Below are 72,089 nucleotides of genomic sequence, written 5' to 3'. Positions count from 1 at the left end.
CATTTCAAAACAAAATATACATTCAAACATCCACTAGAATAGGGTAGAAATGGATCTATAAGGTAACAAACGCACGTTAGCACTATGGCATTTAATTGAGAATTTGACCATAACCGTGACATTCTCCATTCTTTTGAAATCAATGAATTTGCAAAAAAAAAAAAAAAAAACATCAGTTAGTTTTAAACGACAGTCTTTCATCACAGAATACTGGATAAGCACATTAATAAAGGTTACCCCCCCACCCCGAAACCCTCAAGTGCAGAACATTTTGAGATTCACCCCATGAAGAATAAAACACTAACTTAATTGCAGTCAACAAGTCCTGAGTGGCCTTGGCAAGACCATAGCGCACTCTCCTTTTTGAATTATTATTCCTTACTTTGTTGCAAGGTAAATGTGAAATGTTTTTTGCTCATAGTGGGGAAAAATGACCTTCATAATCTAAGGCCATTTATGGTAATTAGATTATGTTTTCAGGCAGGATTCATATGTATGCATAAAGCAATGGAGGTTTGAACAATGATGGTAAAGTACTGCACATAAGGAGCAGACCCTTAACTGACTTCTCTAAATTAAGACTAAAAGCACAAGTGCCCCCTCTCCACGTCTTTGTAATAAGACTTTTTGAAAGCAGCTCAAACTGTTTTTTTTTTTTTTTATCTCTAATGGATTTTTTTTTATTTCTCTCAAACATGCATAATAATTAAGTTCTTCCTTATTAATTATAGATGCGGTTTTCTTTCATGTGATTTTTCCATCTGAGCTCAAAGCCTGTCCATAACAGCAATGCTTTGTGTCAATGGCATGCAAGGTTTTCCTGTTATGTGCACAAAGCTGCTTTGCCTGAGTCTTCAGAAAGCTTTACTTAAAGAACGGTTTCTGATCAAGTTGGGGTATTAAATCTCCTGGCAATCGAAAATGATAAAACATCTTTTCTGTATATTTTGGTCTATTTTCTCCCACGTTTCTTTCAAAGCAGCCATTATTAAGTCAAACTTCCCAGAAATGTTGTGTTCCTGTCGGTGACTCACACACGCTGCAGAACATTTCCTCAGGTCTGGGTTCATCTGTAGACCATTGCTAATGGCTACTGACAGGTCAAGATCAGGTCAGAGGGTAATGTTTGTTGGATGGTTTACTTTTGCCTCATGTCCTTTACTTTGCTTTGAGGTGTTAAATGCAGAAATAAATAACAGGTGGAAATTGCAAAAACGTAATACTAAAAACTTTTCTAATATATATATTTACATATTCAGTCAAAAGTTTGAAATATATATATATATATATATATATATATATATATATATATATATATATATATAAATATATATTGTTTTTGAAATAATTTTTCTAATGTCAAATAAGGATTTGTTTGATCATTTGTTTACTTACCTTTACCTTAATTTAATCAAAAATGCAATAAAAAGAGTTACACAAGTGTTCTATTCTATTATATTTGAAAATGTATTTTCTTTAATATACATTCTTTTTTTATGTATTCTTGTGATGGCATTAATCCATTACTTCTTCGGTGTCACACGATCCACCAGAAATCCTTATAATATGCTGATTTGCTGCTCAGTTATTATCAATAATTATTGGTGCTCAATTATTAATAATGGTTCTTATTATGAACGTTAAATACTATTTTTGTTGCTCAATAATTTTGAGGAAACGGAAACTTTTGGAGAGAGACTGTGTGTTTGTGTGTGTGTGTGTGTGTGTGTGTGTCTGTGTTTTCGTGTTTTATACAGGTATTCCATAAGCATGATATATATATCGACATGCTGTAACTTGAAACAAATTCTGTAATTTATTCAGTTTATATACTATAACCACATTATATAATATAACCACATACCTAACCTGTATTGTCAAATCAGAAAAAAAGAAAAGTTGAGCAGCGTCTCTAGCGGCTGCCGCACAGATTTTAGCCTTCACTGGCAGTTCTGTATGTGAGAATCCTTGGCACAGAAGGCCATCACAGATCCTTACTCAAGAAGCAGATGCTAACTTACTCCTAACATATGCCCAGGAGTAAGAGGAGCCACTGCGGAGGATATTAAAGCTATGACCCTCGTACCCGGCCACGGCGGAAGATTTAGAGTAGAAAAAGCCTTTAACTTTCTAATGAATGCCCTGAACGCCAAGCTCCTTCTCAGAGAAACAAGAACAGATGGCCATGAGACAGATTCCGAGAGAGACGGAGATAAGGATTTCAGCAATGTTTGTATCTAAGCAGGCTTAAGGTCTGACGATAGTGTTTACCGTATTCACACTATAATACCGCATGCAATCTCAAATCTTCTGACTGCACATGCATTTATATTGTGCTCTCTGGTTGTTCTGTTGTTTCTCCGAAACATCTGACCGATTTGTGTGTGTGGGGGGTGGGGGGGGGGGTACTAATTAAAAGAAGTGGTTAAGTAAATATTACTCACTGGATCATTAGCAATATGCTACAGGTAGTAATTTACAGTAGCATGTTGAAACTTTTTCATCACATTTGTGTCGAAACACATTTCCGCACACATTGCAGCTTTACAGTTATATGAACTGAATTAACAGCAGAACATCCTCGACTTTCTCTTGTCTATATCTTTCTCATGTGAATCTTTTAGATGTTAGTCATTGAGATGTTTCTGAATTTACTGAACCATTTAAATGTACATTTATTACTGATTTCAATAATATTACAAAACAATAGAATTCTGTGTCAAATGTTGCTGTTCATCATAATGTTTTCTAGTTTTATTAGTAGAAATCACTATATACTATTTATTGGTGGTATTTACTATATATATATATATATATATATATATATATATATATATATATATATATATATATATATATATATATATATATATATATATATATATATACACTCAAAATAACTGAAACACCAGTGAGAAGGTCCTAGAAAACTGTCCTAGGAAAGTTTCACAAGTGACAGACCTAGATCCTAAAGCGCCCACTGGCCTGCCTGTGCTGAATGGGCTTTTTCATTGTTTTACTGTATTATCTATATATTGAATAACTCCTTAATCTGGGGATCTGATATAAGGGATTTTGCCACAACATACAGTTGTTATAAAGTTCACAGTAAGTGGGGAGGGAGGGGAAGATTACTCATCTCATAAGAGGTGGCCCTGTCCAATGTAGGTAACATTTTAACATCACAGGTCTTGGGCAGTCATGCAAGAAACCAATAGCTTATACAAAAAAAAAAAAAAAAAAACACAAGTTGCATATTGTGACAGATGCGTCGAAGATTGGGACTCCCCAACACACACACACAAACGTTTGTTTTTGTGAAAAATGGGGACATCCCATAGGCGTAATGGTTTTTAAACTGTGCAAACTGTATATTCCATGGCCCTACACCAACCCTACACCTAACCCTCACAGGAAACTTTGTGATTTTTACTTTCTCAAAAAACTCACTCTGTATGGTTTATAAGCGGTTTGAAAAATGGGGACCTCGTACTGTAAGTCACCCTCTCCTTGTAATACCTGTGTCATACCCATGTCATTATACAAAGTTGTGCCCTGATATGTCACGAAAACAAGAGCACACACACACACACACACACAGAAATTCCCCCATTCTCCCATCCTACTCTCTAAACTGGGAGAGGACAGTATGTAGGCATCCTTGACAATTTAAACACAAATCATGTGACATCCATAAAGTATAATTTATTTCTACTTCCCTGAGTTATCTACTTATAACTTAAAAATTCTTGGGTAGATTTTTCACACTTGTTTTACAAAATTAAATTATGTCAATGACTTGTCGATGGGCCATTTATCCCCCGTCCTATTAATTTAGTGTAAAGTAGCTCTCACACACACAGTTTATTATTAAAGTATGCAAAGCATTTAATTAACCTTTACTGTAATTATACAGAGTGTCTTAAGGACTTAGTTGTTTTTCATGAATTGTATCTTGATGAGGACAGTGCTTTAAGACAATGCTCAATTTATATGATATTTAAATTAGGCTTGGAGATTATGGATAAAGTTTTTAATTATACTGATCTGCAATTAATGAATAAATAAACAACTACTGTTGAAGATCAGCTTGGAATAAGTGAACCTGTTTACTTCATGATGAGTTCCAAAGCCCAGTACATTTTTAAAAATTATTCAGGAAATTAAAAGCTTGCTTAAAAATCAGATCGTTCTAGCTCTAAATTCTGATGAGCTGTGGGCAAGCTGTGTTGTAAAAAGTAATCATAAATATATACCTGTTACCCATAATATATTCATGCATTTAAAGGACAATGTACGCAACTGAAAACAGCCAACCGTTGCAATAAAACCAATAACACCAATAATAATAATAATAATTATTATTATTATTATTATTATTATTATTATTATTATTATTATTATTATTATTGTTGTTATTATCATTACAAATATATTAATGTAGTTATTAATAGTAAATTAGAATGTATAATAATCATTTTAATAATATAACAAAAATTGTATCATTAATAATAATGTTCACCATCTCTATAAAGTGATCTTGGGTTTTAGAGAGATGCAATATATATTATTATATACATTGAAAATAATTATACAGAAATGATATATATAAAAATAATGATTATTAATTTGTTATTAATCATTTAAAAAACTTTTTTGTCACCAATACCTCTCACCCGTGGTAAAATCACTGTAATTGCTTATTTCTTCATAATAGATGTAAATGCATGTCAAAACAACAAAATGATGTGTTCTGTGTGTATTAGCACTTCACGTTCCTTTTGTGTATATTAAGATATTAAATCAACTGCCATAACAAATTTCCAATGTGCCTGAAAATATCTCCTGCTCCTGCTTCCTGTAGGCCCGTCTCCTATTAACCCTAATGATGTGGGATTATGGAATTAAGGCTCCATGTTGCACACACTCCCCCCAGTCCCTCAGTAAATACTGTAAGCCCATTCCTGCTCCACAAAAAAAGTGAAAGCTCACCGTCTGCTCTTAAGCTGCACACACAGAAGGGTCGTGATCCAATCCAGATCCAGAGCGAGTATGAGAGAAGAAAGAGGTCTGACCATTTTTAATCCTTGTCCTTTTCATTTCTCCTACCCGTGGGATTGGAGTGATTTTATTTAAACTGTCGGCTTGAGCCAAGGGATTGAAGATCAGGATTTGAGTGATTATCGTTTTATGAAAAAAAAAAAAAAAAACATTATGCATGTATATTGTGAGGCACTGGTGTGTACAGACATCCGGGCATGATGGGAGATTGGAAATTTCTATTGTCCAGGAGATTGTGGAAGTGCATTCTAGTTTAATATGTATATAAGGGTCTATAAAGGTGGCAAATTACCCGCTTGACCCTTAAACTGTATTAATTTTGCCCTTTTAGAAACCAAAAAAGGGAAATGGGGATACCATAGCACTTTCAGTTCAGTCTGCTGTAAGAGATTAGTCGAAACATGTAACAATACTCCATCGCAGGGCTTTCTTTGTTCTGTCAAATATTTTCAGTAAGTTTGTGTGTTGCTTTTACAGACCATATTTCTCCTTTAGACAATAGATACGATACAAAAGAGGAAGCAATCCAGCTAATTCTCAGAAATGGTCTCTGGTCTCTTCCTCCCACTGCAGACTCTTGCTGGATGGCTGAATCTCCTCAGTTATTCCATCTGTTTTAACAAGAATGGGTTTAAAGGTGAAGAATCAAGTATTTGTTTTAATGAGTTAGCCATGACTAATGGTTGGAAAAGATACTCTAAACCACTCCAACCGTTCAATCTCACATGAAACAAGGCAACTGTTTGAAACAAAAAGGACATCTGGTAAGTGTAGTTCACATACATTAAGAGGACCATTGTGTCTACTTTTTGGGGCCTTTTAAAACTAATTGACACTTTTTGGCACAATCCATTTACTTTGCTAAAAAGCAACATTTTGGCTCTTGCTCAAGAGATCCTTTGCATCCTTGACACAGATTTTACAGAATTTATCAAATGGAGAAAAATATTATGTTAAATAATATTTGGAGGTATCTCGCGTAGTGCAAACTTGATTTCACATTAAGAAAGTTTTAAATACAAATATAAAGTTTTAACTTTAAATATAAAGTTTGGATTTATGGACTATGCATTTATTTTTGTCAGTGAAACTTTCTTGACAATGTTTAACATTTAAACATGTTTAACATTTAATTTATTGATTAAATTAATATTACTACTGTAATACCACTTATAATGCATACAGTATATAATGATTCTTGCATACATTTAATCAGAACAAAACAGATTTCATAATGCATTGTTTGCTGAAATAACCAACAAATTGCATGGAATATGGGACTAAAAGTTGAAAATACATTATGTAAGGCATGCTTGTTGTTTCATTTAGATGCATTATGTGAGGCATATGCACTGGGTCTCCCTGGTGTCATTTAATGATTTTGATGTGACAGATGTTTACTTATTATATCAAAACATGACTATTAAAACTAGCTTGTGCTAAACCACACAAATATGTATAGTGAAATTTGCTGTCAGGCTCGGGAGGTCACCCAAATATTGAAAAATGATCTGTTGAATTATAAAACATTCAGTGGTCAGATAGTTTAATACAAGATGAAAACAAGATGAAAAAAAAAGAATATTACCATGTTTATTAGTTCTTTCAACCTTTTATTTTCTCATTACATAACATAGGCTATTATAGCCATTTGACGATAATCAGAAGACACACGGTTCTTCCTCTGTGTTTACTGCCCAACACTTTCACATAATAGGATGAACAAAAAGGTTATCACTACAAAATCTATCTGTTCTTTTCTTAAACCACCACTCGAAATTACCTCATCATCCAAAATAAACTGCATGTCATCCCCATTATACATGACTGACTGAACCCAAAGAAGCTAGTGTCCGTTTCAGTAAGCTAGCCCATTATGCCATACATACATAATCCCCTTTAACATCCTTCCTGTCCTCTCTTCATTCCACTTGCATCCTCTCCACAGAGTCTTGAAACAAAGTTTTTAACAAAAACGGGTTTGGGTCTTTGGTGCAATTAAGCTGACATCATCATAGAGGCCAAACCAATGAAGTGGGTCAAGATATTGGGCACTTCTGTGTCTTTGTGAGCTGAAAAAGAATGCTGATGCCAAGTCATTTGGAGTGGGGTGATTGTGGCAGATGGGCCAATGCTCCAAACTGATTCCTCTTCTCTCTGTTCTATTTTATGAGATATGATCACCAGGGATTATGGCTTGTCACAACTTCATACATAAGTGACTGTCCTCAACCCATAGTTAAGGATCAAGGGAAAATCTCCTCTTTGGGGACAATGTGAAATCATTCTCGCTCTGGCAAAAGTTTGATCTACTCAATGCTAAAGATGTTTTTCTGAACTCTGTTGTGTCAGTTTTTTTTCTGCAGCATGCATTTTCCCAGTTAGATGCTGTGATGGTTCTGCGAGCCTTGTTTTAAAAAAATCCAGTTTTTGTAACTCTTCTGTCAATTATATTTTCAGTACTACTAACAAGGAAATATAAAAAAAAAAAAAAAAAAAAAAAAAAACATATATTATTATTATTATTATTATTATTATTAAATGTTTATATTAAACAGGTCTACTACTGTCAAACTCATAATCTTTAACTACACAATGTCATATGAACTAACTACTTTGTTCATATGACTGTACTTTCAGAAAGTACAATGATCTAATCTCACGAGTCTTATGGACAACAACACAGTAAGTTGTAAGCAAATGTGTTTGACTCATAAGAGCCATTCATTCGAGAATCAGACTTTTGTTAATGATTTGCTCAAAAACCGACTCTTAAGAGTCATTCATTCATGAATCACGCGATTGGCTTGTGTATGTTTTTGTTTATTAAAACGTGTCGGTTAATTATAGTTACTTGTTAAGGAATCGCACATCACAGGTAGTGCTTTATGTTTTTGATTCACTAATCAAACTGGTTTCTTTAAAAATCAAACTACACAGTCTGCTCTCTCTTGTGTTTCCCAACGTGGATGCAGTAGCTGTTACAGTGTCATGATTGATAATACAAATTTTAAAATAAATAATTAAATACATAACTATTACAATACACTCTGTCATAGTATTTTAGTTTGTTGGTCCTTCATGTGTGAAAATAATTAACTGAGTTTTTTCTGACTTTTAACTGACCTTTAACTGAGTTTATTTCAACAACATTTCTTAAAAACTCTACCTTAATGACAAAAGATATCACATGGGTTTTGGGGCATGATTTTTAATCAAAAAAATTTAAGTGTTCTAGCTCATGGAACTTTTTAAAAAGTTTAAAAACACTTGTGGTGACTTTTGACTTTCATCCTTCAAAAAACTTAAGATGATTTGGGACACCTCTTAACGTAGAACATACTGTAGTAATTAGGGAGACTTTTCTGTTCCAGAAACACAAGACTTGCCTGCAGGGACTATTTTTCAAGCCGCTACAGTCAAAAGCACTGCAAAATTAGATAGTGAGAAGCCCATATTTCTGTTAAATGACCACTTCCCCTATTTAGCTCTTCAGGAAGTAGTCACTATAAGAGTGAGGAAAAAGCTATTCCTCAAAACGGCCAGACCCGTTTGAAGACACGTGCACTGCTCACATACTCAGACGAACGGAAGTGACCTCTCCTGGCTCTGACACACAATATGCAGGATGTTATGGTTTACTTAACGCTTCACGGTGGTGCACAGACAAGGTGCGCACTGCCCTCCACTCATGTGCTGCCATGATTTATAGCAGAAATGACCACTTTTCCTATTAGGAAGTTTTTAAGAGCTTTAACAAAGGATGCAGCTTTATGATTTGGGGGTCTCCTTTTATACCTGGGCAAAATTCATGTCTGCAAGCCCATAAATCAGGTGTACAGAAATGGAAGGGGAAGGTAATTTGTTAAGATCAAGTAGTTAAACCTCAGATAAAAGGGTAAAAGGCAAATAGTAAAACAATCAATCATGAGCAATACAAAAAATGTAAAAATATAGTATATTCTGAAAAATTAGCTCGCTAATCATCCTCGCTGCTGCAAAAATGCAGCCCTTCATGCTCATAAGGTGGCAGCAGACAAAACAAGACATGAAAGAGAGGAGGACATGGGTACATGCACCTGTTGTTTGTTTTTCTCCAGAAGGAGCAGGTTGAGAAAGTCGATTGGCTCCTTGGAGAGGCTGAGCTCATGGATAATGCATTACACTCAGATGATGCTTGTCATATGGTCAAACATTGGTAATGAGCAGAACAACACATCACCTTAACACAAGGAACAACAGACACTTAATCACCCCCCCATCCCCCCCGTCCACCTCCACCCTTTTTCTATCATCTATTATCACTGAAAGACACAGATTTACCAACTGTGCCTATTATAATAAAGTTGAGTATACATCATTATATATGATATTGTCATTAAAGAATATTGTCACTGTATGATAATCCAATCAAATAAAAGAAGAAAAATGTTGTGTACAGCGGAGGTCCCTTAAGTTGTTCAGGAGACAGACCACTTAAGTAAAAACTGTGAAACACACTAAAGTACACTGCCATAATAAGAAGAATAAGAATAATCATAAAGGTGCAGGAATTTTCAATCAGAAATTGCTAGTAAAATTTACAAATAATTATGAAGAAATGGCAAATAACATTGTATTAAACATTTCCTTTCATTTTATTTACAACTTTGATGAAATACTATTTGAGTCTTTCTAGTTTAAACTTTCACATTTCATTCAATTTCCTTTTAATCATTTTTTAAATGTATTAGCAATTTTTGAGTGACTCAAAGTAAATTATTTTCAGTGTAGCTATAAGAGGTTAAACCAAACACTACATATTACTATCAGTTATTGAACAAAATACCTTAATTTTTTGTTGATTAATTTGTTGATTAATTTAATGCTAAGAAAAAGAAAAACACATCTGATGATTCTTAAAAGCTTTCTTACCTTGTATCTAGTAGTAGAGGTGAATCAGTCAGGCCTACTAACACAGATTCCATTCAAAAACAACAATACCTTTTGCCACTGTACACCAGCCAGATGTCCTGCTCTCTGTACATGCCCACACCACTGTTTAGCAAAAGACCACACGGTTTTATCCTGCTTCATTGATGTTTTTGAACTAGTGCTGCTTTGAAGAATTGCACTGTCATTTATTTTTTCTTATACATCTATGACGAAGGCCATATTACAACCTATAATAACACGTATTTATATTTTGCGTGGCAGCTCTGAGCCGACCTCTATGCATTTTTCCAAATGTCAGTATCACATTGTAATTATGGAAGCAAATCCTCTGGGAGAATAATTATAAGCATCACGTACACAGTCATTTTTTTTTTTTTTTTCATCTCAGCAGCAACAAAATAAATAAATAAAAGCTTGTAAACAAACCGCCAAAAACCACGAGAGGATGAGCAGTTTGAGTGCATCGCCATTCACCTGTACTGCTAAGGTAAATCAAGCATGGGGCATTTCAAGGACTAATTGCAAGGTACATCTCAGCAGAAAGAAGTGTTTATGGGTAATCATCAGCAGGTGGGGTGCTTAATATGGTGGATGGGTGGCCAAAAAAAACCTCTCCGTTTTACCAAGCCATGGAAAATGACCCAAATAACTGCAGCATGCTCTGAACAAAACCTGGAAACCTTGCAGTTAAATAAATCTCGCTAGATTCCCTTTGACTAGTGGACATTTCAAAGGCATCTAATACTTATCTATAATTTTTATTCATAAAATAAATTATTTTGATGCCAGACCAATGGTTGATTTGTCCAAATTTCAGCAGGACATCATTGTCAAATTACAACCACCAGTTCACACCAATACATATTTAGCACATACTATGAATACAAACAAGGTGTGTCTTTTATGATGAATGCCTACACCTAGAATGTTCATTTAAGAATGTTTAACTCCAACAACAATAATCCTATACCTTTCTAACCCTCTAATCAATCATCAAATGGCCATAAATATCATTTTCTGCAAATTAAATGCACACATTGTTGCTTATAGCTGTGACCTGATGTAGCTCCACCCCTAATCAAACAGATTACCGCTTAAGTCAATTTAAACAGTGCATTATTTGATCCAGAGTCAGAAATAGACATATTAGTACTTGCATTAACATAATCAGGCATTAACCGTTTCATGTTCAGTACAGCAAGTAAAGTATCATGTCCTCCTTCAAGACAAATTTAATTCCAGTAGAGTGAGCATAACCCTAATTTGTAATTATTTACTTATTTTCACTTTATTATGTCAGCGTAATATCCTTGTTACTGTCCAAATAGCCTAAGGTTTTTCCTTACGTGCTTATCGGAAGAAAGAGTCAAAGAGTATTGTGATTTCATTGAGAGTGGAATAAAGATAATCCTAATTGATTTTCATTAAGTGCGCTGCTGTAGAGCCCATGACTGGCCTACTTTCTCGATGTTCCAATTAATCCTTTATCCCCATTTATACAGGGGGAAAAATCCTAAGGACTGTCTCAGTAGCGATTTATGTATTCAGCAATTTGATCAAAAAAAAAACTGAGGTTGAACACTAATTGTCTATTGTTTTATGATTATTCATTCTACGGATCTCTGTGATCCATTTTTGCTATTGAAGTGTTCATAGCACACAGAAGATTATATTCTGACATTATTTTTAACAGTTTTTCTGTGATGATGATCAAGTAAACAGTATTACTTTAGCAGACTCTCAAATATGGTTACCACAGTGTAGCCAGAAATCGTTTTAAAGGGCAGAGCAAGCATTTCCTTTTATTTATTCTTACTTGAACGATACTGAAGTTTCTGAACATAGTCAAATATGCAACTGAACCTAACAGATTTCCTGACAATTTTCAATATCATGTAGATAAACAGACCCAACTGTAAAAATCTCTCTCTCTCTCTCTCTCTTGTTTTAAGCAAATTTGCTTTTCAAAACATCCATTAAATTGCCATGTTTATTTTCGTTTTATTCAGATGCACAAGCACATGCATGAGCTGACAATTTCATCAAGGCTAGCACCATGATGCAACAACCCTTTCAGTAAGGTCCTCTCCCCTCAGTATTTTTGGGGCCATTTCCAGCATTCTAGGTCTTTTTTTTTTTTTCTTTTTTTTTTTCTTTTTTTTTTTGCAGAGTGGGAAACATGAAAATAAAACAACAAAAATAAGCCCCCCCTGACAAACTGGACGAGTTCAGTGAAGTTGCAGGAGGACTGGAGTGGAGAGGAAGCAGATAGGATTGTTTGCTGAAAAGGCTGCCTCAGTTCAGTGCACGGGTGTCTGAAGACCTCTATTCATTCTGAAGGCCGTGGCAGTCTGGGTAGGGTCCCGCAGGCACTGAGGCACGGGGCCAGGCCTGGTCCTCTCCGCACTGCCAACTCGCCTCAAACCCTGACCTAGCGGCCAGACGCGACAGGAGGGAGCAGGAGAGCGAGAGCAATTTAGTCTCAGCGGCTACTCATTCATTCAAAAGCTTATCACAGGCAGGGCTCACGATTGTGTAATTATGTGTTAAGTTTAAGACCTCGGCAGTGAATTTTAGGGGGGGAAAAAACACAGCAGAGAAATGAATAAATACATACGGCCACTATGGAATAAGCAACCAGTTAAAACATTGGGTTGTTTTTGGAGGGTGCACAAATGAATAATTGTAAAAGTCTTCCTGAATTGTTTTGTGTGCCTTGAGAGGATCCGAAAAAGGGGAGAATTTGGTTTTCAGGAAAAAAGGATCCATAATAATAAAAGTAAAGTATTTTGAAAATGACATTAAAGAGATTGCTGCATTATACATTAAAGAGATTGCAGTATTTATAGCCCAAAACTATATGCAATTTAAACTTTCTTTTCCACCATAAATTTAATACCAATATACAAAGATCATATGGGTTTCTTTGCAATCTAAGTGTTTTTAACATACAAATTGCCAATTTAATAAAGATCTCTCTCTTGATTTTGATCCTACTGTCACTTGTTTAGCTGAACAAAGTGACCTTTCAACCTAGAGAGTGTTTGCATTAAGGCTTCACTCTGTCCATGGCACAAAACAGAATTGATTGTTAATGTTTACCAGGGAAAGTTTTGGTAAACAGTAGATATAATCATGTAGAATTAAGCCGGTATCTAATAGCACAGAGCGGGGTTCATCAGTCCCATAAGAGTCCTGAACTTACTTTGGTCACATTAGAGGCAATATCTCAGCCTCCAGGTACACTTTAAACACCTTACATGTTCTAAAGCCATTATATTCTGTTACCTCACATCTTGTCATCAGCCTGTTCTTTTATTAACCCTCCTTATTTTTCAGTGTGACGGTAATGGTTACATGTCATAACATCGTTTCAACGTCCCGTACCATATTCGATTCCCTGCTCCGGCAGTCTTGTAAATGAATCCAGCATGTCACATTGTCACATCGAGAGCCTCCCATTTTTGCGGAGTACCAGGGGTCTCTTAAACACTGCCCACTCTTAGTGCCACATCCTTTTTCCTGAAGACCTCCAAGACCCCTTCAAGCATAAGAGCTTTTAGCTAGCCGGCGCTAATGTGTAGAATAATAGCTACTCCCTGAATCTTGATGGCCCCTGGAAGCTGACTGAATTTGTGCACAACAGCATCTACAGTGCAGTAATATTCCCCTTTTTATATCTATTCTTGTGTGCTGCCACCCCTAATCTAGTCTTATTACATCTCTCCCTTCTATTCTCTTTGCTTCATATGGCCTTTCAATTTTAGCGTGATTAGTAAGGTGGAGGGTATTATCTGTTCTGTTCAGAGACGTGATAGAATATTATGGAACAAGACTAATATTACAATTATGCAGTGCTTCACAACTAGAGACAAAGAAACCAAAATTGCTGTCATATCAGCACATAGACTGGGTAAGCAGTAGGCAAAAATCTTGCAAAATATCCTGCCGAGTATATATACTTAAGACAGTACTCAAGAATTTTTGTCTGTTTGAGCTTTGAACTACATTTGAGACCAATTTTTCCAGTGGTGTCTCACGTTAGGGTTCAGGTAGCAGGTCACAGATCAGCATGAAAGGCCAACATCAGTCTCCACACGGCGTTTGATACTGTTTATCTGTTGGCAGTCTATCCCACTGATCCTCTCTTTACCACTAGCCCCCAGGACATCTGTAATCCACAGAAATGACATATGAAGCCCGGTTGATTTCTTTTTTGCGCTGTTTGTTGATATTGCATCTGAATTGCTAATTTATTTGGGCCATCTACTTTGGTCCTTTGAATAAATGTATGCTCTAATAGTAGGATGGATTTAAGTTAAACAGACTGCACCAGCTTACTGTGAATAACTGTCACATCTTGGAAACACCACAGCACAAACTTATCCTGAGCAAAACACATTAAATAGAATAGAAATCCAACTCCGTGTCAGTTGCGTTTCCGGATGGCCTTTTGACAAATCTACCCACATGTTGCCAAAAAAATTAATAAAAATAAAATAAAATAAATAAACGGAAGGATAGTTTTAGATGTTCGTTAAAAATAATAAATAACTAAATAAATAAAAACAGTGCTTCCACTGCAATTATGTGTGTAATACAATTGTAAAGGCTACACCTCTTCTAAAAAGTGATGAAAATTGTGGTGCTAATAGCCTATCATTTCTGGTTTAAAAGCAAGAATCTGTCTATATTAAGCCCACAAAAATAATATAATAAACAAGTAAATTCTCGAATATCACTTTTGAGATAAGATAATAAGATATTCATAATATAGCCTATATTATAATATAATTAATTATATTATAAGATATCCATAGTATATATTATAATATAATATTATAATATATATAATATTATAATATTATAAGATAATTCGAATTCTATTCGAATTAACACGGTTCGAATTATGGAGGGGGCGTACTCAGGAAGTGACAACAAAAGGTATTGTTTTACAAGCTTTTTATATGTTTCAGTAACGTTCAGTTGAGTAACGTTTTAAACAATACCATTAACCACACAAAAAAAAATTATTACAAGTTAAAGTTTGCTAAATATAAACGCGCGCAAACAAAACTCGCCTTTGCGTGAGTAGCCATAGCAACACATGTTCCATGCGTAGCCTACATAAACAAACACAGTAGCCTACTGTTATCATTTATCGCGTTATTAGTAGGCTATTATTATTTTACACAACAAATCGGTTGGTATTTTGAGAACATCGCTAAGGTAGGCTACTTGATGTTTAACTATTGCATATGCGCTAGGGGCGCCAAAAACAATTCGAATTGCGCGAGACGAAATCATCCTCAGAACAATTATGATATAAATGACTTTAAAAATGTCCCTCTCCTGAAAGTCATTAAATAAATCGCACAGTGCATAGATGGAGCCTTTGCTCAGGGGGAAGTCTAACTGTAGCTGTTCAGTGCAGCGTTGAAGCAGGGGAATGAACGCTGAAACTCAGACCCACAAAGCAAATAAAGTTGCAATACTATCGGAATTTAATTATAAATAAATAAATAAGCTACATTAAAAATGAGCAACAATTTTGTTGATCTCTTTAAGTCCTTCCTTTCTTGAAATATCTGTGAACTGAGTGAGAAAAAACAGACCGCGTCGAGAAACCGGTGAAATCATTTGGTTGAGATAAAGTTACGTCTCTTTGAAAATGTATTCTATTTCTATTTCTAGCCACAGTTTAATGCAACAGTAGTCCAACTTGGCAGGGGATATTGACAACTGAGAATTATTGCGCAAAATGAAATCAATCACTTTGCGCAGACATCTTATATTTATTATTATATATTCGATATGATATTTAAGTGCTTAGACTTTATCCCTCACGAAATGCAAGCGAGTCTAAGACATTTAGTGGCTGGGTGTCCAGCAGAAAGGTGACAGAGAGATCAGAGGTGGCGGTGTTAATAAACAGGTTTCCTCTACACCTAAGAGGCGTTTTCCTTCTCCAAACACTATTGCTTTAATGTTGTCATGTATTTTTCCACTAAGCTCGCACTCCGAGCGTGCCTTTGGGGAAAGATGCTAACAAAATAAGTTGGAACACCTGTTTTGGAAAAGAAAATCATTGCAGCTAAAATCCTGCCTTCCCAGTCGTTTATTCACTCACAATAATATTTGCTTGCGACATGGAAACTGAGTGAACAACACGCCTTTCCTTTTGTCCTCGTTCAAGGAAAAGAAAAGAGCTTGTTGCTGTGAGAGTGAATCCTATTGTAACTTAAAGGAAAGTTGTATTTTCATTTTTATATAAGTTATGAATACAAATAAAAACACATAATCCAGTGCTTGTACGTACTGAAGAAGGAATATTGTCGGGGGGAAATACTGACCATTAGGTAAAAATCTCGAGGGATGCACATCTTTAATAAAATATCTAACATACTAAAATTGTAAGTTAATAACATATGTGGATAATAATCGAAAACAATAATAATCTAAATAAAAAAATGTGCAATGATATAATCATACTAATAAGTATAGATAAAGTTTTGTTTTAAATATTTGCTGATGTCATTTCTAACCCAAATTTGCTCAATAATTTCCATCAACACTTACAGTAAATAATCTCATTAATAGGTCAAACAGCTGCGCTCCTGTCATTTGCACTGACAGCCCAAACATGCTTTGGAATGAATGAGACAACTGAAATGTGCTTTGGAGGATTTTTCAATAGCGGATTTTTTTTTTCAGGAAACCGCAATTAATTATGTCTGGTATCACATGAACTGCTTGATTTATTCCAGGCTGGCAAATTATAATTTTATTTTGTATCAATAAAGATATTTTTATCATTACTCACAACACTCTGCAGGGTCACATCACATTTCGTTCAAATGGAAGAGGGGCAAAACTTTTACATTTACGGAGGAAAACGAGTAATGTACGACGTTTTGCATAAACATTTTAATTTCAACAAAGAGCAGGAACAGCGACTACAGAAAAGTAGGTTAAGGCTTTGAGAAATCTGCTTACATGCTGAAGCACCTGATAGGATGGTGAGAAATCAACATTTGATTGGCTAATGGCTCTCTAAATAATGTGTCCAAATAATCTTATGTTTTTTTTTTCTTCCATAAAGCAGAACTTTATTTTAGCGTGGTAATTCACATCTATAAGCAAGACAGATGTAAATGCAAGTTAATTGGTAATGTTCACGAGTGCTGCACAGCAACAGTCTGTTTAAATCTTCTGTGCGTAAATCAAACCTAAAGGAACTAGGACAGACACCACTTTTCTATTATAGATATTCAAATGTTCAAGATAGGGACCGAATACATCACACTGGTTATTTTTATAAACTTGCCTTATTTACTGAACATAAAGGCACACATGATGGATATATGCTCTACTTTACAATAAGAACCTCCCAGGTTTTTTTTTTTTTTTTTTTTTTTTTTTTGATAATTTTATAGTTTTATCTCTTGAAGAATAAGTCTGTCTTGCCCTATTCATAACAATTAAATAAAGAATGTCAAAGCTTCAGTATATTCTTCATATGTTGAATGTGAAGGCTAGGAGGAGGTATAAAGTAAAAGCAAGGTATTACGTAGAAAGAAGCCACTAGCTCAAAGACAAGTGAAACTATTTTCACGATCCCAGGCACGCACCAGGTCGCGGCCGCGGTCACTTATCGGGGCCCTGGGGCCTGCATACCACATTGATGATTTTTTTAATTTTTTTATTCATTTTTATTTTTTATTTTTTGAGAATCTTTTTTTTTTTTCGAACATGGTGATGTAATATAGCTAGCTACTGTTCGCATTTATGAAAACATGATGATATAGAAATAATACGAGAGTAATTCGAAAAAAAGTTGTTTTTAATTTTCTGTGAAAAAAAATATAAAGTGCACTTAATAGTATACATTGGTGCGATTTATATTTCAAATGCATCATGATGAGCATGCATCTACAATAAAGAAGTGTATAAAATTTCAGTCAGCACAAACAGCGCTTGCACATATTGTGAACAATAACTTTAACACAATCCACACAGAGAACATAGGTATTGTTTAAAGAGTGCGTATCCTTACAGACATCCCACAAAGGTCCCCGTATCATTCGCTTTTGCTCGAGCGGAGTCTTCAAACTTCACTTGTTTTGTATTCCTCTAAATCCAGCGGACTGCTCTTATTGGTAGGTGCGAGCGTTACATCACAATGATTATGACGCGCCGTCTTCCTGCTTCCTTCTGCCGTGTCTTAAAGTCAATCTTGTTGGTACCGAGCGCGCGCTTTCAGCCTCCTCCTGGCCGCGTGCGCTGAGACACACAGTTTTCATGCAGAGAGAGGAGCGGCGCACAAGAGCTCGTTCTCTATCTCACTCGCCTCGCTCTTGCTTGTCCTGAGAAATTACAATATTCATCACTGGGCGAACAACCCTCTGTATTCTCTGTTACACTGTCGCGAAGAAGCTCAATTCGCTCTCATCTTCAGAGTAAGTAACCTTGTCATTTGAGCTCGGCTCGCACTGAGTTTTGTTCTACTACGATGACTTTTCATGTGATGCGCTGTTATCGCTTTATCCTTTACGCTCTGCGGTCGCTGTTATTTTAACTTTATCATAAAACCGTGTCATTTTGGAGGGATTGCATCCTTACGTTTTCCTTAAAGTATAAATACGCTCTTGTAATATTGCTTGTAGACTTTGGAGAGGCGACGCGAAACAATACGTTCAGTTCTGAACTTGCAGTTTACTCTTCGCGATAGGGCAGTCTGTCTGTCGTGAGGCTTTATGCCGTTTTTACATTTTCTGTATCTTTATTACTTCCGTATGCTTTTTGTCAGGCGTCTGTTGTTTTTATGACAATAACAAATCACCGCGTCATTTACATAGATGCGCTCGCTGAATTTACGGTATCGCGTAAAAATAAAGGTTTCAATAGAAAGGGGTTTCCAGACTGATGTCATAGGAGAATCTTATAAGTTTCACAAAAAGCTTATTATTCATTAGTTGTTTAGAAAAGCTTGCTATACCGCTTTAAAGAGCCATGAAACAGCGACAGTGAAGTGAGGAACCTATCATATCAAGAACTTTTTTGATCAATCATCCAAACTGCAGAAGTACAAAATAATGTTTTTTGATAAGAATGTGGCTATTTGCTGAAACTTCAAAGGTGCTACAAATAACCATTGATGAACGGTTTATTTTTAAGGGTGTACGCTTACATTGAGCCTCTGACTTCTACTGCCACTCCAGCTTGACGCGTTACTTCATCATCATCATCATCGTTTTCTGACGTGAAAGCCAGATACATCAAAGCTTTGCTTCAGTTTACGGGCACATCAAAATCAGATGTTTAAGAAAGAATTGCAGGCGTATAAAGACGTGAAGTCTGTTTTAGATGTTGAGTGTCTAAATGAATGTCAAGCACGTGGTTGTTTATATATATAAAAAAAAAAATAGGTTTGAGGTGCAATGTATAACAATGTTCCTCTAAAGACGGAGTTTCAATCAGACTCCGATTAAAAAAATAAATAAATCATAATTTATTACATTTGTATGACATTAAACTAATGTCGAACTTTGTAACAAAGTATATTTTAAACAATGTTAGTTAATGTTTCTTATTAGAAGTTACTGAAAAAAAAACTTTTTAGTGTCTAGTGTGACTACATTAATATTTTGACTGTTTAACACAGCAATTGAATCACAATAACCGTGTGATCACATATACATGTAGTTATCCTATGAATTTTATTATCAATTTTATTATTTTATTATTCTTTTTATCACACATTTTTGGATTTAAGTTGAAATATTTGGAGAGAAAGGGTGCGCATATAGGACGCAATGGCCGTGTGAGGTGAAAGGTGAGGTTTGATCTAAAATTAACATATTTTGTTTCTCGTTTTCTTAACTTGTCAATTGTCTATATTTAGTTACAGCAAAACAATTGTTACAAGTCTTATATGGCGCATGTCACACAATATTAGATATTTATTCAAGATATTTACAAACGACTGTTTGTCATGGCCGTACTGGTCAGTATGAAGACACTATCTCTTTATATAACTGCACTTTTTCTTTTCCAAATAACATTTCATTTGTATGTTTGAAGGAAGTAGTCACGTTATTCAATACCTGCTTAGCAAAGCTGTGCACTTTATGCTCAGTGCGAAATGAAATAGCCTAGTCTATTTAAAGTGCGCTACATTCATAACGAGCAAAGCTACATGTTTGCCGTTTTATTATGCACGGAGAACACAAAACGTTTTAACAACCGTTTTGTGTGCCATGTATTATGTTGGCCAATCTTAAATCACCATATTATCCAGAAAAGGGGCTTGCTTTTAATTCATTTGATCAATCACAAACTGTTTTTGTTCATCCAGAATTTAATTTATGTGGTGTATTATATTTGTTGTATCATTTGTTTTTAATTAGATGGGGGGACATATATGCCTGCTAATCTCCAAAAGATAACATTAAGGCCGCTAGTGTCTTTGCATATATCAACTTTAGCTGTTTTACTGACAGAAAGCAAGAGTACCTCAAAACTTTTGATCAAAACTTAAGTGATCAAAGCCTGCAAGCAGCTATGTGAGCACAATAGTTTCAGGGCATGTCTGGCTAAACACAGAAATGTGATTTTTAACTGGTTACTGGTTGAATGTGAATTCGTTTTTTGGGTGCAATTGTGTGTTTGTTTATTTTTTATTTTTATGACAAGTTTGTAGCAGTTCTTAATTATATACTTATTGCGGTTAAACTCTTTGTCAATTTTTATTTAATAAACTATAGACAGACTTAAAATATTTTGAATACATTCTGTGTCTGTAGAACATTAGTCTATTTCAAATTGCATTTAGCATTGGCCACAAGAAACTTGGAGACATATAAAGAAAATTATTCATCAGTCTTTTCTTTTTGGCTAGGTTCCCAGGGTTCTCGAGCTGTGCCCAGATGACAGGCTTTCAAAGATGGCACAATAACAGTTCCAGTGATGCCTGACCATGACAGCACATCCCTCTTAAGTAGACAAACCAAGAGAAGAAGAGTTGACATAGGAGTGAAGAGGACTGTTGGGCAAGCGTCTGTGGTTTTCGCACGAGCAAAAGCAACCTTTTTTAGTGCCATGAATCCCCACGGCTCCGACCAGGATGTTGAGTGTTCTGTGGTACAGCACGCAGACAGCGAAAAGTCCAACGTGCTTCGCAAGCTGTTGAAGCGGGCGAACTCTTATGAAGACGCTATGATGCCCTTTCCGGGGGCAACCATCATCTCCCAGCTTCTGAAAAACAATTTGACCAAAAATGGAGGCAGTGAGACTAATTTCCAGGGAAGTGGCCTCTCGAGCACTGGTTCAGAGATCCAGCAAGAGGATGCTTGCAGCAATTCCTCACGGGGCAGCCCTCAGGAGTGCCTTTCACCATTCAACAGGCCCTCCATGACCCAATTTGATATAGAGAGGCTAACAGATGAGCATCTTAGGGCCAAAAGAGCCCGAGTGGAGAATATCATCCGTGGGATGAGCCATTCTCCCAGCGTCACGCTCCGTGCAGGTGATAATGAGCGCGAGGGGACAGCCCAGCCCCCGAGTCCTCGTGAGAACTACCGGGAAAACAAGCGCAAGCAGAAACTGCCACAGCAGCAGCAACAGAGTTTTCAGCAGCTCGTCTCTGCGCGCAAAGAGCAGAAACATGAAGAACGCCGGCAACTGAAACTGCAGCTGGAGGACATGCAGAAGCAGCTCCGGCAACTGCAAGAGAAGTTCTACCAGATTTACGACAGCACTGATTCTGAGAACGACGAAGATGGAAACATCTCCGAAGACAGCATGCGTTCCGACAGAATGGACAATCGTGCCCATGACTCTGTCCCAGATCGCTCCGACAACGAGATGTCTGACGTGGATCCGGGGCACTTCTTGGATCGAGCGTGTGCACTTATTCGAGAGCAGAACATAGTGACAGAGGGGGACAAATCCAAGCGCGATGGGTCACGAGGAAAGAACCAGGGACCAATCTCCATGCATGCAGAGGGCAAACAGCTAGCAGAGACGCTAAAACAGGAGCTCAATACAGCAATGTCCCAGGTAGTGGACACTGTGGTGAAGGTCTTTGCTAAGCCTCCACGCCCAGTTCCTCAGGTTTTCCCACCCCTGCAGATGCCTCCTGATCGTTTCGCAGTCAATGGAGAAAACCCAAACTTCCATACTGCCAACCAGCGCTTGCAATGTTTCGGTGATGTCATCATTCCTAATCCCCTGGACACTTTCGCTAACATGCAGGTGCCCAACTCGAATGACCAAACAGAAGCCCTGCCTTTGGTAGTGAGAAAGAACTCCTCAGATCAGACTGGGTCTCTTCCCACACCTGGGGGTCACCACCATCCCTCCCTCCACCCCTCACACTTATCTTCCGCAATGGGCTTTAGTCCTCCCTCTTTCCGCCATCCTTTCCCCCTTCCTCTAATGGGCTACCCTTTCCAAAGCCCCTTAGGTGCCCCAACAGGGCCTTACCCTGGAAAGGATAGGTCTTCTCCCGAATCTCTGGATCTGTCCAGAGAGACCACCATTCTACGGACCAAGATGTCATCCAACCACCTCAGCCACCATCGTTCCATCTCACCAACACACCCAGGGAATGAAGGCTTGTCCTTGTCCCTCATCAAGTCAGAGTGCGGAGACCTTCAGGACATGTCTGACATCTCCCCATATTCAGGAAGTACAATATCCTTTAAAAAAAAGAAGGGTAAAGCATATTTTGCTTTTTGTATCTCTATTTGTTTAGATTTAAAATGAAAACTGAGACAGTTCTGATGAGAGTGCAGCTTAAATACCATATGAAAGACAGATATTGAAAGATGTAAACGTCATTTCAATTAATCTCTATTAATTGCCACAATCACAGTCAGTGTTCCTCTAGTAGTACAAAGATTAAAAAGAGCTCAGTGGATGGAGGCTTTTAAGTGTGTCGCTATATGGAGAAGTGGTGAAAGGCCCCGCCGTGGCTAAGATACCTCCCATCTTCTCTGTTCTCACACTATCACAGGGAGACTCACAATAAAACCCCCTCTTTCATCACAGCGCATGCAAGACTTTGTACATAAATGCTCAAAGCAAATCATTATTTCAAAGCCAGGAAGTAAAAGGACAAGTGGGATCCTTTGCTTAGAGGCCCTAGAAAGTTGTGTTAGAAGGATGGTAAAAGACCCCTGTCAGTGAAGGAGCGCTTCATTTAGGAGGATTTATGCTTATTTGGTGTCAAGTGAAGGCAACAGGGGTAAAAATGTCCCTACTGTTAAAAAAATTTATTCTCCTTCATTTGCTTTTAGTTTGCATTATACGTGAGCTAAAAACAACAAAGCCTATTTCTTATTAACACCACCAGCTTGCTTTTGGTAAAGGTACACCGATAGCTGTTGCCTGGTAGTAGGTCTTTTCTTTCTATCCTGTTTCTCTGGTGTGAACAGGTGTTTGCAGGTAGCTGCTTTTCTTTCATCACTTTCCCTCTTTTTAACCTTTAGCCAAATGGCTACGAGATCTTGGATAAGCTTTGAATGAAGTCAAAATGAACAAAACCCAAATGTTCAATATAAAGTATTTGTTTTTATTAAATAGTAACTTTTGAATCTTAAGATTAAATATTACTTTATTTAATTTATTAATTAGATTATTACATAATTTATTAAAATTAACTGGCAAAATAGTTCATCCTAATGATGCAAAGATAATTCACCAAGTAAGCACTCTACAGCTCAGAGAGAATCTATTATTTCTGTAAGTATACTTGCACACCTGCACAGTTGGGACCTGAACAACAACTTCTCAATATTTGCAAAATAGGGTGTTTAATCAAATATGAATTTCTATTCAAATTCTAGAAGAAACAAGCAGCCAATTATCTTCAGCCATGGTCAGTATGATCTTCCTTGTCACGTGCTCTCTTTGCATCTCAAGAAAAATAGCCTTGTTCAGTTTCCCCCATCATTTGCATATAGAGAGACCGAACAGCTCTGGCACAGGGCTGTTGTAAGAATGGGGTGGGGGTGGGCGGCAGGTGAAGCCAGTTTGCATGTCTAATATATTAGATGAGGACAGAGGTTCATGGTTGCACTAGCTCCAAGCTCAAGTGCTGAGGCAGCTATTGCACATAGATTCAGGTTTCATCAATTAAAGCGAAGCAAAGAAAACGTGCACAATGAATACATCGCTCAGATCACTTTTCAAACTCGGTTGCCAAAGTGGTTTAATAAAAGACCTTCTCAATTTCAAAATCACTCTGCTAGTGAAATGACACGGTTCGAGTCAGTTCTAAATGATACATTTTTATGGCAAAAGATTGTCAAGTGATTCATCAAATTATTTTATTTTTTTCCAGCCGACAATCTGAAAAAGCTTTCTATTCTATTTTTCTAAGCAAGAGCTAAAGTCTCTGCTGTAGTACATTTGTTGCTCTAATCTTTCATATTGCTGAACAGATGTCTAGCATTAATTTATGGATTTAGCATCCCTATGTCCTTTTTCCCTCCTTTCTCTCCTTACACCTGGCTGTTGGATCACATTTCACTAGTTATTGTCTCCCTTACATGCAACATGCTTAATACAAAACCAGACCTAAAAACGCCCGATGATGCAGTGCATCTATGGTGGCGTTGTTTATGTAGTATCTCATTTGGCTATAAACCACAGCTGCCCCATTTTTCTCCTCCCCTGAAATACTTCATATTCATGTTTGCATTATGTCCTTCATTCATGTTGACTATGGACTGGCTTGTCTTACACTGAGTGGGCCAGTGTTTACTCAGTCTATTTTGTCATTTCACATACTTGCGTATCCTAGAAACAGCTGTATTTTTCTTGGAAGTCAGGTCTACTTGTAGGAAATGTGCATTAGTTGAGTCAAGCCTCGTCGAGTCATCCTCAACGCATTGTTCCCAAGTTCTACGACAATTTGATTCATTTAAAAGTAAATGTCTTGAATGTTAATGGCACTGAGTAATGAGATACCTGGGATTTATGAATGTTGTTAACAGCACCAGAGGAAGGGCAGAATGAACTGATGTAATCGTTTCTCTGTAAATACTGTGTAGAGATTGAACAGTGGCAACTGTGAACGCTTCCTCACTGCTTTCAGTGTGCGACGCCCATTAGATTAAGAGCATCTCAATGCGATCAATCTATTGAAGAAAAAAAAAAACTATGAAGGTGTTTATCAGCCCTCTCATTCCAGACTCCAACAAGGCCTATTATTCGCTCCATTTCATGAAGAAGCACTTTTGAGAGGCGGCCCCGCTGCTTGAGCTTTTCCCTTCTCTTGGTTTTTAAATGAGCCTTTAGGTCCTTGAAAAATCTGACTTGTTGTGAAAAAGACAGCTTAACTCTCTCTCTCTCCCTCCCTCACTGTCAATCACTGCTGTTATTTGCTGTATGCATTATGACAGATGGTATGAAAGAGAGTAATGCTCTTTTGGTCTTCCCTATCAGCCTAATGGAGGTCACCTAGGGTTCTCCTTCTCTCCTCCTCTCTTGGCAGAAAGAACACGTCAATCTACATAAACACCATTACTAAAGAGGCTCACTGTTGGAAATTGCACGGACAGTAAATTCTTATCGTTCCTTAAATGTTGATGAATTTTTTGTTGTTCTTGTATCTTGCAAACCATAGTGACTGTTCCAGCCCTTATGTTTTACATAACAGACACAGTAAGGTACCGTTTTCATTGCGAGCTGCCATGATGGTGCCATGCTTTATAGTGAAGGGGGGTAGGCGAGTGCTGGGTGAGCCTCTTAATTGACCTTGTGGGGGCCCATTGATTTAGCCCCACATGCATCTTCATTTCTGATAAATTATAAAGCCGTTAATTTGCAGAGGAAATGGCTGGGCCAGTCTGGAGCGCAGATGTGGCTAAAGCCGGCCTAACTGGCAGAGTGGAGGCTGTGCCAGGAGGCTCAGGGTGGACGGTTGGGGGCTGGGGCTAATTGTAATGGGTAGATGGCTCTGGTTAGCCACAGTCTCTCCTGGGACCCCCCTCAGCTGCCCTCTGTTTACCAATCTAGAGGGCAGTGCCACCTCCAGATAAATAGCATTTTATTGGGATTAGCAGATGATAATTGACTTGCAATGCTACATTGACTGGGATTGCGTTGGTGTTAATATGAAGTCATCAGAAAATGAAAATAATTGGGGATATTTCGATTTTCACAGTTTGCAGTGAAGTAATTATTAGTTTTGTGATAAATATATAAAATATGTAAGGTTGACTTGGTTGGGTATCTTTTTTATACTTATCTACTGTTTTGTATATTTTATTTAACATTCTAAATAACTTAGATTCTAAATAGTTTACTATCTGTGAATGTCTAAAAAATATTCTATTTAAAAAAATTTCCTTGACCTTCAAATTTCAAATCCAAGAAGGGCTTTCTCCGAACCATCTGAAGAAGGCCAAGCTGATGTTTTTCTACGCACGCTACCCCAGCTCCAACATGCTGAAGATGTTCTTCTCAGACGTGAAGGTGAGTTTGCCGTTGACCGTTAACAATGTCGTGTGAAGTAGCGCTGTCCCACTAGTCCAGATGGATCCCAAACAGACGGCCAGCTCCCCCACCCTCCACCCCCCAATTAAAATAACTGGCCTTAATCTCCGAGTGGAGAACAACACGGCATAACATAAGTCCCACTTTCCCTTTTACTCACTTACGCTTTCATTTTAAACACTGATTTTGAGATTACGGTTTTTACTTTTTTTTTTTTTTTTTTGGTCGAGCCACTGCTGCTAAGCAAGCACAGACAACCAGTCTCTGTTTCTGTTAACTTTTTGGGATGATAATTTCCGAGAGTTTCCATCCCCAACTGATCTGTGAAAGTGGGAGATAGAGGGTGATAAGAGCTGAGAAAATAAGAGGTTCCACAGAAACGAACAAACGAAAGCGGGTGGGGACGGGGAGGCGGAGGGAAACAACAAACAAAATGAGCACAACAACACGAACAAAACAATGGCAGCGATTGTCTTTTATTTACAACTTAATTTGTTGTTGATGCATCGTACAGGGAGCATACGGAGGAGAAATAATGTGACAGATTCAGGCCACATTATTTAAATGAGGAGAGCATGGTCCTCTCACTCCCAGCTGCCCCTGTCCCGGGTCCAGGGTGACCACCTCATCCTCACACACATGCTTCTGTTGCATCCATCTAAATCTGCCAGCAGCTTAATACTCATGAGAACGTACTCCCATTCATCGCTCGCTGTCAGCACGTATGCTCCAATAGGAAATTATATCATTTAATACCTATAAAATAATGTGAATGTAATTTTTTAAAGCCAATATATTTAGAGACAGTACTTTAGTTTTTTTTACCTAATTTTTTTTTTTTTTTTGACTTATGAAAACCTAAAAACTAATTAATAATTCAACTAATTCATTTTATCTTGTACCTTCAGCCACAAAACAGAAAGTTAATCAAAGCCTTAAATTAAAGACGGCCCAGTTTTAATTCCCCTTTAGACAAGGCTGTGAAATTCTCTACACATTAAATTAACATTTTCCAAAACAAGGTCAGTGTCCTGGGAGAGATGGTTTTTTAGGGCTGCTTAAGCAGAAGGGAACAATGGGTGGCATGTGTTTGTTAGATCAACTATTATGTATGTAAGGGAATTAAGCATAAATTACTGACTAATTACGGCTGTATAAACCCACGAAAGTTGCAGGAATTAGTGATTAAAGACGTTTAGGCATCATAATGATGGGATTTAAATAGGAAATAATGACTGTGGGAAATAGGTTGACTTGACAACTGTTTTACCTAAATTGTCTGTAATCGGATGATAAAAAATAAATTAAAAAATAGAGTGAATATTTAATGGCCTAATTAAAATGTAGAATTAACTCTTTGAAAAATAAATGTCTAATAAAAGTTTTAAAAATCAATTAAAAAAATATAAAATTAAAAAATAATATAATAGTAATTATTATTTAATTTTTTTGCATGCTATAAAGAGAGAGATAGAGAGAGAGTCAAGGCTGTACATTTCAACTATAAATGTTAGAAGTGTGAGTCAAAGAGAATTTGACTTTAATCATGTTGGTGGTGATAGATTAGAGGTTAGTCAGGAAGAGGAAGTTGCTTCTTACAGGTAGTGCATCAGAAAGGGAGAACATTTCCCACTAATGACTTCACATGGTCATAAAGAGTTTAAGACAGCCTCCCTTCACAGGAAAGCAACAGGAAACTGTGACAATCCACTGATTTTAGTTCTTATGGATAATAGTTTTGTCTCTCCTCAACATCTCTTTTTCATATTTGTTCCTTGACCTGTTATCCGTTATCACGTTTATTGAACACACTCACTGTGATTGTGATGGGTGATTTTACTAATGTGATTTACTGCCAAACTACGATGTTCATCCTTTACACCTCACTCGCCCCCTGTATTTCTTCCCTATTTGATCACCATAAATCCCATATGGCATATTCGCATTACTTTGTACACTGAGAGGTGGTCTACTGGCCTGGTCACAGTAGCCTTTGAGGGCTAAATAAGAAAGGGTCAAAGGTTAAGAGGAGTATTAGCAATAAGGAGGTGTGACACTGATTATGAGCAGTCAAAGCAAGTATGAACCGGGCTTATGTCACCCCGAAAGGGTCAAGGCATATACGACAGCTCCAGCAAGGTCAACTATAGGTCAGGGAAATTATTTTAGCCACTCAGGTTTTGTCACAGGGCTGCCTGACTGCCTTTAAACATACAGCATACCATTTAGCATTAACAGCCGAATATCAAGTAACCTACTGGGGCACTTAGCTTACTTCCCCCTATAGAGCTCAACTTTTCCCAGATTCACAATCTAAGTGCATGCTGTGTGTGAGGTGGTGGAGGGGGGACTTAAAATGCACAGACCCCCATATAAGTAGCGTCCCCACCAGGCATGTGTGAAAGCCTGTATTGTCCATGGCTAACAGAGGAAACGTGTGGAGTGACAGGTCAAGTCTTCCCCCGGTGTCTTGGAAAGAGCGGATCTCTGTCACCAGAGGAATAATCTTTCACAGGCCCATGAGCAAGAGTGTGTGAAACGCTCTCAATCCTGCATGATGTTCTCTGAGTCAACTGCTGCCCGGATACATCACGGACGTCAGACTGATTTGTTTTATGAATCTTTTGAGCGTGCTCATTGGATATATAAGGTTTTTTTGTGGGGGTAGAGAATAACAGGATGGATGTCCCATGGGAAGCATCGAGTTTGGTGTTCTTAGAACAGTACTGGAAATTACGTCCAGAATGAAATTGTTTTTTTTGTTTTTTTTTATTAAACTAGCATGTTTGTGCAGGTGTAGATTTTTACACATACAGAAGCATCTTGCTGATTGAAAGTGCAAGTGTATTGTGATTGCAATCCAATAATAATTATAATAAAAATCCTAATAAATCCTTAATAAAATCCTAATAAAGCTGCACAGTTATTGTAATTGAAAACTTTTCAACTACACATTCAAGTCAAAATTTCTTCTGGACAGAATTTCTTCTAGAAAAGTTAAGTCAATTAGTTATAATGATTGGATTATTTCAAATATATTTAACAATTCAGTATCAAAACAATGTAGTTTTTATAATAATAATAATAATAATAATAATAATAATAATTCATTTTAATAATGAATAATCATTTATTTTATTTGTATGGCACTCTTCATATTACATATTGTTTCAGAGCAGCTTCACAAAAATGTTTCAATGTTACAGTCAGAAATAATAATAATGAGTGAAGACTTTCACTAGTTCTCCTGAAAACGAAATATATAGGTCTATGAATTACAACGTCAACACTTTAAAAACTTTTTAAAAAATTACTTGTTAGCTTGAGTCAAAAAACGTATTGTTCAAAAGGAACTCATCTAACTTTCTCTCCCAAATGAGTGTTTTTTATTTTTTTATTTTTTGTGCTACAACGTATCAGTGTTTTTTTTTTTTTTGTTGTTGTTGTTTTTTTTCATGGGGTGGCTGAGAACTGAGAGAGCTAGACTGGTTATTTCTGTTTGACAAGCAGATGACATGATCCTTAATTGCTGAGTTGTCACGTTCCAGCAACGCAGCTCCATTGTCCCCCGAATCTCTGGTATTTCTATTCGGCAACAATGCTTTTTAAATCTCCCTTTATACAGCGCTCCCAAACGATGTCATGCGGACTTACTTTTCTGCGCTCTCCATTATGTCATCCACTAGCCATTCTAGAAAAAAATTCCCCCCTCTCTCGCCTTTTAGCCGTCTCTTCTGCAAGCCCCACTCAGATGAGACAATGTCTTATGACAATAGAAGAGCCTAATCTCCATGTCAAAGCAATTTTCATTCCCCAGTGAGCAGTCTGCTATCATTTTGTAATGTTTTGTTTTTTATTCTAAAAGAATTAAGGGGGTGGTGGGGGGCTGGAGTAAGTCGTCACGGGGCCGGGGGTCCTTATCTCAGTGTCTGGAAATTTGGACAGTGCATTTTGCTCTTCAGATAAAGCGGAAAAAAGAAGCCCCTTGAGTTCAGTAGATCCTAATAGGTTTAACGTCTATTGAAACAGGGGTAAGTGAGAGATCAGATAGCCTTGCTTCTTTGGTTGTTCTTTTTTTTCACCTCTTTCTTTCTTTCCTTCTTTTCAACCTCTGTTCTCGCTCGCTGTTAGGCTGAAAGAAGGCAGAGGCGACACACAGGCCAAATGTATAATTCTTGGATAGGTTAAGTACATGTTTGAACTTCTGCAGACTGATGCCTCGGGATGACGACTTAATCATTTTCGGCTGAATTATGGGAGAAGAACTCTCACGGTGGCGCGGTAATTATGCTCTCGGCTGGCCTTTTGGGGAAACCTATCAAGCCGTCATGGCTTCTGACTCTTTCTCCAACTCGGATTCCCTGCTATGATTTCTCATTCACATTATTATCTTACATTTGCAAGCATGGAGAAAAGTTTCTACATGGTAATTACATCGACCCTCAGAAAACACGGTCGCCCTCCACCCTCTTTGTTCCTTGCCCTTCCTCTTTTTTTTTTCTCCTTATGCTCAATCTCTCTCTCTCCTCAGCTGTCATCTAAACATAGACCTGCATGTTCTCATGGCCACAGATAGATAAGTGCTCGCTGTTGATTTTTGATTAATGCTCTTTAGAGATATGGAAGGGGAGGCAAAGGCAATGAAGGTTTGACGAACACCCGTAATGACAAAAGGCAGGAGGCTGCATGTCAGAGCAGCCAACAGAAAGCCCGCTGGATTTATAGCTTTTAACTTGGCTGAATTCAACTCAGCTGTCCTGTACATTCACACTCTTGGCAGCCGCAGCTTTCGCACACACACATGAACATACACACGTAGCTGCACACACACAGAAAGGACCAAAGGCTGTCACACAGGTCATTCAATGAGGTCGTGGGGCAAGTACACAGGGCAAACAGAGTACTGTGTATTTACTGGTCTAGGATCTGGCGCTCCAAATATAGCTCCCACAACAGTGTACGAAAGCCAGCTTTGAGCTGCCGAGCTCAACTATTCAACTAGAGCTGTACTTGTTGCAAGGTTTTTAATGGAATTTAGATTTCTTCACTCAGTTTCACCCTTTACTTGATCACTTACTTCTCTCGATTATTAATGTGGGGGAAAAAACCTGAGGCATGTCGGCATTAATTCGGCTATATGTAAATTAGCTTTTACTGCATTACAAGCTACAATCTACTCAGCCCTGAACTGTTTGCATTTGCGCACAACAGCAAATATCTGCACCGACCGTGTAAGCCTTGTTGGAGAAAAAAAAAAAAAAAAAAGCCTGACCAATCTGTCTCAGCTACGGGTTTGTTTGCTTACCCATCATCCTCAAGGACAATGTGTAGTACACACGTTTGTAGAAACAAATGCCTTATCTGTTGTCTTGACATGTGGTCTCACTGGCTAACCATATTAGAACACCTGATGTTACGATTTTTCAATAAAAACGGACTAAAGATTGAAATTGTAGGAGCCTTCTGGAGTAAATAATAAAAAACAGTTCTAATAAAATAATATGATATATTATGGAACAAAAAATCAACAATTACTAAATTTCTTTAAAATAAATAAATGTACTGATATGTACTGAGCACAAATGCACTATAATGAATAACAAATGAATTTCTCTGTGCTGAACCTACTGGAACAAAAATTACAAGTGTTTCTCTTTTCCCCCTTTCTTTCTCGAAGTTCAACCGCTGCATCACATCCCAGCTGATCAAGTGGTTCAGTAACTTCCGTGAGTTCTACTACATCCAGATGGAGAAATTCGCTCGGCAGGCCATCAACGACGGAATAACAGGGGCAGACGAGCTGAGCGTGAGCCGGGACTGCGAGCTTTTCCGCGCTCTTAACATGCACTACAACAAGGCCAACGATTTTGAGGTGAGCCCTCGTCCGTTACCTGTGGTTCACGCTTCTAAGTAACTGCATTCACCTTATCAGACTACACTGTATTATGAGATGAGATTCACGCAGTGATGCAAAATGCATTACTTTGAATCTCAAAGCTTTAAAATGAATACAGCTAAATGGTCTCTTTATATGATTAGACAATGAATGGCAAGCTGTTCATCCAATAAGCCCCGCCCCTATGCTCCCCCTATTTGCGGTACTCCTGGGGTAAAGTGAACAAGATTTTTTCTCCTTTTTTTTGGCTGAAACACAGTCATGCATCTGTCGGTTTGATGAGGCAGACAGGGAGCAATGCTTCAGGCCCAAGTGTCCTTGTCAAATACAATTTGCAAAGCTCACATTTAGCGTTCAGCTCACTATCAATATCTGCCCACTGGGACTCTGGTCATTCAGACACTATCCTTACAACATCATCATCATTTAGCTGACTATTAGCAAAAATCTGCCCCCTTCCCCCTCCCCTCCCTTTCATTTAGATCAGGTCAAAGCCAAGGTTTATTGTGATTGCAGGTACGGAGAATGTGGCGCGCCACACCTTTCGCGACCAGGAAGATATTTAGGGACATGATCCCTATTTTCATATATAAATGCAAGATTTGCATGGCTGTGGAAGAAAGAGCAGGGCACCATGAATAAGACTGTTGTTGGTAGAGAAGTCGAACCGAGGGAGAGATTGTTTTGCATATCAAGAGCCACAAAGGCTGCACAGGTGTACAAGCAGGACAGCCTAAAAGATTTTCCCAAATGCTCATTTTCCATGCAAGGAAAACTCGATCTATAATGCAAATTTTAGCTCCCTGGTCTGTTCCTTTTTTCCTACCGGGCCAACTCACCTCGCGTCGTGTCTCTCTAGCGTGCGATGATATCTCACAGCAAGTCTGTGCCGCAGAGAGAGGTCACACAACCTTTAGCGGTGCAAAGGGACACTTCATGCTGAGGCTTTTTTGTACTAAATTTTCTCTTCTCCACCTGTCAGACTGTGAGGCATGAAACTGGAACCCTTGCCGATTCAGCAAGTCGCTCTTTCTGCCAAATTTAGCATCATCAAAGTTCCACCTTGCTAGCTCCTCCTGAATGAATATACCCTCTGTTGTGCTGATCGTTTGATGTTAATCTAGTCTGTCAATGTGCACCAGTAATGTGCTTCCTCCTCCTTTGAGACTTTCTTTTTTGTTGTTGGGCCCTGTCATTTCTCTCTCCCTCTCTTTGATTGCACTTCCTTTCGCTGCCTTGTGTCTTTTCATCCCTCTTCGAACGTACTCACCCCTCACTTTCCCATTACAAAGTTTTTAATGGCATAATTGTCACATTCCTCATGGTGGAATGAGCAAAGGCCATAATTAAAGGAGCTTCATTAAATGCCTTCAATGCACTTGTGTTGTGTGTTCACCAAGCTTGCTCTTTTCTTTCAAGTTGTTTATCCTTCATTCGGCTCCTCCTCCATCGTGCTGTCTCGATGCGCCGTCATTTCCCTCCTAATTACTGCTCTGTTTGTCTTAGCTGGACAATGACACAAATGAACACAATCAAGGACATTTGCATAGACACAGCTTATGATGTCCAGACTCTGAAACCTCCCCCCACCCCCCGGCCCCAAAAAACAAGTTAAGCTTCCTTTCTCGTCTTTTCTCCTAAATGTGACAACCAGCAATGTGACAAGTGTTATCTCTTATGTACAAAGCAGATGTGATCAAACCTAACAGGCCTGCTTAATTGTTGTCTGGGAACATCATTTGTCTATCCTGCGAAGCTAAATGAACATATTAGAAAGATATTATATTAAAGTTTTAGTTTACTTAAACATGAAAATTTGGTCACTATTTACACTCCCCATGTCCTTCTGAACCAGTATACTGTTATTTTTTTATTTTTTATTTCATGGATCCAAAAAGAAGTGTTTTTGAAGGGTCTTCAAGCAGCTCTTTTCAAAAAACAAGAATTCATTGACAGGATACAAAAAAGGAACCATAAAAATTGTCCATGATCCATAAGTCTTCTGAAGTCTCGCGTTGTGTGTGGAACAGACTCAATTTACATTGTTATTCACTGAAAATCTTACAATTTGCAGCCATTAAACCATATTCTACATGAACTGTTGAACTGTCAGTGAAATTTAAAATGTTGACATGATATTTCTGAAAAAAAAAAAATTTGTCAGTGCATAATAATTTATATTTATTGTCAGTGCATAACTTCTCATATAAGGCTAGTGTATGGTTCCTGAAGACTTGGACTATACACCAAGAGTCATATGGACCACTTTTATGGTGTTTTTTCTTCTATTTTGAATTTATATGGAAAAGAGCTGCATAAACATTCTTCAAAAAAATTTTTTCTGGTTTACTGAAAACTGGAGTGCGATCACATCCACATCCAGCAACAACAAAGTTGCTGAAAATGTAATCGTAGAAAGAAAGTGAACACCTGCAGAGTTACGCATTGTTAGCCAAAGTGGCGTTTCCTGGCCCTGTAATTGTGGCATCTGGTTCTCAGGAGCCGTCTTCGCTCCATTGAAGAGTTCTAAGGGGGGTGGGGTCCAAGGGCTCCACTGGGAAAAGAAGACATTTTTATGACGGCTCTGGGAAGGTTTCATCTTTCGGCCACAAAATAGTTTAAGGCTCTTCTGTCAAAACCCCTTGTGTGAACCCCCCCAACTTATCCCAGACCAGCCTTGTCTTCAGTCCTCATACCATTTTCTGGCTGACGTGAGCAGAGAGTAGGCTTAGTCTCTCTTTCTTTGGTCCCTGTGATCTCTGAGCCTTTTTGAAAAAGTGTTGGTGGCTATATACCCACAGCATGCTCACACAGACCTCCTTTGACTTCAAGTTCTCAAACTGGTATCTTCAGGCTATCAGGTGTCCGTGGCTATTATCGCACTGAGTGAATGAAACTTTAAAACTTTGTTTGTTTCCCGCTCGTAGTTTTGTCTGTGTGGTGAAATCCCAAGGTTAAAAAGATACTGTTATAGCTGAGGGAATACTTAAAGGTGAAGTGTGTAATTTCTACCGCCGCTAGCGTCAACAAACGGAACTGCTAAATTAATGGCTTTAATAAAAATAAAAAAACTCACCTGCCATTGGTCGATCAAGCTGATAGCACCACCCACAACACGTGCTATTGGTTGATTCAGTGTTGCTGTTGTCGGGTTGTGCAAACGAACAGAGCCACAGTGTTTATACTTTTACAGAAAATCTGAAATTAAAAGTTAGCAAACGGCAATTTAAGGTAGAATATCATATTTAAAAAAATAAATGTCTACAAAAAAGCATGTAAATGATGCAATATAAGATGCTCTGAAGAGCAACACTCTCCCCCTCAAAAAAGATCAATTATCCAACATCCAACACGTCCCCCCTCTTCTCCAGGTTTCCCTTCCCCTTTGTTTCTTCTCTCGTCTCCTCTTGTCCATGCCTGGTGTGACCTACCCCAAAGGCCTTCATTATTAATTGTCCATTGGAGACAGGGAAAAGTTCAAAGACTGCACGGATGGTCCCTTTACTGCGACCGTCTATTGTCTAACATTCATCTCCCTTTACCCTTGTTCCAGGAGTGTATTATCTCCCCTGCCTCATGAGAAAAGAAGGTTATCAATAAGAGCTTAGAGAGCTGCCATCGTGACTGCCAGGAGGTCCTGGCCTCCCAAGTCCACACACAGCTCCCCCACAGAGGGCTAGTTTACTGTTGTTTATCTTTGAGCTGCTAGCTTTTGCCACGCTACACTAGCACATCTTAGGATTGGGCTCTGGTTTCACTTCTTCCTCTCTGACCTCACACTGACCTGCAGTGTTGTCTGCCAGCTTACCTCATGCTCCCATTATAACGCCACTCAAAGCTACGTACAGTGCTATAAGATAGCGGTGGACATTAAAAGAATACATTAGGGACAGTTTAACTTAATCTTACAGTTGTAACCGCTTAACATAATTTTCTTGCTGGGAAAAAAAAAAAATTGTTTAGCTTTACATTACTTTCTCTATAGGCCACACGCATCAATGAACTGAACAGTAAAAATAATGACTGTCCTCACTAAATCACGCCATTGGTTGAGCCAATGTTGCTGTTGTTAGGCAGGTCGGGATGCTCAAACAAACAAAGTAATGTTTTGAAAGCATCGCAGAGCCGCTGTGTTAATGCTTTTAAAGGTATATCAACCTACGAATGGCTGTTTACCTCACACATGCACATATAATGCTATTTAATGTTCAAATTAAATGTAATTAAATTAGTAATACTTCAGTTATATTAGTTTAGCATTTATGCCTTAATTTAAAAGCACAGAAAATGTGCAACAAAAGATCAAAATTCAACTTTGCATCCAGTATGCAGCAAAAGTATAAAAAATATCCGCTTGACTGAAACCGAAGACAAAGTCGGACTTGGTGCCCCATTGTGTTGCAAGCGCACATGCAGCTGGGATGGCACCCCTCACAATAAGTGTTCTGTGGTAAACCCTTGGCCCGTCATGTGATATCAAGAGTCACTGTGGTCAGATGATGCAGACTATTGTCTTCAAGGGCTCTTGGCTCACAATCATCTTCCTCTGTCTAATTAGATCATACCGTCTGATTGACTGACACTTACAGTTACAAGATAAAAACTACTGTTTTTGACAAATAAAAGAGAAATTTAAAACAATTACAATAACATATTACTAATAATACAAATAGGATATAAAAATACTTCCATGCTTTAATATCAAGTACAGCAGGTTTAGCGGTATTCCGCTAACAGCCTCTTATGCTCAGTGTTGAACCAATTCATCACCTGAGAGCTAATGGATAGGAGACTATAATGCATTTCCTCTTTTTTCACTACTGCTTTACTTTAAATGTCATGCTTCACAGCTCCCCGTCACACTTTACGTCCCCAGCTGAACATAATAAAGCTCTATGAAAACAAACTCCCTTCATATTAGCTTAGTTATTACCATGCTTCACGTCAGAGGAGCTCCAGTAATCTAGTTATAGGACGACATTTGGGTTCTGTTCCCATTGTGGCTGCTGATAGAATAAGGCTGGCACTCTTTATGTCTTTATTGAATGCACTTCAGGCAATATTTTAAATTAAACTGGCAGAGAGTGAGTTTAACAGTATTCAGGTTTGACAAAAAATAGTTTTTTCTTTTACCTGCCATGTAAGGGAATATCCGTTCCCATATCTCTGTTGATGAGATCACTCGCAGCGGCTGTGATCTCATGCGGTTCTTGTGGGAACTGAACTTCCTCAGCGTGTTGGTTAATCATTAGTGGAGGTGACCTGGAGAACGCTACAGAACAGCACATTACATCCAATGGCCTTGACTGTACTCACCGAGGGACAGCGTAATCGCTGCCATCAAATCTGCATTAAAGACTTATCTTTTGTTCGTTACTAGCACAAATAGCAACATCAACAAAGAGATGTAATTTAATAATTCATAATGGAAGGTGCAACGAAAGCACACCTACTTTAAACTGCTGCACTTACCAAACACAAAGAGTTTTTTCAGCCTAACTGTCTGGTGATGGCAGTTTAGAGGGACCTACTGCTGTAGGCACTCTATATTGTATATTACTCAGAGAAACAGAGACAGAAATTAGATAAGGGTGCGTGATGCTTTCAGGCAATGTTTTTTTTTTCTTCTCTTCCAGACAAAATGACTTATTAATGGTCAGTAAGTTGCACAGAGGGACCAAGCCCTGCAGTCTTTAGCACCAGCCAAAGAAATCGACTACACACACACACTGGCACATACAGAATAAATCAAAGATGTAGTACATACTGTTCAAGTTTAATTCTTCCCCTAATGCTATAAATCTAATATGAGTGTTTCGTTTAGCTACTTAAAGGTCCCATATTGTCAAAGTTAAAATTCCTGCCTTTTTTCACGATAACTGAGGTCTGGGGCCATTTACTGTAACTACCATATAAATGTAAAAACAGTCAGTCTTCAGTAAAATGCACACAGCATACATAAAGTAGCTGTGATTTTACATGAAGCATTGTATATTATACACGACATAGTGAAATGCAAGAAACATATGGCAAAAATCTGTATATAACAACAAAAGACAATACTTTATTAACCCTTTTCAATGTGTGCGGCAAACACGAGCATTTTTGATGATCGTTTCTGTCCAGTCCACTCGTTTTATTGTGTTTAACCATAGCCGTCCTAGGTTTGTTTGTCTGACAGTGGCAGCAGATATGCAATCAAATTGCTACTGTTCTTACCTGTTCTTAGCAGACCTCCTGAGAAAGGAGCTATAAAAATATAATGAGATGGTTTTTGGTAATTATACCGCAAATATATATTCTTAAGGACATCAAAACCTAATATAAAACTCCAGAAAAGTGTACAATGCCTGGGACCTTTATGAATTTATTGACTGTATATCAAACCTGCTCAAGTACATCTCATACACAATGAAAATAATTTTAGTATCTTTATCTTTTCCTGTAAAAATTTTAAAATAGCTGTAAAGCTAAATTAATTAATTTAACATTTATTTATTTTTTGTCTTGTTTTATGCATAAGCCTCAAAACATTTTGTTGGATTTAAGCTTAAAAATAGTGATACACAATGTACTGGTACCATATTGATTATTGGCTCAAATTTTTTTTTTTTTACTGGTTTTCGTTGATATCGAATATATAATTGAATGTTTATTTCCAGTATTTTATTTAACATTAATATTACCTTTGCCACAATTAAACACTTAAAGTTAATATTTAAAACAACCCAATAATTTAATAAAACTGTTATATGTAATCTTTAGCAATTTCACAATGCATATTTTTACAAACTGTACATTATATGTTTTATGTATTTACTGTACAATTACTGATTTTAGTTTTTAGAGTTTTATTTTGATTTTATTTAGAAAAAAATATAACGATTTTAAAAACAATCATATCATCAGGCATAGTATAAAAATAATTATGGGCTAATCGCTATCAGATACGTTTTTTATAATCAGTCAGAAACAAAATTATGCTAATTCAATATGTGTTCTCTGAAAACAACTCTTATACACACTTATGCAACTTTGCTTCAAATTAATTTTGTTGTTCAGAAATTTGCTGACACCTTTTATTCCTTTTCACACAAATGTTACAGTTTCGATTAATTAAGCATATTTATTGCACATTTACTTTAGGAATATCATGTTATTACTTCAAAACAATATTAATATGCTGGGAGATTTGAAAATTGATGCTTTTGAATATTAGCACTGCACATATCCAGCTTCATATCTATGGGTTTTCATAGACAATAGGTTTGTTCAGTAGCTCACGGAGTATGTAGACGTACTTGAGAGGCAATGAGCTCCATTTCAAATTCTGTGTAAAGATGAATCAACATTTGATAACACTATCAGGTAGGTTTAGGGTTGGGTTTGGTGTAAAGCATATTTCCAACACGATACAGTATTAACTTTTAGGCAGTCCTGGGATATTTGAATTCTGAACCGCCACAATACGTACAGTAACTGAAGCAACATAATAAAAACACAGCTATACGTACTTATATCAACTTTAAAAAATGTGCCAGGGTTCATGTATTGAATCCGTGTTTTAGTGCCACTCTTTAGTACAATTCTCTGTGGCGAAACATGAAGTATAGTATTTAAAAATGGTGTTAGATAAAAGTACACAGAGGTACATATTTTTATGAGACCAGGTTGCTGTTGTTGTTGTTTTCTCGGATTAAGAACACAGGATGAACTTGACCATGTCCCACCAACAAGCATCACATGCTTCCTGCCCTAAAGTGTGACATTGTGGCACTGAATATCCACTTCCTTTAATTGCCTCTCAGAGTGAAGTGCTGCCTGCCATGGACTTGAATTCTGGTGTCACGAAGCAACCTGTGACAAAACATAAACTGTGCGTTAAGTAGCTTCTAAAGGGCCTGCAAGCTCACTAGAACTCCTTCTTCCTACAGACAAGTTCCTGGAGTGGCACAAACTGAGAAACACCTGCCAGTGCTAGTGCCAGTGCCGGTCTTTATGGCTCCCTACAAATAGCTTTTGATGGAAAGTTCTTCCATTGACTAGACAGGTCTCTTTTTTTCCGCCCAGACCTTGCATGTTCTCCCATGTCACCTTGTGTGCAGTCTGCTTAGTGACACCACTGGTGATTATGTCATTATTTTGCTCCAGGGGGTTCAAACACATCTGTAGCACTCATGCACGGCTTTCTCCAAACCCTGGCACATCTCCCACCCAACCACCCGTCTCTGTCTCCCTCCTTCTTCTCTTCATTAGTCTCGGTGCCAGATCCTTTCTTCAGCCAGACAAGACCCAGCTCCAAGCTGCCTTTCTCCTCCTCCTGCTTGCTCCAGTCCTTAGGCCATTCTGTCCTCCATCTCCCCCTCCTTCTACTCCAGATGTCCCCCTTTCTCTCTTTCCCTCCCTCAAACACTCTCTTCTTTCATGAGGTTCAACTGCAATTTGAGACAAATGACTTCATAACCCTTAGCCCAAGCAGGTTTGAGCCCAGACCCTCCTCTAGGTCAGAGACCTAGTGCCCCTGAATTTCAAGTGCACATGTCATTATGGCATTGTTTGCTTTAGTAAATGCAATGATATAGAAGGGCGAAAGGACATCTTGCTCATATGGCGAATCAGATTCAGCATAATAATCATTCGTTATTAAAGGAATAGTGAAAAATGAAAACTCATTATGACTCACTCTTGTTCCAAAGCTGTATGACTTTCATTCCTCCATGAAGCACAAAGCGATAGATTTACTGATCCTTCTTTTTCAATGAAATCTCAATGCATTCAAGCTTCAAAAACATCATGAAAGTGTGCATACAATCTATGTCTTCAAAATGCATCTGACAACTTCATGTGACAAACAGAACAAAATTTTAAGTCGTTATTCACAGAATAGTTTGTGGTACTTTTCTTATAAGTTTATTCTTAAAATGTTCTTTTGTGATTCAAGAAAAAAAAGGCGAGGAGTAGGCTAAATAATGGCTTTTTTGTTCTTTTTCTTTTTTTTTTTGGCTGAACAACTCCATTTATAATGCTCATTTCGTCTTCTGTAAAAAAAAAAAAAAAAAAAACTAATGACCTTATTTAAAGGTGAGCGTAAATATATCCACTCACGCGCACACTCACTATGTGCCAGCGTGCCTTGAGAAATGGGCATATGGTGCTTGCTCAAAGTTTTCTTAAGTATGAAAAATTGTTTTCATCAAGGCCAATGCAGAATCAGCAGCAGCACGCGTATGTTCGTCCAGCATTTGCAGTTAGCACCTAGGCCTGCTTCAAGGTTGCCGGGACAGTTTGTGGAGCTCAGTTGCATCACAGTGGGTTTTGAAAGAATCTTTATCAGAGAGAGAAACATGCAATCTGTTTGCCTGATTGACACTCCAGCCAAGAGTTTATCAAACTGCAAGGTTTTTCTTTCTATGTGCTATTGATTAGCTGGAGCTGAACGTCCAGCGTTCAGTGTAACGTTTCACGTTTCATTGGGATGTTGTTCTTTTGAAGTTCTATCTAGCTCCTGGACAAGCTGTGGATGGGAGGCAAGTGGGGTGGACTCTTATGCTTTCAGCCCCCTGGCCTTGAGACTTGTTTGCTCTCTGTCAATCCGTTATCTCCTTTAAAAAAAAAAAAAAAAAACTCCTGAAAAACTCTGCGTTATTTAGATGTTATATTTATTTAAAAAGGTCTTTATTTTGTACTTCAATACATGCATGTGTGCAAATATAAACAGCTTTAAAAAAAATGTTTTGAGGATCCTTACCAGTAGTGAAAGGGAAGTGTTCACTTCTCAGATTAAAGTTTGAGATGGGGAAATGGTGATAATGATGAAGTATGAATTGTGAGTTGTTGTTTTTTTTTTTTTTTTTTTTTTTTTTTTTTTTTGCTGTATCATCATTAGATTCAATTATCACTTAATTTCATTAATATTAATGTTGCATCATTAGCATTGAAACTAAATGTTTTCATTTTTCTCTTTAACGATCTCTGAGATATCTTACTGGCTAGCAGGTGAATTTATCACCTTTGACTGGACAGCTTCGCCTGAGCAAATACAAGCAGTGAAATACACCGGCTCCATACAGAGGCAATATCAAACAGGAGCCACAATGAAATGGAAAGTAGACTCTTCCCCTTTAATGATTAACTCTGGTGAGAAAACCAGGACTTTCTTCCCAAGAAGAAACTCTTAGTAGGGACAGAGAGTGGGTCTGGGCTTTCAGTTCCCCATGCTGTGGCCTTCTGAGATACAAAAGTTTCACAGACTGTGTCTTCATCTATACCGGTACTCATCTATGACATTTCCCACACACGTATTCGCTCAGCCCTCCTTCCCCTCCCCACACAGACCTTGATTTGTATGGTAGTTATCAGGAGGTAAGGCTCTCCTCAATCAATATTTACCCAACAAACAGAGTTGATTCGAGGGCAGTTTGTATAGAGGGCCCAAGTGCACACGCAGTGGGGTGAATGAATGCTGGTTGAAGTACAGGGGCTGCTGATCATGACTGCTCTACGTGTCCCGTCCCCCACCCCCTACACCTCTTGTCTTGTGTTTCTCAGTGGAGGCGTGATATAATATCCCTCTTTTCATAAGACAGTCCTGTGTCCTCTCATCCTTGGCAACAGCAGCGCTGAGGATGCAGTGCTGCCAGAAAACTGATCAAGCTTGGGGGCAGGAACCAGTGGCCAGATAGTCTTGTAATAATACTCAGAAAATAAAACCACGCAATAATCATTTTTTCAGTACAAACTGAGCTTAATTGACAGAATTTGTGGCGTAATTTGTCCTTCCTTTTCTTAAAAAAAGCAAAAAAAAAAAAAAAAAAAAAAGGTTACAATGAGACATGAATGGGACACAGTAATATCTACAATAATAGAAAATATAGATATATTATCTACTGGTATAGATATATTATCTACAACAATAGAAGTGAATGGGACACATTTTTTGAAGGATGTAAAAAAAGAAAAACAAAGCTGATAATTTTACAAAAGAATTTCTGTTACCTTGTGTGTTAGACACTTGTGTAATTTTCAGTTTAGGGTTTTAGGGTATATTACATTGTGTTAAAAAGGTAACAATTGCATATAACTTTATAGCACATAAATGGTTACCAAGCAATTTTTCACACTAAAATCCTATTAACACTCATATTGTTTACATTTTGTGGCTATATCATTGAAACAATGAGTATTTTCCTGTTTTCATTGATCCTATTAACTTCCATAGTAAGCTCCTCACTGTAACCCAGATTTCTGCATTAAGTCGACATAATTTTAGGGGGCATCAACATTATGCCACTGTAACAGAGACAGTGGTGTGCCAACTGCTACAAGGTGTTCAAGCAGTGGCGACACCCCTGCTCTGGATGTACCGGCCGATGGAGGCGTGAAAAAATGAAGTGACGTGCTGATGAAGACAAAAAGTTGGTGTTTATTCCAAAATGTGAAAACAAAGATTTTCCAAAATGATTCAAATTATATTTACAGTGTAACTCAAAAAGTAGAAAAACATAAAATAAAAACAATACAAAAAATAGAAAAAAAAATTGTACAAAGTTTAAATGTACAAACAAAACTTTTGGCTATGTCAATAATTTGACCCAAAAATCAAGCAAGCAACTTTTCCCCGACTCACTCTACGAGCCCCCCCTTTACCAGACTGAGAGAAACACTTAAAAAGTATAAGCCCCTCCCACTAGGACTAAACCATTAAATAATTGATGGTAACCAATAAGTTCAAGAAAGACAAAACAATTAAATAGCAACTTAATTGTAACAAAGGCATAACTATTAGAACTAAAAACATGCAGAAATATACAACCATTTCAAACAACATAAACTAAATTCATTATTATGGTTTACCAAAGCATCAAACAAACACCAATCTCCCCCTCCGGCATGAGACCAATTAAGTGTGCCTTCTATTGGCGGGAAACAGGCATTTAAAAATGGTGGCAATGTGGTGCCTGGGTTTCTTCTGTTTTTTTATGAGAAAATGTTCCAGTACGTAAGTATGACTGTTTACTTTATGTAAATGGATAATTGAAAACAATAAACATTTAACATGCCAACCGGTTGTGTTTGTATTCTTAACAATACACAAATTAACAAAAAAAAATTGACTCACCAAGTGTTAACCTAAACAAAAATGGTGAGAACAGGATCAACACTTAAACAATACACAATCAATTACATACACACACATACCTGGTGTTAACTGGTGTTACATTGCGCAAAACAAATATGTGTTGTTGTATGTAAAGTCTATGCATGCCTAGTGTGTTGTGTTCTAAGTCCAGTGCCAGTCTCTAGTCACAGTGCCCCACTGTGACATTTACCCCTCCCTCTCCAGACACCGACTGTGGTGTCCTCGAGAGAAAGTCTGCGGTGTAATTCTGTGACCCTGATCTATACAGCACCTCAAAGTCCAACGGCTGCATGGCCAGAAACCACCTAGTAATGCGAGCATTAGTGTCCCTCATGCGGCCTAACCAGGCCAATGCTCTGTGATCAGTCTCCAACCGAAATTTTCGTCCAAGCAAATAATACCTTAAAGAGTCCAGGGCCCACTTAACAGCAAGGCACTCCTTTTCAACAGTGGAATAGTTTACCTCTCTGGGCAGGAGTTTCCTACTGATGTATACAATCGGCTTGAGTTGACCTTCTTCCTCTTGAAGGAGTACAGCACCAACGCCATGTTGTGAGGCATCAGTCTGTACTGTGAATGGCTTCCCAAAGTCAGGACTCTGAAGAACTGGTTCCTGACATAGTGCATTCTTTAAGTCTTCAAAGGCTTTTTCACAGTCCTCCGTCCATACTACATTGTTGGGTTGGCTCTTCTTTGTCAAGTTTGTTAGGTTTATTGCCCTGGCTGAGAAATTTGGAATAAATTTCCTATACCAGCCAACAAGTCCCAGAAACGCTCTAACCTGCTTCTTTGTCACAGGCCGTCCTGCTCCTTTAACGGCCTCCACCTTCCCCACCTGAGGTCGGATCACACCGTGTCCTAGTACAAATCCCAGGTATTGGGTTTCTGGCTTGGCGAGGGCACATTTATCAGGGCGGATGGTTAGTCCTGCAGCCTTGATACGATTCAACACCTCTTTAAGGTGCTCCAGATGTTCTTCCCAGGTTTGGCTGAATATTATGATGTCATCAAGGTAAGCTGCAGCATAGTCCTCTGTACCATGGAGGATTTTATCCATCATCCTTTGAAATGTGGCCGCGGCCCCATGTAGACCAAAAGGAAGGACTCGGAACTGGTAGTGGCCAAAGGGGGTTCTGAATGCAGTAAGCTCCTTACACGCTGGTTCCAGCGGCACCTGCCAGTATCCCTTGCAGAGATCCAGCGTACTTAGGTATTTCGCCCTTCCCAGCCTCTCCACCAGCTCATCTACCCGTGGCATTGGATAAGGATCAAATTTACTAATACTGTTCAGCTTCCTGAAGTCTAAGCAAAACCGCAAGGTACCATCTTTTTTCGGCACCAGCACTATAGGACTGCTCCATTCACTTGACGATGGTTCAATAACTCCCAGTTGTTTCATGGTCTGTAATTCCTCTTTCATAACAGATAGAAGTTTCTCTGGCACACGATACACAGACTGACGGACAGGTTTAGTGTCCTTGAGGATGATCGAATGATTTACCAAGTCTGTTCTGCCAGGCGTATCCATGAACAGCTGATCAGGTATACATTCCCATAGCTGATGTCTCTGCACTTCAGTCAGGTGCTGTAAATTCAATTTGCTGTCACTGCGACAGGACGGTAAATACTGTTCTTCTATTTCCTCTTCACCCTCTATGGCTCTCACCAGCATAGCAATGTCTTTGCTCTCTTCTGTCTGGCCTGGAATTCGATGCGAATGCCATTTCTTCAGCATGTTCACATGAAATATTTGAAGAGGCTGGTTTCTTGAGGGAATTTCGATTTGATAGGTCACCTCAGCGGTACAAAAAAAAACTTCTGACACCAACTGTAACAGAGACAGTGGTGTGCCAACTGCTACAAGGTGTTCAAGCAGTGGCGACACCCCTGCTCTGGATGTACCGGCCGATGGAGGCGTGAAAAAATGAAGTGACGTGCTGATGAAGACAAAAAGTTGGTGTTTATTCCAAAATGTGAAAACAAAGATTTTCCAAAATGATTCAAATTATATTTACAGTGTAACTCAAAAAGTAGAAAAACATAAAATAAAAACAATACAAAAAATAGAAAAAAAAATTGTACAAAGTTTAAATGTACAAACAAAACTTTTGGCTATGTCAATAATTTGACCCAAAAATCAAGCAAGCAACTTTTCCCCGACTCACTCTACGAGCCCCCCCTTTACCAGACTGAGAGAAACACTTAAAAAGTATAAGCCCCTCCCACTAGGACTAAACCATTAAATAATTGATGGTAACCAATAAGTTCAAGAAAGACAAAACAATTAAATAGCAACTTAATTGTAACAAAGGCATAACTATTAGAACTAAAAACATGCAGAAATATACAACCATTTCAAACAACATAAACTAAATTCATTATTATGGTTTACCAAAGCATCAAACAAACACCAATCTCCCCCTCCGGCATGAGACCAATTAAGTGTGCCTTCTATTGGCGGGAAACAGGCATTTAAAAATGGTGGCAATGTGGTGCCTGGGTTTCTTCTGTTTTTTATGAGAAAATGTTCCAGTACGTAAGTATGACTGTTTACTTTATGTAAATGGATAATTGAAAACAATAAACATTTAACATGCCAACCGGTTGTGTTTGTATTCTTAACAATACACAAATTAACAAAAAAAAATTGACTCACCAAGTGTTAACCTAAACAAAAATGGTGAGAACAGGATCAACACTTAAACAATACACAATCAATTACATACACACACATACCTGGTGTTAACTGGTGTTACATTGCGCAAAACAAATATGTGTTGTTGTATGTAAAGTCTATGCATGCCTAGTGTGTTGTGTTCTAAGTCCAGTGCCAGTCTCTAGTCACAGTGCCCCACTGTGACAGCCACAAACGCTGTCAACTGAGCTGAACACTGAACCCAGAATATTTCTTTAACTCTTAATGTTGTTGTACTGTATATTAATATGACCTATTAAAACTTAAATCGGAACTTGGAACTGCTGGAAGTAATTGAGTAATCACTTACGCTTTTTACACTTTCACATCATCTACAGCCAAGAAGCGAAACGCAGCATGACAGCGTGCACAAACACGGCAGCCAAAGACACACATAGTGTTTTTTTTATTAGTATTAATTTTTCTCGGTGGGCTATGTGGGCCATTTTTAACCATGCCCGACGTATTTTTCCTCTCAGCTTGACTGAATCAGGAGTCCTAAAGAGGGCATATGAAATATTGATGTGGAATTGTCTGCCGTGCGATTCAGCTGTGTTTACCACACAGCAGAGCGGCCTTAGAGGCTTAGCCTACACAATAGCCGTAACAAAAGAACAACAGCTGATCCGTGTGAGGCGAGGAGGTGACAAAACAGTTAAAGCATGCTGCTGGCTATGGGCAAGCAGTCAGCAGATGCAGACAAAAGGGTTTGTGACAAGAATAACTCTCCCTCTCCCTCTCTCTCTCTCTCTCTTTTCCTCTGTCTATCTCTCTCTCTCTCTCTCTCTCTCTTTCCAAGGCAAGCAGTCAAGAGGATCCAAAATACCTATACCCTTTTCTCCTTGACATTGTCTTCTTCCCTAGTCAGCATTTTACTGCCCTTTTATGGTAAAAAAAAAAAAATGAGTTGGAGAAATTCCTCACAGGAATATTCTTAGCAATGCAGCACTCCTGGGCTTTACCCCACATTAGCATCAGTGGCTACGGCTACGCAAAGTAATCAGATTTGATGTGAACATATCTCTCTCACACATTGGATAAATACAAATCTATTAGCTATAAAAACTTCACATTAGCACTAAACAGATGTGCACACCTGCTTCATAAAAGAGCCAATCAAGTTCAGGACTTGCATGCTCATTGAATCAAAAAATCAAAAAAGTAGCTTCATAAAACTGAGAAATGATATTGAACCAAATCTCTAAAATGATTCAAGATAGACATAAAGTGCATTGTGTCAAGCTACACCACAACTTGTTGAAAACTCAAGTTTGTTTCTTGAAAATCAATTCCATCATGCTGCATTATTTTTAGGTAATTCTTTTTGTACAGGAGGATTTGCATGAACATCAAATAATGTGTAGTTTTTTTTTTTTATGATTTATGCTTTTTTTATTATTATTTTTATTGAAACACAGTCATTCAAACAAATTCAGCCACATAGCTAGCCGAAGGCATTACCAAGATGGCCGCCAAGCAGCCTGACTTGCCTTTAAGGTACTATTGTAGCATCCAAAAGAGACGGACTCCCCTCTGAGACCACACAAATTTGAGAAAGGCACCTTTATCACTTTTTTCTTTCTTTCTGTGTGAAATTATTCTGATGTTTTTTTCCAGAAAGCTGCTGGCCATTGTCTGAGGGGGTGGAAGAATTATAAAAGCATGAAAAAAAATAGGGGAGAGGGTATGTTGTGAGTTGGGGTGTTGGGAGGTTGGATATCTATAACCTTTGTAATCCATCCCCCCACCCCACCTCTCTTCTCTTTTGCTTTCTCACCCCCTCCATTCCATGTGACATTCATTCATCAGCCAAGTGCGTTTGGCAAGCCCTTCGCCTATGAGCGCCGTCCCAGTGACCACTAACCTTGGTATGTCCTGACACTCGTGATGAGTATCTGCAGGACACAGAAGGCAAGCAGGCTGCTATGTCAGGCCTTTATTGTGTACTGCCGAGGCTGGGGACAGTCAGCATAATCAAACAAATGACCCCTGAAGGCTGTGCCCCTCGGGGAGGGAGAAGTAGAAGGAGACAGAGCTCTGGCCAAAAGCACTTGGGCAGGATTTCTTTTCTTTTTTTTATCCCCTCTCCTCTTCTCTCCCCCTCCCTTCCTATGATCTTGCCCCAGGAGAAGGAGTGGAGGAGGGGAGAAATTACTGTACAGCACTGTACAAAAATGTCACCCTTTTGAGACAGACAGAGTTCAGGCACAGCAGTGTTGAAGAGATACTTTGAAACTGCTGTATGATTCTTGTCATTTAAAACAGTTTAACTACAGTCAAGCTGCTGTAAGAAAACATCATATGTTACACTATAGGTGGAAAAGTAGCTACATTAAAGCTATATAAGAGGCTGAAATATCTAAATAATGTAATTTATTGATTATATATAATAAAATATGAATTATTATTGAAAACAATCAAACTTCAATACACATAAATTTATACTAAACTGATAAAACTAAACAGCACCCTAACGTATCTTAACTGAATCATAAATTAATCCATTAAAAATGAATCATCTAAATGAACCATCATAGTGCTATTTGAAAGAGACAATTCCAAGAACAAAATTGAGTAGTAATTCAGATGGATGAATTCATAATTTTAACCAGGTAATTTAAATGGTTTGTCAGAATGAATAAATTCACTAAAAATGAGCCAGACTACCCATAGCTATTTGAGAAAAATAGTTCCATGAAGAAAACTGAGTGACAAATGAAATGAAGTAATTAATAATTTTAATGGGTTCATTAAAGTGAATCATCCAACTGAACCAACTCACTAAAATGAATCAGACATCCCAATGCTATTCGAGAGAGGGCTACTTGTTGAAAACACTGGAAAAGCTATGATATTATGTTACACAATTCAGTTAGCAACACCGATACTTTTAGCTATTTACTCCCTAACACCGGAACACATCATAAAAGGGAGGTAGGCTGGGGGCACGTTACAGCATATAAACAACACTATCAACAACAACAACACACTCTGGTGAATCATACCATCTAATTTAACTGCCATTGTAAGTCCATTATTTATAGCCATGCTATAATTTAATACTGCATCACAACCAAAAGTCAAGCACTTATGATTGTGGCGGCAGAGTGAAACATCTTCCACACCGGTCAAGGCCTTTCAGACAAGGGTATGCCTTTGATGACAGTATATTTAACACACTTAATGGAAAAAAGGGAGCTGGGGATGGCGTGGGTCGCATGGATGAGATTCTTTATCCGGACAACTGCTCACCTGGCAGGGCCTTTGAGGAGCAGTCAGAGTCTGATTGATAGTACTGATGCCAAACTAAGCGCTGATCCCGATCCATGGGGAAGGGCTGCATTGATAAAACCAAACATTGGACTGCAACTTTAACCTTGCAGTTGAGGATGAATATTAGATGGTGTCATGAGCTTTGTTGCGAGTGCATTGATTTGGGGTGGTTGGAGGAAAAACTGCAAAAGAAGATATTTTTAAGAATGTTTAACTGTTTTTGTCCATACAATGAAATCCAATGGGGTCCAAAACACCACTGGATCACACTGACTTTTATTTTCCCTGTTGATAAAAAACAGCATATGCTATGAAGCATGGTGGCTGGTTTGAGCTGGTTTACTAGCTGCTGCTCAGGACCAGCTTAAACCAACTCATGACCAACTAAGGACCAGGTTAAACAAGCTACAATGCTTCAAAACCAGGCCATTCTCATCCCAAGGCGTCATATACTGACACTTTTGACATTTCGTCAACATCCTACCCACATGGCACCCTCCGTCAATATTAGACGCAGATCAATATGGGCCAGAACGCCCCTAGCGGCCTAACCCTAACCCTAACCCTAACACTAAACCTAACCCATATTCTGCGTTTAATATTGACGCTATAAGGTGCCATGTGCGTAGGATGTTGAGGAAATGTCAAAAGTGTCAGTATATGATGCCTTGGGATGAGAATGCGTTATTCAAAACATAATCTAACCCAACAGTGCTATGGAGAAAAAAATAAACAAGTCGTACAGGTTTGGAACAACATGATGGTGGATAAATGTCCAAATGTTTTACCAATTTAAGCATTCCTACTGTATCCCTCAAATGCTAGTGCTTTCTCTATGGCCTGTAGTAACACTTTTAATATGACAGCACTATGTTTTATGTCCTCATATGCAACCTTTGTGTCTGTTTCTTTGTGCCTGCGCCTGCTTCCCCATCTGTGTTCGAGCGAGTGGGTGTTTGTGAGTGCGTGTGGCAGTAAGCACCATGTCTGGGAAGTGTCTTGTCTAGCTGTAGGGGAGGTGACTTAGTTATTTGCCTGGCTAATCATCTCTATAGTGTTAGTGGAGAGGGACTGTCACTGGTGCTAAAGAGATCACAGGGCCAGTCTACAGTACGCCCCCGGTCTTGGCCCTTTCTCAGGAACAAAAACCTCACGCCAGAGCGGATGCATTCTGGTTGTAGAGAATAAACTCCTGTAGTACTCCTGTAGTAGTAATGTAGTACCTGATTGCTTTGCTTGGGAAAACACTGCAGTTAGAGGTCCAGACCTTGTCTAAGAGCACCAAGTTCACTTATAACTTTCCTTGAATTCCTCCACCTACGATAGAAACTACAATTTTGGCTCGAAACCTGATGCCCAAGCAATAATTTACATGTTCATTACAGAATCTAGTTTCACTCGAACTTGATAAGAAGCAAAGCAGAATTTAGTATTTTATGGGCCGCTGTCAGTGGCAGAATCTTCTCCTTCCCCTTCTAGAAGTGGAAGCATATTGAGACAAAAAGATATTTTATGAGACATTGCTAACAATCTTGTGTCAAATAAAGGGAAGTCAACAAATTATGTTTCGCTCCCTCTAGGAAGTAGACTCTAAAAGAGGAACAGCTCAGGTAATGTTTAACCCAATGAGTTCCTCTTGGTTACAACCTCACTAATTCTGCTACATTCAAAACATTGACTGTAAGGTGTTGTTATGCGATACTTTGACCTGTTTAGATAAAAAAAAAAAAATACTTGTTGCTTTTTTCACTGTAACCTTTCAGATGTGATGAAGTACTTTCACGTCCCCCAATGCTAAACAAACAGGCTAAACACAAAGGTATTTGAATCAGCTCCACCAGAATGTGTTTCAGCAACTGAAACAAAGAGGAATTAGTGTTGTGACGATGTTTGGGGCCATTCTCTACGTCCTCTCAGACTTGGAAACCCAACACTTCTCTTCTCAGTTTCTGCCAGAAGGGTCATTCGGCTCTTGAAGGGTCCTGCTTGCGTCTCAGTGCAGAATTTTCTTTTCTTGCTCCTTTTTACTTATCTCTTTTTTCTTTTTCTTTTCTTTTCTTAACTAGAGACTTGGGATTGAAACCTAATATGTTTATTAATGCCATTGTCTCCTTGTGTATCAGCAGGTTCCGGAGCGATTCCTGGAAGTGGCACAGATCACATTACGGGAGTTTTTCAATGCCATTGTGGCAGGCAAAGATGTTGATCCTTCCTGGAAGAAGGCCATATACAAGGTCATCTGCAAGCTGGACAGTGAGGTCCCAGAGATTTTTAAATCTCCCAATTGTCTGCAGGAGCTTCTGCATGAGTAGTGATTTTAATTGCGTACCAAGTATCATCCCATCTTTTCCTGAATCTTTACGAAGTAAGAAGTAGCATTCCTGTTTTTAAGTCCCAGCTACTTTAAATTGACTTGGCTGTTAATTTTTTTGGGGGAAAGTCTATCAAATTCTTGATTGTTTTTGACTGTGTTCAATCCTTACCCCCTTTTTCCTTGCCTTTAAAATGGGCATTACTATGTTGACCACACAATGGTTAACAAATGGAACTGACTCCCTTATTTTCTCTCTTTTATTGGTCATTTTTGTTGAGGGCTTTGTTTTATCCCCGGATGTTTGCAATGTGTGATGGTTTTACTATTGCTGAATAAGATTTGGATTTGTAGCTTGTATAGATGTAATTATTATTTATAATTAATATAATTATTACCATTAATGTTATTAATGCTTGCTGCAAAAAAAAGGAAGGAAGGAAAAGAAAGACAAAAAATTGACATGTGATATATTTGTTTCTCATGGCAATGCTACAGAAAATAAATTATTCTTTGGAAACAAATAATACAAATAAAGAGGGGTATACATTTTCTATGTTGGAAATTCATATATCTATATATACATATATATTTGATGTTATTCTTGAAAGAAACAGCATTAACAGTTTTTTTTTTTGGTTTAGCCATTCTTCTGTGTTGGCTAGGGTCCAATGTTCTTGTGTTTTGTGTCCACAGTGATAGCACTGGCTCTAGGGAGGGAGGCCTACTCATAGTTTTTTTTTTTTTTTTTCACGGAGCAGCCTCTCCTGTAACTAAGCAACATGGCCATTTCATACTGGGGCAAGCCAGTTCGGCACAAAAAAATGGATGCCTTCCCACTGAGAAACCATTCTTGCTCATAAAAAGCACACTGTCACAACTGCTCACATAAACACACACACCGCTCTCGTCCATACATGCTAATTCACAAAAACGCACACTGTCAAGACAAGAGAATTGTAGTTGTTGTTGATTTTCTCCACCTGCTAGTTGGGAACACCTCTATAATTGGACAGTAAATTTGGTAGATTCTCCAGTTTGGTTTACACAGTAGAGATTTTGGCTCACAATAATTAGTTTAACGTTAGCAAAAGAAAAACTTTTCTCTTCTTCTTCTTTCTACTTTCTGCGTACAGGATTGTACATAGTTTGTACATTTGTTAGAAATGTACAGATTTGCTTAATATTCACAATCATCTGATTATGCTATGGCAGTGTACCATTCATCAGTAGTGAAACTTCATGTTAGCGAGATATTCAGTTCAGTCGTACATTTTTATGAATCATATGAAGTTTTTTGATTGAATTTTTGAAGCTAAGCCTACTAAGAGATCCACACAAATGTAACCAATTACAATGACTAGCCTACCCTATAGAGAGAGGAAAAAGCACAGTTTCTTATCAAAACAGTGTCCACAGAAGAAAAGAGGGCCTTTTAGACTCTTTGTGCATCGCTTCCTAGTTCATAAATAAGAGTCTGCAATAGAGGGCAAGGGCTGGACATGTGATCTGCTCTGGAAGCCTGTGCCGTTTGCATTGGGCAAATCCAGCTGATGAATTGAAACGCAGGCCGGCAATTATTGTCAGCACAATGCCTTAAAAAACCTGCTGACTTCTAGATTAATGGGCACAAAAGAGCATGAGGTGCTGTCATTCTGTCGCCAGGGCTGGCATCATCCACAGCCCCCGGACAACACACAAAACACCAAGCTATTCACTCTGCATTGTAAAGAGAGTGAGAACAAGAAAAACAAACCCAAAACAAAGATAGGAGTTAAAAAAGGAGATGTTTGGCCCTGTTCTATTCTCAGGTCTCCTGCAAGGCTGTGCTGACATGCGTTCTCCTTTACATGCATTGTGATAAATAAAGATTCTTTCAAATTCTCAGAAACTCTGTTATCGATATTAATGTATTTAAAGGTGATGTTTTGCAACTAAAAGTGAAGGTTTTGTCTCTACAAATTAATCTAAACAGGCATTGTGTATTTTACACACTTAATAAATCTGATCATTGCCTGTGCCTAATATTAATTACACCAGCAAATTATTTTAAATTAAAAAACTCATTTTTACCACATATTTGAAGAACAAGTATGACGCTTAGTTCCACATGAATCTGATGTACTTTAAACCATTTAACGTAGCACAGAGGAAGGCAATACATGTGCATAAGTGTGTGTGTGTGTGTGTGTGTGTGTGTGTGTGTGTGTGTGTGTGTGTGTGTGTGTGTGTGTGTGTGTGTGTGCGTGTGTGTTTGCACTTACCTTTGTGTGTGTCTGTCTGCAGGGAGTGTGTGATATACACGCATGTTAGTGCATTAGTTTTAGTTTATTGTCTCTTTTTGAACTTTTATTTGTATTTATCACTTTATCTTTAAGACAAACCAGAAGGAGGTTATGTTCAACATCGCAATTTCTTTTTTCTTGCTATAGTACTTCTAGAAATGTTATGATGTTTTTAATTGTTTCGAGTGGCTCTCAGTTGACTGTTTTCTCCCCTTCATCTCACCACCTCTTCAGGTGTTCTCAATTGGTCTGCATTAATTTGGTATTGAAATGAGATGGATCTGTTTGCGTGGTCACACAGGGTCATTTGTTGCTTTGTGAAAATCCTAAATGCAGCCGTGTATATTTCACACTCCATTAGGGACACTCTATAGAAAAACAACACAAAACAAAAAAAACTCTGAATAACCTTGATTCAAAGTTTGGATGATGTGCACTTTCATCTCACTTGTGATACACTACTGTGCATTTATATTTGACATAATAATTTTTTATTTGTTTTCATGCAATGGGGGAAAAATAACTCATGTAGTTATCTGTACAAATCAATTGCCAAACTCAGTTTGGGACTGTTTTTTACTACAAAGAAAGATGTTACAAAGAGAAAAGGAAGAAAGAAACTTTGTATATGACTATATTTCTTGGAAGGGGAACAATTATTTGTACTGAATGCAATGTGTTGTACAAGACTCTTGACTCTTTGTAGATCTGATGCTGTATTTATGAGGTGTGTGCTCCCTGAAGGGTTTTAATCATGATTTCACTGGCTTCAACGTGTATGTAAATACAAACCGAAAATGAGGAAACACTGCCTTTCTATGATTTAGCAATATGATGTAAATAGCATTGTTATGTTTTTTTTTTTTCTTTATGAAAGAATTCTTTGATTCTAGTATGCTAATTCCAGCTGAAACTGTTACAATTTCCTTTAATACATTTGAAGGATACTCACACATTGCTAATGGGACAGCATTGTGGATTTTGTTGTCAGTTTGTCATGCATAAGATTCATAATTTATTGGTTTAATTTATCATAATTTATTTGGTGATGGTATAAAAAAATTTGGTATTTCTGGGGATGTATTGTAATATTATTTGGTAGACAGAGACCATATGAATGCCCTCCTAAGCTCCTTAACTCTGTAGAGACATAAAGAGACACTTATGTCCGGGTAGCCAGTGTAATTTCAGACACTGTAGTCATAGGATAGGCTTGAAAATAAAATAAAAAAACTAAAGGAAGAAAAGAAAAGGAAAAAAACAACAAAACTTTTCTTCTATCTTGTTTGGAAGGTGAAAAATTTTGTTTTTTGAAGTTTTATTTCTAATCACTTAATCTGGCTTTTACCTTTGCTTTTACCACCTACACAATACAGTAGTCAAAGTGCCTCGTGTGCCTTCCATCTCCTCGGAACTGAATGTATGTGCAGTATATATGCAAGCTTGTGCAAAATAAAAACTAAGTCCTAGATCAGGTGTTTCCTTTTGCCATTTGTCATCATTTAGATCAGCATGTTAATTATTGAAAACCAAGGAGATTTGGTGTTTCCTGTGATGCCAGAAGAACGGACAGGATGTAAATGTGGAGATATTTTCACATGCCTTTATATAGCTCTGTTTTGGGCTTTATGGGCTTTGGATATAAAGCCCAAGATACGTTAATTTGAAAAAAATGTTGTTGAATACCAGAATAATTTTTTTAAATAATAAAAGGAAAATCTGGGTTACAATGGAAGTGAATAACATAAAAATTGTGCAATACAATAGTACAGTTTCAAAAGTACAGCCACAATACATTAACAGTATGAGTGTTAACAACCTTTTCTGTGTTATGTTATATTAAATTTAATTTTTTTCCATTGCAACATCAGATGATAGATAGATAGATAGATAGATAGATAGATAGATAGATAGATAGATAGATAGATAGATAGATAGATAGATAGATAGATAGATAGATAGATAGATAGATAGATAGATAGATAGATAGATAGATAGACACTTATCCAGATTAATATTATCTGAAATGGAGATAAAAATAAATAAAGTGCTTCAAATACGCACATCAACATTAGATCTTAATTGCAAAGAAAGAGGGCGTAAAAAGGTGTGCGTGGGGAGAAAAGAGCAGCGCTCGCACTATTGTGGCTCATGCGGCCGTGTGGAGGGAAGCGGGGCGGACGCTGCTGTAATTTATAGTCTGATACAAAGAGCCACTTTAGCAGGCCCGGACCGCTCCAGCGGCTCCACTGAACAGGAGGTGGGGTCAGACTCCCCCCACCGCCACCCTCCGTGCCATAATGACGAGCAGAGCCGCTCAGCGCTCCACTTCTGTTTGATTTCATCATTGCGCCTTTGAAAAGCACATCTTAACAGCACAACAATAAAACAGCTGTGTTTGTGTTGGCCCATTCATTGTTGAGAATTTTACCACCATCCCCTCTTCTCTCCACCTCCCTAAAGAGATAACACGAGAATAATGTCGCTACCGTGATGCTCTCTCAGAAAAGAGAAAGGAAAGATCACTGTTATTAATTGGTTGTTATTAAAGCAGAGGTGGGATAAAGGATTTTTCTCACAGGCCTGTCCGTGAGGTACAACGAATTTTGATCGCTTTAGTAGCAATGTTGTAAGCATGGGAGATTTTGAAAAACCTTTTCACAAATTGGAAATTTGAAAGTTTTTTTTTTTTTTATTCAGACATCCTAAAGCTCATGTAAGTGGCGCACCGGCTGACCTCTGTCAGATCAGGGCATTTTGTTTTGATTATGTAGAACTAGAACTAATAGGCGTGTGTGACCTTCCCTTTATTAAGAAGACAATATCCTCATCATTCATTCTGGCATTGCATGCAACTTCAGATGCAGCTGCATCGGTTTGGATTCAGAACTCATGGCTGAATCCAAACGACATGGAAAAACACGCTGAAAAGCACAAGGCTCTTTTCTTCTGGGTTCTTTTCATTCTTTTTGCGAACCTCTGGGGCTTCCCGCCTCAGCTCTGAGCCGACAGGCTCCATGCAGTTGGGCAGAAGCAGCATCCTTGCATTACATGAACAGTCTGCTTCATAATCAAATACCATCTGTCGCTACATCTGAACCTGTTTTTAACATCTGTGCTTTCTGGTCTTAACAAAGCTTTAAAACCCAATTCACAACTTTCACAGCTCACTGAGCTGGATGTGTATATTTACTACCTTTAATACATCTTTCTGCTACTTTTATGAGGGCTCTGCTCTCTCCCAGCTGGGGGGCTGTTAGGAGGGCTGCTGGTGGGATGATACTGCCTTGCTCAAGTACTGTACCAACTGGCCTGCCACTAGCAGCCAAGTGCAGAGCACCACCGCACACTGGGTCACGGAGGAAAAGGAGGGAGACGGAGGGAGGGAAAACAAGGCAAAATGTGCCCCGATGAGAGAATGAACACCTTTTGCCAAAACAAGTTTTGTCCATTTGCCCCTCCGATGAGGAGGTTTGGAGTTGATCACGCTTGAAGCCCTATTACTGGAAATTACACTGAAGGCCGAATGGCAACCAAGGGGAGAATCAGGAGAGTGGAGCAGAAGTGTGTTCTGGGTAAATGGGTAAGTGAAAGGTCCCTCCGAGGACAGATTGGTCTGTCACCTCGCACATGCCGAGGAATCTGCCGAGTCTCTTCTACAACTTCGAACCCATTCGCCGGCAGATGTTACCGGTGAGGGTTCCAGAAAACATGATGGTATCTTCGCTAATGCTAAAAGTAGATGTTAGGCCATTGTTTTCTAGTTGCTTTGTCTCATATTTGCTTGAGCTTGTGCAGTCTCTCTATACAGTTGTGTTGAAATTTCATAAAGAAGAATATAAATGAGATTATTTGAAACAAAATGACATAATGGGTCAATGACAAATAAGGAAAAACTAGTTCTTCAGCATATTATTTTTGTATTCATGTTGGTTTGATACCATCAAGAGTACCAAGATACAATTTGAGTCATTTTTTTTTTTGTAATGACTTTATAAAAATGTTATGTGGTATAACCATCAAGGGAAAAGTACTTTTGTATTTTCCTTACACCTTTACCACAAGTCAGCGTACACATAATCATTATTTTCAAAAAATGACATTTTATAACTTAAACTACACTCAAAATGGTGCTAAATAGCACTAAAAGTTGTTCATTGGCTCATAATCATAGGGAAACCACCTACAGTATCCTTAAAGGTGCTACACAGCACCTTTGTCAAATGATTTAGATTTAGATTTTAGATATGTTACTCCACTGTCGTATGTTTGCTATGTATCGTACTTTACTACAATGGCAAAATCTGTTTTGAATCACTTTTATGCTTTTCTGAGGTCATAAAGTCTTGTGTGGAGGGCCATGAATATTTCCTCGTGGGCCAAGGCCCCTTGGGGGCAAAAAGGATGAGAACCTAAATACACACACATATATTACTTTTAATTCGGAAATTAAAAACATGCTCATCAGCATGAAAGAGGTGTACTCGAGCCATTTTATGTATTGTTGAATAAATGAATAGATGCAGAAAAAAATTGCCATATAACAGACTCTCATTCATATCTTTGTTTTGTAACATTTAATGCTACTTAATTACACAAAGCAGAAAAAAAAAAAAAACTTTTTCTCCCTCAGTCCCTTTTAGAAAAGGCTAAAGTTTCAGATGACTTAGTGACACCTGGTGGCAGATTCATTACTGTGTTCTGTGCTGATAGAGTCCAATGTTGGGGGAGGACAGACCACAATCCCGTCATTAATTAAGAGCAACATAAGATCATTAAAAAGTCAACAGGACCTTTCAAGTCTGTGAGCATTTTCAGTATGCCAACTCAAATCTGGACCTTTTAAATCAGAGAGGCAGAATAGCCACAAGCATTTCACTTTCAACTGGCTTCTGTTTCACTTCCAAGTCCTCCTCCATTAGCATTTCCAGAGCTTTCCTATGTAAAGCCCATCTCATATCTGATGATGTGCCTCAGTGATATTCTCTACGGATGGCTCTCTTTTCTTGATATGTATGATGTGCATGAGTCTGCCATGGCTGCTTGTCTGTGTTGTGTATTTGAGCAAAGACCTTCTGATCTGAAGACTTCTGGACAAACTAGCTTTATTTTGTGTGGTGTGCTTCGATATCAATTAAATCTACATTGGTTTTAAAAGTCAAATTTTGTTCAGATGTTAAGCTGAAGTTCTCTACACAGAGGAATTGGCTTGCTCAAAGGCAAAACATAAACATAGGAAGCTTCTTAAATACAGAAGCCTGTTTTAACTTAAAGAAAATAAAATTAATCCAAGTGAACACAAACACACACACACACACACACACACACACACACGCGCACACACACCCGGAGCAGTGTGCAGCTGTATTGCTGTAGTGCCGGTTGGGGGTTCGATATTTTGCTCAAGGGTCTCATCTCTGTCATGGTATTGAGGGTTGAAGAGAGTACTGGTTATCCACTCTCCCCACAGATATTTCCTGCCAGACCTGAGACTCGTACCCACAACCTTCGGGTTACAAGTCAGACAATAAGTCAGATAATTTTTTTTTTCATGTTATGGCTAATATTATTGATCCTACTTAGTCTACACTAGTTAAAAAAATAAAAACTACAGCCATCCATTTTAAATGCTACAAGTAAATTAAGACATCACAACAATGTCATTTGCAGTATTTTCTAAGGATTACATTTAACAGTTAAAATATTAGTGTTTTTGAATATGAACTTCATTTAGCAATCAAGATGAGCATGTACAATTAAATCTAATATTCACCTAATATCAGCTGATAATCAATTTAATGATATATTGCACATTTCTTGTTGCTTGATAACATTACAATGGCAAAACAGCTCTGATGTGGCATTTTATTTACACAAAACCTAAACTCGTCAAAAACTTTTGAGGGACAACTGTGAAGTACTTCAAGATCCTTCATCTCGCACAAGGAGCGAGGAGACAAGAAGTACACAAACAGCCTTTAACCCATGCGACACAGGATACATCAACACTGGAGACAATAGAAAGCACACCCACATAACAAGCAGACCTGACAGGTATAATAAGCGTTGTATATAAGCACAGACTTATATACAATGGATAATTAATAAACACAGGTGACAGGAATCATAATCAAACTAAACGAGAAAAGGAACATGTCCAAATAAGGAAACACAGGCAGGCACATGATGAGGAAACACACACAAAACACGGACCAGAGTCTGACAAATGCCAGGCATTTTCTCAGACAATGGATAAGAAAGACACAAGATGAGGAATGGCATGCTTGCAATGTGCCTAAGAAGTGTGTTTTATTTTCAACTTTTACAAGTTAGTTCTTGTCCTCCTGAGGAATAACCTTGCCCTACTCGTGTCAAGGCAAGGCATGCCTTAGAAGGATATATCCTCTTGACAGAGCAGGCCTCTCATTCCTAAAACACTCCATGGTATACTTTTAACACTTGGGTTACAGGCCCTTAATCTGAGCTTCTCATGAGTGATGCATTGATATGGTTGATATTTATACAACACACATGTTAGACAAACACAGGTTGAAACATACAGCGGGCAGTGCTACCTTACCACATATTTCTCATCATTGCAACAAAATAGAGGTTAGAAAATAATAATAATAATAATAATTCTGGGCTCCACACACACACACAAAAAAATGAACAGAATGCTTGTTGGATTGGAAGTGACTCTTGTTTGAGCATTGTTTTTGTGCCTCACTACATAATTGACAATGGATAATTTAGCTTTTTGCTGGTTAAATTTCATTAATATTTCACTATTATGACCCCACCTTAACAACATTATATCTGATGAAACATTGAGACACAGAGTCTTCTGCAAAGTCTGCCTTTAAATTATTGTCCCAAATTAGAATTTTTTGGAACAATTTCATTTGCTCTCTGGAGCCCTTTTTCTGTGATGTGAAGTATTACCAGATAGCTCTAGTGGGTGATGTTTCATGTAGCAAACGTAGTGTGATTAGTTCCCCTAATAATATTTTGTGAAGACTACCATATTGTGATATTACCATTGAAAAGTGTGGGAAGCCCAGAGGGGTTATAATATTGTAACACACATTCATACTCCAGTCAAGCCCAATAATTCTACAACATTTGGGTATTTACCTACTGAAGATTAAATGATCATAAAGTATTAATGTGGGGAAATTTCATTAGGGTCCACGATAGTCAGATTAAATCTACTTGGAGTGTAACTGGATATTCAATATCAATTCCGACAAGGTTGTTGTGTAGAAAATCTATTATGTTTGCTTTCCCTCCGGAAACCAAGGCTAATTCATTTAAACTTAAAGATGTCTATGCAGACAAAACTCAGTTTATTATGAAACGGTGTAGTTTGTGGGATACAGACTATGCTGAGATGTCTAGAGATTATCTATGAACCAATGCCTCTGACTTTGCCAATCTCCTTCTGCATTCGAAATGCCACAATCAAATCTATTTGAAATCTTCTTACGAGTAGGCTAAAAAGATTAATATCTTTTTAACCTTGCAGGTTATTACTTACCTTACAGAGGAGGGATTATTGCAAACCTGTTTTCTTCCAGGAACTATTTCTGGGTATGATTATATTCTAATGTAAGCAGGACAGGGTGACCAAACAGAAGAGAGCTGGACGTAACATGGTCTCATGTCTTTGATGATGATGCTGTGACCTACAACCCTCTGTATACGGTTCTGAACCTGTTTATCAAGAAGGCCAGACAAGTAAAGTCTTAAAGGGATAGTTCACACAAAGATTAAAATTCTCTCATCATCTACTCCCCCTCATGTTGTTAAAAAATACATAATAATAATAATAATCTGACCCATTGTTTTCTATGTGATGAAAGTAAATGAGGACTTGGGCTCTCAAGCTTAAAATGAAAGAAAATTGCCCACAGAATGTGAAGAACAAACCAAAATTCAGTACTGTAACAAAGTTCGGTGGAAAAAGGAGACGTGAACTGGTGAATATTTAAACATAAAACTTTAATGATCAAATAATCAAACACAAAAGAAAAGCGGCAGCCCCTCACAGACGACTGCCGCATACAAATAATAAAACATCAACATAAATAGTCCAGACCTGGTCCTCTCTCTTTCTTCACTGTTGTCATTTTTCTTTTTATCCTTCTGGAGCTCCTCTGTGTGACTCGAGACCGGTGAGTGGTGCAGGTGTCGCTCATGATCATTCACTCCACTTTCACGGCTCTTGGCCCCCGCCCCACTGATTACAAATACAAAATACAAACCAAATCACAACATCTACATCATTTTGAAAGTAGCCAACCCCAGTCCTCATTCATTTTCATCAGACAAGAAAGAAGTGACCAAAATATCCTTCAAATATTGACCTTTCATGTTCAATGCAAGAGGGAGTCAGTCATTCATTCAGGTTTGGAAGAACAGTAAATGATGACAGTATTTTCATTTTTGGTTGAACTATCCCTTAAAGGACCCCCAACATTGAATAAAGCACCGCTCTCACATCTGAAATATAGTTTCCCAGCTTCATTATTTTTCCAGTTTAATGGTATCGCCGCTTGACATTGTGTAATAGAAAGTAGCCGCCAAAGAAACAACAAACTTAACTCTTTTTCCAGCTCACATGTCACCACACTTGACAAAAGGTCTTTGAGGTGGCCGACATCAACTATCTGAGCTCTTTGTAACCTTTGTTTGTGGGATAAATGTGTGAAGGCTGAGGTGCCATAAGACAAGGGATGACAAGCTGGACAGCTGCAGCCTGCAAACTCTAATCTTTAAGCTGCCTGGCTCTCTCAGTCCAATTGTTGCGGGCATGGCCAAGGAATTTCATTTATCATGAAATAGACACCCCTCCAAGAACTCTCCTCCTCTGTACCTCGCTATAAATAACCTTTTTTTCCTGCAGTAGAAAAATAGCACATAACATCTCATTGACACACCATTCCAGGTAAAAAAAAAAAAAAGAAATGGGGGATTGACTTTAATGGGTGTTGAAAGACTAATTGGCCAAAAGAGGTCGCAATAATCTCGACTATGTTTCGACCTTTTTGTTGGCTCCTAAATGCCATTTGATCATGGAAGAGTGGCAGTACCAGTTGATGGACACGCCATCTGTCATTGTTTAATTGTATTTTAGAGGATCACCAAAGGTAATAATTGTATAAACAGAGACGATCCCAGTAATACGCTAATACTTGGGGCGAACCGGGACTCCTTGGATCAAAGTGTGCTCAGGAGAAAGGCTCAACGGGGGTGAGGGCATTGGACGTAAATGTTATCTTTGAGAAGAGACTCACTAAGGCATCTGTGGCTTGTGTTCCTCAACAACTGTTGCCAAGATAGTTAAGAGACAATGCAGATCAAGCCCAGGTATCCGACAGCTGTTAGCCAACAATAAATGGAAGAGGAGAGGCAGCCATGGAAGAAGTTACAGCATAGAGCATTCAGTCAGCCCCCTTCGCAGTTGTCGCTTGGACTATGTCCATCAAAGTCCAATTTAGGATGGCTATTGAGGGAGATGGACAATGCAGTTCTTTTTTTTCCTCCTTGCTTCTTGGGATGCCAGGAAGATGGAGCCGCTCAAACACACGTAGGCGCACGAGCTCACACACACCATAAATAAGACAATGACACATTGTTCCCTTGAAACCATGAATGTCTGGACTATGAGAAGGTCAGCCGAAGGAGAGCTCTTGTTGGGGAGGCATAAGCAACATGGAAAGAACACAAGAGCATGCCAACTGGCACCACGGCAAAGCACATTCTCAATCACTATCAGCGTGTTGACATGACATGATGTCCGCAAGAATCCGCTAGAGGAAGTCAGAAAGGCGTCACACGTCTCCATACAACTGTGGCCTAAATAAACTTCTCTAGATGTTCAAAAAGGTTTTTTTTCTATCTGAGTAATCTGATCGTTAATCTTACATATTCTTGGCATCCTTACACATATCAATTATTTATGTTCTCCATTTGCCTTTCTCAGGTAGCCTAGCTCTTATCAGAATATTGTCTAGACCCCTAACAAAGCAGTTTAATACTTTCCGATGTAGCTGCAGATGAGGAACCTTTGAGAGATACAATATAAGAAACTCAATGACCAGATTAAGAGACTTCAGCATCCAGATATTGTGGAACATATTCTATTTTTCTAATCATATGATCTTCTTATTTTTATGAGCTGAAGATTGAAACACTAATCTAACCCAAGATTAGGCTCAACTCTACCAATGGTTTTCATCTACGGTGGCCCCAATAGTATTAGGATACTTAAGAGTAGATGTATATTTTAATATATATTTGATATATTTCAATATAAATCTTACTCTGGTTTCAAATACTGTAACAGTGACAGTGACATTGGGTACATTTATGATATTACAAAAGATTTCTATTTCAAATAAATGCCAGTGATGACAAGAAATGTGTCTGGAGCATCAAATCAGCATACTATAAAGGATGTTTGATTTCTGAAGTATCATGTAACGATTGAAAACTGGAGCAATGGCTGCTGAAAATTCAGCTTTGCCATAACATAAATAATTAAAATTTTTCAAATTACTGTATTTTACTGATTATGACTAATCAAACAAATGCATCCTTGGTAATAAGAGGGAATCTTATCTATAAACATAAAAATAACTTACCAAAACCATAATTTTGAACCGTAGTGTGTACAGTATATCATTATTTCTTAAATGTATTTACGTAAAAAATAATTTGAACACATTGCGACATGTCCACTGTAACTAACTAATGAATGAATTAATTTATTAATTACAACAATAATAAAATAGAATTACAGGAAAAAATTTGTGTATTTAAGTATTTGGATTTGAACCCACATAACCCTGAACAGCAACTGTTTATTGTCAAATCATCTGTTTTTGGGACCACTTTTAGGCAAAAGCACTATTAGCAATACTAATGCCACAAACCAATAGAGATGCAATTTAATTTTTGATGAACAGTACAGGGATTACACAACCTTCTCTCATGAACATCACCTATCCTAGGAGGACTTGAAAGGATTTCATCATGGAACAGCAATTAACTAAATGCAATCTAACCCAGATGCAATAAAGACATTTGGTAAATGTAATATTTTCTGACGAGGATGCTTCGGTCATTGTGTTTAATCCACAAAGAAGCCTCCCCCCTCTCTCCTCAGACAATATCATCCTTTTCATTCAATCAAAACATAAGCACACAAGAACATGGTCAATTCATCAAATCTGTACGCTAGGACCAGCTCAATAATATTAGGTCCTTCTACTCCGTGATGGGATGATTTTTGGAACAAGCCAAATGCTTATACAAAGGCAAGCACAACAAATAATGTTTAAATCTATTCTTCACGTCAACTGCGAGACATTCAGATTTCAAGATGTGCCAGAAAAAAATCAGCAGAAAATGGTTAAAAGAGAAAATTGCTGTTGTAACAATAAGAACATTTTGAGCTAAGAAAGATGGCGTCTTAATTTTTAGAATTTGTTTTTTATTTCTAATGTTTATCTTGTTAAACAAGAAATGTCCTCATCCATATGAAACAGGTCATAGGAACATCTGTAAATGGTTATAAAACAGCATCTGTTTAGCATGCATAATGTCTCGCATTTAAATGTCCAGATGTCCCGTTTTACCCATATTAATAAAATGATTGTGGTGGAGGAATTAAAGAAAACTGCTCTCATCAGCTCAGTAGAGGGTGGGCTTGTATAAGCACAGCAGGGACTACATCAATTCGAACGTTTGCCTTTCTTACTTGAGATCATAAAAGAATATGTGCATCTAGCTTTAGTTAAAAATTATTTTTTTTTAATTTTAATTTTAATTTTAAAGATTTCTTACACGTATGTCAACTTTAATGTTTTTTGACATTTATAGTAAAAAATTGTCCTTTCAGTGTCCAGTATATAAAGTTATATCAATTTGAATTGAAACTGAAATCTCAATGATACTAAAATAGCGCTGCATGAATGACAGGCGCTTACACTATAGTAGGTACCAAAGAATTACAATTATGATAATACTTACTCTGAAGCAATATCTTATTTGAAATACAGTGAGTTAATAATAAGTGTTACGTTTGCCACAACTAATGTAACTGGGGTGAATGTAGCATATATCACATTAATTATGTCATTCATAACAGAAGTGAGACTATCACCAACTTCAGCTCAGGTCAGTTTTGCACCTGTTTTGAGTGAATCAGGCAGTTGAATTCAAAGCTCCACAGTGTAAACAGAGCATGGTGATATTACAAGGCCATACATTTTCCACTGAATCTTAGCAGAGCATTGTCTACAACTGTGGGGGAATTTCCTTAAAGCACTTTATGGGCCAACAATCGCACATTACTCATATCTGCAACAGCTGCTGGTAGAATTCTGTGATGTGCCCTAAAGGAACTGTGGAAGAAGAGTATGTGGAACAAAGATTTTTTAGGGGAATTTTTGCAAGTATGTTTGTGAACAATGGTTCCTTCACATAAGGCACTGTATATTATCATACAAGGGGATGTTCAAAAGAAAGGTCAGCGGATCAGAAATGACGGCAGATAATTTTTTTTCTTTTCTTTTTTTTTTTTGTATTCAGGGTCTAAACTCAATGAGCTCCGAGTGTAGCGTTAAGCCCTATGTTTGTTAGGGGGAGATTTAAGGGTTCAGACTGCTCTCTGTCATCTGCACAGATTGAAGCATTTTATCATATCTGAGTCTCCTTGAGAGCTAAATCTACTTATATATATATATATATTTTTTTTTCATTCCTTATCATTTTCTTTAATTCAAAATGACAATCTGGACTATCTAATCCATCTTCCTTTATTAGAAAAAAAAATATTACTATTATTCCCATAGGCTCTGCCCTTGCTAATATCAAAAATGATTTAGTATTTAGGACATAGTGACTAGGGAAATACCAAACAGAGGGGGGGTTTATGTCCTAAGAAACATTGTATTACAAATTAATCAAGAAAAGAAATGAAAATGATTCACAATATTATTCATTATTCACAAATGGATAGGTGTATTCTTCATTGATGGCATTATAAAGGGTTGTGTCTTTGATTTGATTGGGCTGCAGGGTTGGATAAAACCTTTAGGTGCATGTTTGTGTCAGATCCTTGCATTTATCTGAAAGGTGATTTTATTAAATTTTAATACGGAGAAGAATGGGGCAGAGAGGGAACTCCGTGAGTCATTTCTTAATCTTTGATCCCTCCCCTCTGACTGATTCATGAGATGAAATTAAAGCATGATGGAGTCTCACAGAATCCCCTGTCAAATTTCACTGTGAAATGCAACATAAAAGTATTCATAATATTTGAAAATGGAAATGTTGTTATAATAAAAAGAAATAGAAAGCCTTTGCATACTGTAGGCTGTGTCATCTGTAACAAAAAGGTGGCCACAAATTAAAGGGGGGGGGTGAAATGCTATTTCATGCATACTGAGTTTTTTACACTGTTAAAGAGTTGGATTCCCATGCTAAACATGGACAAAGTTTCAAAAATTAAGTTGTACGTTTGAAGGAGTATTTTTGTTCCAAAAATACCTTCTTCCGGTTTGTCACAAGTTTCGGAAAGTTTTTTTCGAGTATGGCTCTGTGTGACGTTAGATGGAGCGGAATTTCCTTATATGGGTCCTAAGGGCACTTCTGCCGGAAGAGCGTGCTCCCGTATAGCAGAGCAGAGGCATTCACTGATCAGAGCGAGAGACCGAATTGTCACAAAAGAATCTGACTGTTAGCTATGGTTTGTTTTGGTTGGTTTTGTCCTCACGGTAATGCCACATTTTCCAAACGCTCTCGACGCAAAAGCTTACTCACGCTCGTGATTCTTTAGCTCCGCCCACACGTCACGCCTCCAGACGCTCGTGTTTTTCTGGGAAAAATCGGTACAGACTATCTTTCTCTTATGAATATAATAAAACTAAAGACTTTTTGGAATTATGAAGGATGCAGTACTACTCTATAGGTACTTAAGATTAACAGGATATTGAGTGAAAACGAGCATTTCATTTTCTGTAACTTTGCCAATAGGACTAATAGATGATTTGAAAGTGAATACTGGCCTTACTTTTCCACCCTTTAATGTAGGATCAGTTGGAACCATTCAGACATGAAAAGCTCAAACATCTTTGTTTTCAGGGTTTCTTTTTTCTAATACCTAACTGATGCATTGGTTAGTTTTGTTTGTCATGTTTGTTTGGAATAATTTCTCCACATGCAATTCTTTGCCAAAATTCAGATATTCAGATTGATACTGGAAAACAACAACATTTGTGTTCACAATAGCAACACCTTTGCCTTAAATGATGTTTCAGCATGCAGTGCACTATATGGACAGCAGATGGAAGCAGACATTAAAGAGTCACTGTGTGTATTCTGTGTGTCTTTGTTGATGTGAAACACATGTAAACCATGACTCTTACAAATTACCAGTTGTGCTTTTTTTATTGTACTTTCAGCTCGCTTTAGAAAAGACACTTGTATGCGCTCTTAATGTGATTATGTAATGATGTATAAGTAGGCTAATCAGTAGTGATTGTTATTAGTGCTAATTTCTCTCTAAGAGGACTTGTTATGGCCCATATAGCAGGATGTACTTAAATTATAGTGCCCACAGTTGAGAAAAAAAAAATAACACAAATAAATACAACAAAACAAACATATAAATTAAATAAATGGTGCTTTTCGCGTTTTTCGTGTAGGTTTAAATGAGAGATTTTCAGGTACAGAAGTTGTAATCTAATGTATAACTATAGAAAAAAAATTATCAGTCAGAGAGCAGTTACAGATGCATTAAAAAGGTTTTTAATGGTGAAAATGTAAAACGTTTAATACTGTGGAATTATTTAAAAAATGAAGACACTTTAAACCTGAAATTAAAGCTGCCAGTAGGTGGCAGCGAATCACTGTTAATGAGCAAATCATTGAGATTCAACCGATTTATTCAAGCGGCTGATTCACTCAGGAAGTGTTGTTCAGAGACGCAAAAGAATCTTGTGGACTTTGGGACCATTTTCGTTGGCAAAATACAGCGAAACAGACGATTTGGTTTCTAAAATGTAAGTCACTTGATATTAAGTTTTTGTTTATTAAACTGTATGCTGAATAAAATCATCACATTTGTAATCATGCTAATATTTGGAGAAAAACGGCACTCTTTGTATAATATTGGTTAGGGGAGAGCAGGGGCAGGGGCGAAAGTACCATTTTTCAGAAAAACTTCATTTTAAAAGATAATGTTGTATACAGAGATATATTTCTGCTGTGGTCAGTAACTCAGAAGTGTGGTCTAACAATACCAGGTGGTATTTTGTAGAAATGTAGAAAGACTTCAGTATAATTTAACTTTGAACATAAGTTGAACATTGTTACTTTCGACCCCATCGGTTGGGACGAAATTAACACACAGGTGGGTCAAAAGTAACACAACAATATAAGCTAGATTTTTTTTCTGTTAGTCTTATTTTTCTTAAGTATACCTGATTGTGACCTTGTTAATAAATAACTGCAAACATATTATGTCCTTTATCTTTGCAAAAAAATATTATTAAACTACATTTTCATATTTTCATTTTAAATTTAAGTTTAAGTTTCATCAGATGTCTTAAAACCTGACTGTATTTTTTTTATTGTAAATTTCAATGTATTTTTATATAATAATAAAAAAAATTCTACAGAATTCACAATATAAAAATGTAATCACATTAGCATAATAAAAAAACTCTAAACATAATGTAACAGTAGGCCTATTTATGTTTCCATCCAGTTGTTTTTATGCATGAATTGAAAATGTGAATTAAAACATCTGGAAACACTGCAAATTCACAGGTGGAGGTGTAAAGGCTAAGATATGGCTAAAACCTAAATATAAATATGACGTAGCAGCTGCCCAGAGAGAGATGTTCCTCTATGTCCAGAAACACCCTCTCAAAAACATCTGGATAAAACCAGACCTCTGTCTGTCTTTCTGACCCTCACTCAGACATATTCTTTTGGTATAATATAACATTAACATTTGTAAGAAATGATGCAAGACACAGAAATTCACAATATAGCTTGCACTGGAACAAAATAAATACTTTTTGTGACTGTAGCGGGACAAAAGTAACAACTGTTACTCACGTCCCGACAGGAACTCCTGACATTTAAACTCGACTTAATTTTATATAAAAAAAAATTGAAAATGCAAACTTTAGGATGTGTTAAAGCACTAAATAACCTGTAGATTGATCATTACTTTGACACATGAAACAAGAAAAACAACACGACTAATAAAAAAAAATTACCGCTTCAACAATTTACTTCTTGTACTTGAAAACAGTTTTACGGACCTAACTTCGGGAAACAATGAGGAAATCACATGATATTTCTCAGCTCCGTCAAGGATTGCATGCTGAACATGCTGTCATAGCTGGGAATGCAAATGAAGAAAGAGGCTCGGAGAAAATCGCTTTCTTACTTTCGTCCCGTGTTACTTTTGCCCTGGTTCTCCCCTAACATGGATATTAAATTATATAAATATGAAATATGTACAGGGGCATATTTGAATTCTGAGGCATTAAGACTAAATCAGGTGCACAAGTCTAATCTACTAGACTACATCACGTAGTGCATGCTGCACAGAATGGGTGTGTTTTTGTTTGTTTTTTGTAAAGTGAGACGCATACTCAATAATATCAGATCGTTAAATCAACAATTACGATATCATAGACTACATATAACGCACACCCTACAGCACTGGCCCGATCGGGCAAGTGACCGTTCTGTCTCCTGTCCCGAGCGTCATTCACTCTAGCCTCAGGCAATCGGGCAGGGCCCCTCAAGAGGTAAAGCCCAGGGGGCTCTTATAGTCTTAATGCTGCCCTGATTGTAGCCTATATGCAGCGTGCAAAGAGTGCTCCCTTTTAAATTTATTAAAAACTGTCACTCATTCATCATGATCTAACAAAGTAAAAGAAGAAAAAAATAACATG

At 37.8% G+C, this 72,089-nt stretch overlaps 1 protein-coding gene across 2 annotated transcripts; it reads left to right on the top strand.

The window, feature by feature from the left end:
- The first annotated feature begins 17,839 nt into the window (after positions 1 to 17,839).
- On the top strand, positions 17,840 to 56,573 carry LOC113060631 (prospero homeobox protein 1). Of its 2 annotated transcripts, none has more exons than XM_026229712.1 (5): positions 17,840 to 18,455; positions 20,897 to 22,692; positions 26,374 to 26,481; positions 32,180 to 32,374; positions 52,629 to 56,573. In XM_026229712.1, exons 2-5 carry the CDS (start codon positions 20,965 to 20,967, stop codon positions 52,815 to 52,817), a joined length of 2,220 nt encoding a protein of 739 aa, XP_026085497.1. In that variant the 5' UTR covers positions 17,840 to 18,455; positions 20,897 to 20,964; the 3' UTR covers positions 52,818 to 56,573. The 2 variants fall into 2 exon arrangements, with proteins under 2 accessions (XP_026085497.1, XP_026085498.1); XM_026229713.1 differs by having other exon boundaries at positions 17,844 to 18,455; positions 52,632 to 56,573.
- Positions 56,574 to 72,089: the final 15,516 nt, after the last annotated feature.

The sequence above is a fragment of the Carassius auratus genome, chromosome 42 (assembly GCF_003368295.1).
Source record: "Carassius auratus strain Wakin chromosome 42, ASM336829v1, whole genome shotgun sequence".
NCBI classification, from domain to species: domain Eukaryota; kingdom Metazoa; phylum Chordata; class Actinopteri; order Cypriniformes; family Cyprinidae; genus Carassius; species Carassius auratus.
The sequence above is the reverse complement of the archived record's forward strand: the minus strand, read 5'-3'. Positions and strand labels throughout refer to the sequence as shown.

Coding starts and splice junctions, on each gene's coding strand:
- LOC113060631 (XM_026229712.1), top strand. CDS start 20,965: ATGCCTGACCATGACAGCACATCCCTCTTAAGTAGACAAACCAAGAGA. Junction 22,693..26,373: donor CCCCATATTCAGGAAGTACA/ATATCCTTTAAA, acceptor TTCAAATTTCAA/ATCCAAGAAGGGCTTTCTCC. Junction 26,482..32,179: donor TGTTCTTCTCAGACGTGAAG/GTGAGTTTGCCG, acceptor TCTTTCTCGAAG/TTCAACCGCTGCATCACATC.